At 54.7% G+C, this 70,694-nt stretch overlaps 1 protein-coding gene across 1 annotated transcript; it reads right to left on the minus strand.

Annotated features, from left to right (window-relative positions):
* Positions 1-12,647: 12,647 nt before the first annotated feature.
* MN1 (MN1 proto-oncogene, transcriptional regulator) lies at positions 12,648-57,203 on the minus strand. Its single transcript, XM_032395073.1, has 2 exons — positions 52,378-57,203; positions 12,648-12,845 (listed from the first exon to the last, which is right to left on the minus strand). Exons 1-2 carry the CDS (start codon positions 56,129-56,131, stop codon positions 12,664-12,666), a joined length of 3,936 nt encoding a protein of 1,311 aa, XP_032250964.1. The 5' UTR covers positions 56,132-57,203; the 3' UTR covers positions 12,648-12,663.
* Between the last annotated feature and the right edge of the window lie 13,491 nt (positions 57,204-70,694).

Below are 70,694 nucleotides of genomic sequence, written 5' to 3' on the forward strand. Positions count from 1 at the left end.
GGGGTGCTGCCAGTCCCAAGCAGCCCCACTTTCCACCCGAACTTCCTTCGAAGGCAGAAGGAAGGCACTGGAAGAAACACGGATGGCCAGCCAGAGAACGTTATGGTATCCTTTCTGATTCGTGTTTACGGATGCTGAAAATAACACAGAAGAAACGGAAGCTAGCGCCTAGAATGACCCATCGTTCCTCCCTCCTTCCAGGCTTCCCTCACTCATCGGTAAGCCGAAGGCAGAGTGGTGGCCGAACGCGCGGGTCTCCAGGATTGACATAAAAACCAAGCTCGTTTTGAATAACATCTCCACTGTTCCGGGTAAAACAATACATATGCGTGCACGCACTACAAATACGAATCGTGTAATTTTGGTGATTAGACGCATGAACTAAACGCTTATATTTTTTTTTATTTCTTATATTTGTGCTTAGAAGTGACGTTGCACCATAGAAAGTGGTAAAATTCGTGCTAATAATTTAAAAGCGTGATTTTTCTTTGCTTAGAACCACATTAAATAGCCAGTAAAAACCATCATGGCAAGTCGAGGCAGAGGCTACAGAAGAAACGGAAAACTTTATATTTTAGTACCTTTTTTTCTGCCTTTATTTTTTTAGATTTATTTATTTGACAGAGAGAATGCGTGAGCAGGGGGATGGACAGAGGGAGAGAGAGAGAATCCCAAGCAGGCTCCACACTAAGTGGGGAGCCAGACCCAGGGTTCAATTTCACGACCCCAAGATCATGACCTGAGCCAAAATCAAGAGTCCCACACTCAACCAACTGAGCCACCCAGGTGCCCCTTTTTTTCTGCTTTTTGAACTAGGGGCCCACGTTTTCATCTTGCACCAAGCCCTATAAATTATTAGCTGCCCTGCCCTGAACTGGCAAGAAGACCAGCCCAGCCAAGTCTGAGCACATGGCCCACAGCCCTTAGTCCCCCATCCCCAGACCGACCTGTCCTGGCCTCCCCACTATAAGGGGTCAGCAGTCACCAAGACAGGGCAGCTGGGGGGGTTGGATCTCAACCTGACCTTCACCACCTGGCCCAGAAGTCAGAATTCTAGACCCCCACATCCAGAGGATCAGCTCAGAGAATCTGGATGGGGACCTGCACCTCTGTGGTTAAACATCCCACTGGGCCCCTGCCCCGAGTGGTGCAGCCGCTCACCAAGAGGAGGAAAGCTGCTGCAAACCCCAGAGAGACAAGCCTCTTTGTTTCGGAGCTGGAGCTACTCTAAGTGCCTTCATATCCAGTAGCTCGGTCATTCAGTCCTCGCAGAAGCCCTCCAAAGCACTCCTTGAGCCCATTTGGCAGGTGAGGAAATTGAAGGCCAGGGCAACCTGGCTGACCTCAGGTCACAGGGACAGCAGGAGGGCCAATAGGATTTGAACTCAGGCCTACCCGACGACCTTCAGCATCCCACACCGCCCACCTCCAGTCCCGGTGCAGCCGGGCTCTGGGGACCACTGATGACTCAGGCACTACCTCGCCCACTGTGGGCACCAGTTGCGAGTCACTTATGGCCCAGGCTTGTTGTCTTATCTTCAAGCTGGCCATGACCATGACGTCCATTTCAGAAGCCCATCGCTGTCCCATCCCCACACCCGCCTTTAACACAACACAGGGGAGAAGTTCTCAGAAAACCGGAGTGTTCGGGGTGGAAGACACTGGCTTCCTTATCCTTCCATGAGGTCTGATGACTCCACAAACCCGGATACCTGGAGACACAGGTGTAGACGTTAGGCCGCCCAGACCAGTGTGCACTCCATAAGATGGGGGCTTTGCTCTGTTCCCCACTGGGTCCCCCGAGCCTGACGCATTGTCTGGCACATAGCAGGGACTCAACAAATATTTGGTGAGTGAACGAATGAATGACTTCATGAATTCTAGCAGTAAAGGATCACACTCTGTCATGTGCAATCCCGACATCCAAAAAGGTTCAAAAAACAGCAAGTTCTTAGATTCACATGCCTGGAGGTCTTTATTTATCTCGCATCCTAATGAGAGTATTCCAGTGCTTTCTTTTTTTTTTTTTTTTTATTGTTATGTTAATCCCCATACATTACATCATTAGTTTTAGATATAGTGTTCCATGATTCATTGTTTGTGCATAACACCCAGTGCTCCATGCAGAACATGCCCTCCTCAATACCCATCACCAGGCTAACCCATCCTCCCACCCCCCTCCCCTCTAGAACCCTCAGTTTGTTTTTCAGAGTCCATCGTCTCTCATGGTTCTTCTCCCCCTCCGATTTCCCCCCCTTCATTCTTCCCCTCCTGCTACATTCTTCTTCTTCTTTTTTTCTTTCTTAACATATATTGCATTATTTGTTTCAGAGGTATCTTATATTTGATTGCAGCCCCGCGGAGGTGTCACTGAGCGCAGAGGAGAAATCCTTCCTTGCTCACCTTTTTAAGTTCTCCCAAAGTCTAGATTTGCGAAGACAGCTGGTCTCAGGGATTCCAGGCAAGGTGGTAGCCTCGGTATCTCAGTTAACAACATTCAACTCTGTACATTATACACATGGCAGTTACAGACAATCTCCAGCCACTGCGAACTCTCACGTCCCCCCGTCACCCCATCTCACAGATGGGTAAATGGAGGACCTCAGAGGCAAGTCCTCAGGGTCATACGGGGTGTGTGGGGCAGAAGCAGCCTTGCCTACTCTTGTCAGTTGCCCCTCCCTATACCCTTCCCCTCCCCCTCTGCTTGGCCTTGGCGCCTCAATGAGCCCTTTGTCCTCCTAGGGGCTCAGAACTCCTGAGCGTTCCTCCTTGGGACAAAGGGTAGAGGAGTAGGGCTGCTTGGGGTGGCTGGCAGGGGTTGGGGGGGTGGGCTCCAGAGGCAGGGCCAGGAAGAATGTGCTCCTGCACTGAGATTCCCATGGGGTCAGGCTCCTCCCACCCTTGAGGAAGGGCTAGAATGGTGGGGACAAAGGTTCCAGCCACAGCGCACACTGTCCGGGAGGTCCCCGCAGCCCCCCCAACCCCCACTCCAGGCCTCATGTAACTGGCCAGACCTGCAGGGCCCTAGCTCCAAGCAAGAGGAGAGGCCAGAGAAGCAGGATTTCCTACCTCCCACTGGAGGTAGCCCATACCTGCCCTGCCAGGAGGAGGGGGCGCCAAAGTCAGGGGCCTCTTCCTCCCAGTCTCTCCTCCCCACCTCCTTAGTGAACAACAGCCAAAAGGAAGAGAGATTCGGCCAGGTCCCACCCTGGGCAGGCCACAGAGCATTTATCCAGTGATTACTGTATGCAGGACACAGAGTGGGGCAGGAAAAACAAAATGAACCTGCCCCCTTGAACCTGGCAGGCTGTGTGGCCTCAGCCAAGTGGCTTAACCTCTCTGTGCCTCTGTTCTGTTCCCTCCTGGGGCCCCACCTTCCCTAGAAAAACAAGGTGGCCACAGGAGGGGTGAGTTTACCGCTGTTGGCTCAAATCTGAATAGAAAGTACAAGTCGAAGAAGATGACCCCTTGCTAGCCCACAAGCTGGGAGCTCAGATCTTCCCAAATGGGCATCCGGCCCGCCACTCACCTCCTGGGTGACCTTGGCCCACAGGTGACACATCCCTGAGCCTTGCTTTCCTCATCTTTAAAGGAGGAAAGATCCTGAGGCCCTCACCTCCCGTGGCTGTCTGAGCACTGAGTGTGTGGGGTGAGCGCCTGGCCAGCATTTGGGGTACAGGAGGGGATCAGGAACCTTTGGCTGGACTGGTTCTGATAACAGGCAAGGGTGTCCCCTCAGAGCCCACAGGAGTTCACCATTTTCAACTTCCCCCTTCTGTCTTTCAGAGAAATCTTGCCTTGGGAGGTATCCGAGGCTGATACTGGTTTAAGCCCATTTTTCCGATGGGGAAACTAAAGCCCAGAGTGGGGACTCTTGGCTGGTTAGTGGGAACTCGGCACTGGCCCCCTCACACCACGTGTTCAAACCCCACCCTGTGCCCAACCCTGGGGCTTCCTGGTGGCCGCAGAGCACAGACTTTTGGATGGGGACTCACATGGGCAGGGATTCGAATCCCAGAAACTGAGGACAAGAAGCCTGAGCTTACGGTTGGTGCATGGGAAGTCCCTGGGCACATGCAAGGTGAGAGGGAGGCGGAACCAGCAGCAACAGCTCTATTGCCAATCTCCTTCCTGCCCCCAGAAAGCTAGAAATGGAGCTGGGAACCCCAAACCACTAAGAGACAAAAGTAGAGCTTCTAACTCCAGTAGGGGAGCATCACGGCTATTCCCTGGTGCCTCCAGGTCTCCCTGCATCCCCAGAGCCTGACACCGTCACCTCCAGCCTGGCAGCCTCTGCACACACAGAGATCCTTGTGTCACCTCCCTTGGCAAAATAAAGTGAGATGAATAACTGATACCCAGTGAGCTTCGGTGGGAGCCAGAGAGGCAGAAACCTGGGAAGACAGGCCAGGCCCAGGGAGCAAGGTAGCAGGTGGATCAGAATAAAAACAGAGAAACAAGAAAACACTGTGGGATCCCAGGAGAGAGTCATGAGACAGAGAGGATGCTGGGAGCTTACTTTGGTTTTTGTCTTTAAATGCGTCAGAGTAAGAGGTTCAGAGGATGGGGATTGGATTCTTGAAGCCCCTCGCTGTTGTGCTTCTCTACCAACCCTGGGCCCAGTGCAGGGTTATCACAACCTCACTATTCCTCCAACATGCCGAAGTTGCTCCTACCACAGGGCCTTTGCACACGCTGTTTCTGCTCTCCATATATCTGCTTGGCTCACTCCCCTACTTTCTCAGTCTCTACTCCAGGCCCTCTTTGATGAAGCATCCCTGGTCAGTCTCTTGTCCCCCTCTATTGCTATTAGTCTTCATACCAAGGTTCACTCGTGACTTGTTGTCTGTTTTGGGAGCACAGCCATCGGCAGCCCCAGGAGTGTACATCAGCCAGAGTCAAAGTCTGAGCAATCAGCTCTCACCCCCAGATACAAGCTTCATCCCCCACCCATTAACCTCAACAGCAGCCAAAGGTAAAGAGTCCATCAAGCAGGAAAGAGGAACCAGCAACAGCCCCTTTTATTCAACCCCTATCTTGTGACGTCCTACTGTGTGCCAGGCCCTGAGCTGGCTGCTGTGGATACAGAACACACCTCCCCCTGACAGGAGCTGCCCTCCCTCCCAGTTACCCTGGAGCCAGATCTCAGGACAAGGGACAATGGGAGATGGCAGGGAGACAGGGCATTTGGTTCTGGCTCCATTGCTGACTGCTGCATGACCTTGAGCCAGACACTGGACGTTCTGAGCGTCTATTTCTTCACATGTAAAATGGAGAGATTGAGTAACATTTCTGGGAAGTCAGACATGGTGACATATGAGGTGTGCAGAGGCAGCCTTGAGTAATTCCCAATCTCCCCAGCAATGAAGGCACTCGTTTTCCAACCCCACAAAGCTCTCTACTGCTACAAGGAGAAAGCGTCTGCTCAGCGCTACTAGGTCTTTAACACTTCTCTCAAGCTTGTCAGCCTTGGTTTTCAACAGACGGAAGGTCTTGGGCTGGGAGCTTTCATCAGGCAATGGTGACATTGCCATGATTTCAAGGGGTTTATTTTAGGATCAGGGTAGGATAAATCGGTACCTCTCCACTAGACTCCCTCTGTTTTCTTCCATTCTTCGGAGGGAACACAACAAAATTTCCATGTGACCCCAGCTTAAAATGCATCCAAGTGGCAAAACAGAGTGCAAAACTAGACCCCCATGTGCACAGGCAAATGATTGCCACCAAGGATGGCTAAGCCAATGGAAAATGTCTTGAACCGATGGTAAGGGACACCTGGACATTCTGGAAACAAGGAACCCTTACCTTCACCTCAAACCTAAACCAAAATGTACCATCGAAAGCTAAACATAAAACCATCAAGCTACGAGGAGCAAGCATGACCCTAGGGAGGACGCAGCTCTTGCCATCAAAGAAACTTGATAAAATGGACCATATGAAGCTTGTGAAATTTTAGAACCTTTCCATTTCAAAAGACTGTGACAAAAAGCCACAGTCTGGGAGAAAATATTTGCAACACACAGAGAAGGGGCTTGTATTAGGCAATGATAAAAAGACACACAACCAAATTTAAAAAAAAAAATTGGGCAAAAGATTTTAACAGACACTTCACAAGAGAAGACATACAGAGAGCAAACAAATACATGAAGATACACGCAACATCATTAGGGAAATAAACATGACAACCACAGTGAGATGTCACTATACCCACTCTAGAACGGCGAGAGTTAAGAAGACAGATAATATCGAGTGTTGGCAAGGATATTAGGAGGAACTAGAACTCCCATACATTGCCACTGGGAATGCAAAGTAGTACAATTTTAAACAAATGGTTTGGGAGTTTCTTTCTTTTTTTTTTTTTTTTTCCTTTTTTTTTTTAGAGAGGGAGGGAGAAGGAGAGAGAATCTCAAGCAGGCTCCACACCCATTGCGGAGCCCAATGCAGGGCTCCATCTCACAGCCCTGAGATCATGACCTGAGCCAACATCAAGAGTCAGACACTTAATTTGACTGAGCCACCCAGGTGCCCTGGTTTGGCAGTTTCTTAAGAAGGGAAATGTGCACCTGCTATACAACCCAGCCATTCCAAAAAATGAAAGCCTACGTCCACACAAAAGTTTGTACACAGATGTTCATGGTACTTTTATTCCTAGTAACCAAAACTGGAAATTAATGCATATCAACAGGTAAATGATTAAACAGACTGTGGTATGTCCACAGGAGGAAATGCTATTCAGCAATACAGAGGGAGGGACTCCTGACTCACGCTTCATTTATAGGACAAGATGCAAGAATGGGCAAAGCTAATCAATGGTAAGAGAAGTCCAATGGGTTGTTGCTTGAGGAATGGGCTGTTGACTGGAAAGGGCAGGAGGGAACCTTCTGGGAAGTTTGTCCTGTTGTATAATCTTGCTTTGGGTTACACAGGTGCAGACGTATGTGAAAATGCACCACACTGAACACTTAAGATCCATGGGTTTCATTGTGTCTAGATCATGCCTCAGTTTTTTAAATGTGATAAAGGGGAGTGGGGAACAATGGGTTAAATAAACAAACAAAAATCCCTTTCCAAGATGTAAAATGGTACAGCTGCTCAGGAAACAGTCTCGTGGTCCCTCAAAAAGTTAAACATTGGGTTACCATACGACCGGGTGATTCTGCTCCCAGGTATACACCCAAGAGATTTGAAAACATATGTTCACAGAGAAACGTGCCCCTGAATGTTCATAGCAATATTATGTATAATAGCCCAAAAATGTGAACAGCCCTAATGTCCATCAACCGGCGACTAGATAAAAATGTGGTATATTCATAGAGCAGAATAGTATTTAGTCATTAAAAAGGAACAAACCCCAAAACTTCAGGCTAAGTGGGAGAAGCCAGCCACAAAAGACCACATGTTGTACGATTCCATTTATATGAAATGTCCAGAATAGGCGAAGCCAAAGAGACAGCAAGTAAATTAGTGGTTGTCAGGGGCTGGAAGGAGGGGGTAATTGGAATTTAATGATCATGAGTACAGGATTTCTTTTTTGGGTGATAAGAATGTTCTAGAAATGGATAGCAAGGATGGTCGCACAACATTGTAAATACACCAAAAGCCACTGGATTCTACACTTTAAAATCATTTAAACGGTGAGTTTTATGTGAGGTAAATTGTATCTCAATAAAAAACTTTTTTCCAAGGTTCCTGGGGCACCTCGTTAGACCACGTGATATTTGCAGAATCTGGTACTCATCCACAGTCACGTCCCCCTCAGGCCAGCCCGGTCTGGGGGCCGAAGCTTGGCACCTCCCACACCCTCTATGTCTGCTACAACTCAATTGCAGTGCTCTGAGTGGGGTGCTTCCTGCCTATCCCCTTGTCAGTGAGGGAAATCCATGGTTCTTTCTGCTCTTGGAATCTTTTTCTAATTATTTTTTTAAAGGGAAAGGGGGATGGGACGTCCTTCTTTGCACTTCCGCCTAGCTCTGGAAGAGCAGAGGGTCCACCCAACTCCTCCACCATCCCCTCGTCAGAGCAGGGAGAAGGAGGTATGTGCTGGAACATTCGGGTAAGATGACGCTTCTCCGTCAATTCGGAAAGGTCAACCTGCAACCTGTACCCTACCCTAGAGCCCTAACTGGGGCCCTCCCTGGGGCCAACATGCACCCCCATGTTGCAGCACCCAAGTCACAAGTCCCCACCGACCCCCAACGACGTGCCAGTCCATGGCTCTCTGGTTCTTGGGCCCTCCCTGACACTCCCTCATTCATTTCACACTGACCTGAAGTCTCCCAAATGCCTGCACCCTGTGCTCATCATTCTGTCATTTCTCTTCCCTTCCCTGGGTACTGAAAGGGATCATATACCACTGTCACTCTGAGCAGGAGACCTTTAAAGGTTAGAGAGATTTTTAAACTTCTCCAAATTAAAGTGGATATACAGGCCTTGTCCTTAAAACTTTATATTCTGACAAATATGCATTTGCATATATAAAGAAACCTTTAAATGCTGAAGGAAAGAAACACAACAAAATTTCTGTCAAATCAGGGTCAATTTATATGCTGGGACAAATAAGATGAACTTCTACTCATCCTTCAAAACCCCAAATGGACATAACCTGCTGAAGGAAACCTGCCCTAAGCCCCCTACATGGGATTCATGAATCTCACAGAGTGACATTCATCCTCTGTACTGGCCATGGGTTATGGGGCAGAGTCCCCCTCACTTTTAACTGTCAATTTACTTGTCTATCTCTTCACCCCCAAACCCCCTTTTGTAAACTAATGTCTTGCATGACCTTCAGTCTGAGGCTGCAGGTACCAGAACGAAGCTGATGCCAAAGGGTGGCAGAGTTTTATAGGGTCTGGAATAGGGTTGGTGCTCATAGTAACCTATAAGCTAGATGTTATTTGCTCCATTAAAAAAAAAAAAAAGATTTATTTATTGGGCAGGGGGAAGGGCAGAGAAAGAATCACAAGCAGACTCCCCGCTGAGCGGGGAGCCCCATGCAGAGCTAGATCCCACGACCCTGAGATCCTGGCCTGAGCTGAAATCAAGAGTCTGACGCTTAACCAACTGAGCCACCCAGGTGCCCCTATTTGCTCCATTTTTGAAACAAGAAAATGGAGACCAGGTTTAAACCACTTGCCCAGAGCGCATGGTTGTAAGCGGAGGAAGCAGCACCCAACCCAGAACAGCCCGACCCCAAAACACTGTCAGCTGTGCCATGCTCAGAGAGTGCCATGCTCAGGTGGAGCCCTCCTACCTGCTGGGTCCACCCGCGTTGCCTCCTGTAACTTCACAAGTTCAACCCATTTCACAGATGAGGGAAAGGAGGAAGGGAGAGGCTACACACATAACTTGCTGGAGGTTACAAAGCTTACTGGGATCTGAACTCAGCGCTGGGATCCAAAAGCAGCACCACAGTATGGCCACCTGGGTGGTCTCTCCTTGCCCCCTCCCTCCCACACCAATCAGATACCAGTGGTTCTCAGTCCCAGGAGGGTCATGCCTCCCAGGGGATAGAGGGAAAGGAGAGGTGCCCCTGGCATCTAGTGGGTAGAGGCCAGGGATGCTGCTTAACATCCTACAGGACAGGGGACAGACCCCTGCACAATGAATTATCCAGCCCAAATGTCAATAGTGCCCAGGTTGAGAAACGGACGACCCAGCTTAGAACAGCATGGAAGCATGCAGGCGCACGCGCACACATGCGCACTGCCTCGTCCAGACCTGCACTCCCATCCCCCCTGGGATTCTGAACAGACCTACCGGAAAAGAGGGGGTGGGAAAAAAAATAAAGCAAGCCCCACCCACAAATGTACCACAGTCACCATTAACGTCATATTTATTGTTATTTAGCTGCTCAGGAAAACATATACAGGTATATACAATATGCATGAATACAGAAGACTGCACTTTACATATTTTTTTTAAAAAAGAAAGAAAAAAATAACACTCAATTTCATGAGCTATTGTCACAGTCTTCCAACCAAGCATTTCAGAAATGAATTTCTTTTAAGAGTCAAAAAAGATTACAGGATTGCCTAACACACAGCAGAGTTAAGATTTTATATTTTACATGTGCAATAACGTTTTCGTTTTCTTTCCCAAAAAAAGTTTGCTATGCAGTACCGATTACCAGTGTTTGGAGTCTCGTGGGTTGGGTGTGTTTTTATTTTGCTTTTATTCTTTCCATTAAACCAAATTTAATGAAATAACATCCTTTTGCTTAAGGCTATTTTTAAAGCTGTTCCATTCTGGGGTCGTGGGGAGCGAGAAAGTTTAAAACTTCAGGGGTTTCCGACGTTGCTAGGACCACGAGCTGATGGCCAGGTGCTAATGAACTCAACGCAGGGAAAGTCAAAGACAGAAGTCAAGACGCTTGGCTCCCCGGCCTTAAGCAATGAAGGAGAAATCATTCCTGTTTAAAAAATAAAGTGATAAAGCTCTCAAACAGCTGTACATTGCAGAATCGGAGGGGGCGTGGAGTTTTGCTCAGACTATGGCTGATTTCTCCTGCGGCCCCTGGCAGGAGGGACATTCTCTTTCTCTTTCCTCTGGTGGCAGAACTCGGGGACTGAGTCAGTTCACACCTTCCCACTGCTGATCAGTTCACACCACCTGCTCTTCTGCCTGCCTTCTGCGGGCCCCCGGGGGGCTGGGCCCCCGGTCCGATGGCCCCAGCAAGGACCATCCAGACGCGGACCTGAGCCAAAAGGGCCCCCGCCGGAAAGAAGAGGGAGGGGAAAGAGCGAGATTTTTCTGGACTCTTACCCCTTTGCTGAAAAGTTCTTTGAAATAAACAATGTGGGTGTTGTATGGTGAACCCAAAGTCACTTGCTTAAAAAAAAACCAAAAAAGCCAGGTCTAGAAACTCTGGGTACCTGGGGACAGAGGGGAGGGGACGCCAGGCTCAAAATAGAGCATTTAGTAAGACTTGCTCTTTAACAAAAATAGAAGGAAAATGGGGGAGTTACTGATTTGGGTGAAGGGCTATCAGTCACTTCTTGTCTGACCCATCCTGGAATCTGTGTGCCCCTCACGACCCCCCCTGAGTCATATGAGCCTATTGTAGGCATGCACAGCACCCAAAGGTGCCCACCCCACCAACACTGGTCCTCTGACACCTGCCACTCTGGGTCCTCGACGGGGCTCCAGGTGCCCTGCTCGCTGCTGCCTATTCACCTGGCTGCCCCCCATCTCTGCTCAAAGAGATTATTCCTTGGTGAGGCGCATGACACATGGCTCTAGTTTTGCAAGAGGGTGAGAATAAATCAAAAGTGTGGGGGGGGTATTCTGGGGTTAAAGAAAAAGGCCCAAGCATCAAAGTCAATGATTATGTTCCTTGTTTCCTTCCCATAGCCCCCAGGAGCCTGCCAACCCCTGCAAAGAAATACACCCAGGTGCAGAGAAGGGGAGCTTGGCAGGCTGAGCCTGGGGGCTCCTTCCCTGAGCCCCTGGAAAAGTGCGTGGCAAAAGCCTCGTCCCTCCCAGGGATGGGGGGTTGCCCAGGTTGGAGGGGGAGAAATAGATGGGCAGCGGGGACAGAATGGGAGTGGTCGGGAAGATGCCCGCAGTTCCACCTCCTTCCTCCTGCAAGGCCTGGCTGGGACCAGCTGTGGGCAAAGGTCAAGGGCTGAGAACCGGATCCTCCCCCAACTTGGGCACCCAAGACCCAGCCAGCCCGGCTGCAGCAGGGTGGGAGCCAGGAGCCCCCAAAGACTGCAAGCTGGAAGGGCACCATCCCCCATGCACACCAGGGCTGTTTAGCATAGCGTGAAAATTCAGAGCCTGGGCGCTTGCACAGAGGCCCAGAAAAGGAGAGAAAACACCACTGTCGAACATTCCGACTCCTTCCCACTGAGCAGGCTGGACACGTCATCGCCTCCATTGCAGAGAGAACAGCTTCCAGCAGAAGACAGAACGGAGCTGAAGGCTGAGCGTGTGTTTGTAGGAACGAAAATATATATCTGTCTATTTTCTTAGGAAACAGACAAAACAAAATCCCAGGCGGAATACCTAAGGGGGGTATTAATTGTTTGGCTCCTGCCTGACTGATGACAGTTGGGTGTCAATATATAATATCGTGATGACAATTTGACTTTTGCCCGGCAATATTCCAGAACTACTATTCTCCAGGATTTCCATTTTAATAAGCAGTGAACAAAGCAAAAAGGAAAAAAAAAAAAAAAAAAGGCTGGGGGTGGGAGGGGGGAGAGGAACGAGAATAAAAGAGAATAAAAAAGAAAGTAACTCTTGTCTTATTACGAAATAACAATGCTTGGACATACAGCAGCATGAAAATAAAACAAGGAAAGAGGTCATCTAAAAAAACGTATGCCAAGATTACAGAAAAACGGGAATTCTCTAGCAGGAAAAAAGGCTGAAGCAAAAGTTTGCTAACTGCAGAAGGGTTAACACTGGTAACATACTGTGGCAGACGAGTTTTCTTTTTTAAAAAAATTTTTTGAGGTTTTTTTTTTTCTTCCCCTTTAAATTAACCCTTTCCGGTCCATATGCCACTAAGCAGGTACCAACCTAGAAAAAAAATCATCCACTCAGCAATAGTGGCCCTTTCAAATTAAGGGGGGGGGGGGGGGGGGGGGTTTGGGGGCACGGGGTGGGGGGGTGGGGGAGAGAGAAGGGCCTGATGGGGGAGGGGCATTTCTTGTCAATTCAAGTTAGGGCGGCCACGAATGTCCCGAATCTGTTGGAAATGTCGGAGTGCAGGGACCGCCAGGTGGGTACGGAGGCTCGGGCCTTGGCATCGCCCACGTCATCTGTGCAGTGGACGGACAGGCACTGCAAGTGGCTCCCCGGCTGGGTTGCTGAGGCCTTATTTGCAGGGAGGTCGTGGGCTGCGGAGAAAAAAAGGAAGAAATGTTAGTGGCAGGTTCAGCTCTGCGGGAGGCCCTAAGGGGGCGGGGTGAGAGAGGTAAGGAAAGAGAGGCACCGTCCACTCCCTGTTTTCATGGCCGAAGACGATGTGAGCAGATCTAGAGATGTTTGGTTCAAATGCCCCTGCTGCTACTCTGATGTGGCTGTGAGACCTCAGCCAAGGGTAAGACTCGATGTCAGATTCTCCCCACTCAGGAAATGGGAGAATTGGGCAGGGTTGGCCCATCTCTGATGGACTAGAGTTCCCAAAAGATTGACTGGACATGAAATAAGTTGGGAAGGCTTCCTGGAGGAGGGGCATCTAAATTGGGCTTTGAGGCATATGTAGGAGTTTGCCAGAAGCAGTTAAAGGTAGAGGGGAGGATTGTCTGGGTCTAGAACACAGCCCTTTCTCTTGTCATCCTCTGGACATTTGCTAGAGGCCTACTGTGTGCTGGGGACTTCCTGAAACAGTACCACACTGCTCAGACCAGTAATGATGAAAAGTCCAGACTCCCCAACCAGACCAGTGCCCTTTGTCCATCCCCAGCTGCTTTATGAAGGGACTTACAGTGATGGGGGTGAGGAGTCTATTCCTCCCCTGCACCCTCGATGAAAATCCCTTCCATTTCCTTCTCACACAGTCACACAGGCCCAGAAACACCACAGATCACAGTGATGCCTGAGTTAGACAGACTTGCAGGGAAAGAAAGTCTGACAACCACTCACACCTTCGTATGAATTACACTCAAAGAGAGGAAGAGCTGGGAGTTCTGAGGCAGGGAAGGAACAGAACAGTCATTTCGGGGGGCTGCTAGTTTACTGCTGCCAAGTGACCAATGGTTCTGTTCTCAGACCTACTATATATCCATAAGTATTCTTATCATTCAGTGAGATGAGACTGAAGCTTGACTCAGAGAGGAGAGGCAACCTGCCCAAGGTCACACAGCCAAGAAGGGGCAGAGTTGGGCTTGAACATGGGTAAATTTCTGACTCCAAAGAAGTGAGAAAAGCTGGAATTGGGGGGTGGGGGCCCAGCTCCAGCTGAGGGAGCACACCCAGATACTGAACTCCATGACTGGCCCGCCCTCATCAGCAGGGCCCTGTGCCAGGCAGGAGCTACCCCGCCCATCCCGCCCTCTGGGATTACGGGGGAGGCCTCCCCTGGGAGCTGAGCCACAGCCTGCAGAGAAAATCCTCCCAGAGGATGGGCCAGGCCATGACTAACCGGGCTCCCACCCTGGAGCCCCAGAGACACCCAGCTTAGGACCTGCATGCCAGGAGCAGCTGGGGCCGGGGCGGGGTGGGGGGTGGGGGTGGAGATTCTCTCCCTTGCTCCTTCCCTCATTCATCCAATTAATAAGACCTTACTGAGTCCCTACTATGTGCCAGGCATGGCTCTAGCCTTCAGATCCGGCCAGAAATAAGGCAGACGCCATCTTCATCCTCCTCTGGGAGCTGACAGTGAAGCCAGGAGAGAGCATCATGGTAGTCATTTGGAGTCACAGATGCCATGGGGCTTGAATCCCAATCCCAGCCCCACCACTGTGTGGCAAGGGGTCTGCCACCCTCCCTCTCTCCGAGCCTTAGTTCCTCATTGCTGAAGTGAGGGGAACGTCCTCTCCCTCAGGCCTTGTAACGGCCTGGCAGACAGAGAAATCCCCCGACAGGGCTGCTAGCATAGTCTCTGGGGAGGTCAGGAGGTGAGGGGTCCTTGCAGCCATCTAGAGGTCCCCAAGCCTCATCCCCTCCTTGGGACTGGCCAGGTGGGCACATTCCTGCCCATGAGACTGGAGTCTATGCTCCCGTTTCACAGAAGGGAAAGCTGAGGCCCTGAGCTCCAGGTTTCAAAGCTGGTTAGCAGCGGTGGTGCTACCCAGGGCCTCAGAATTCAGCCCAGGGGTACCTGAGAAGGTACCCCAGGAAGCTAGGGGCCTCAGATTCAGCCCCCACACCTCTGCTCTTGAGCCCAGTCTTGCCTGGCTCCCAGTGACGCCCTACTCCCTAATCCCCCCAGAAGGAATCCTGTTCCAAGCATTGTGAGATCTGGATTGGGGGAGGGGAGCATCTGCCACCGAGAGAGAGAGAGAGAGAGAGAGAGAGAGAGAGCGGGAGAGGGCGGGGGGGGGAGAAGAAGGGGGGGGGGGGGGGGGGGGGGGGGGGGAGGATTTCTGAAAAGGGTTCCTTACTTCACTTTACACCCATTATCTCAAGGAGCTGACTCAGCAAATGCTTGTGCCCATTTTACAGATAGGAAACCGAGGCCCCTTGCCAAAGTCTGCACAGCTAAAGAAAGACGAGACCCAGGCCCAAGCTCCTGACAGCTGGCTCCCTTGCTCTATGACCGCAGCGCCAGGAAGGCGAAGGAAAGTCGGCATTTCCCGAGTTCTGTGCGCAGACGGAGGAGGCCTGTGGTCCCTTCTGGGAGCTGCGTTTGCTGAGGGCTGTTTCCACACTGACCCAAATGGCCACATGTCTTCAAGATGCCGTATTCCCAAGTTATAGACGACTCCGAAGCATGCCGTGTGCCAACCCTACACACAGCTGCTTTTCTTACTTGGGGAGGATTTAATGAGGGTGTGCCAGCTGAACATATCCATGTGTTATCTCATTCCATCCCCCCGCAAGCCCAGCAGCTGGGTGCCCCTTCTCCCCACCTTAGAAGGGGCACCTGGGGCTCAGAGAGGGTGAGGGGCTTGCCCAACATCACAGAGCATGGGCGCAGGATTCCCCAGCCTCTGCCTGGGACAAATAAGAGAGTCTGGTATCCACAGGGAATATTTTTAAGAGAGAATATTATTCTTCAGTTCTTGACAACCCAAGCATGACCAAACTCATCCTCCCGCCAGATTCATTCCAGCCGGAGGTGGGGGGACCCAACATGCCCTAGGACCGCAGCTTCCACACACATACAACCCCCCCCCCCCCCCCCCCCCCCCCCCCCCCCCCCCCCCCCCCCCCCCCCCCCCCCGCCACTGCTGAGTGGCTACGAATAAATCAGTCCCACAGAAGCCCGCCTCAAGTCAGGGCCTGCCGCTGCTCGAGAGAAGCCCTCAGTCCCTGCTCCTCGGCGGTAGCAGGCATGCCGGCCCCCCACCCCAGGACCCAGAGATAAAACCACCCCTTGCCGAGCTCCCAGGACTGGGGGGAGACCCTGGAGTTCCTCAGTGCACCACGGACACCGATGCAGACTGTCACATTTTCCACTTGTTAGCGACCAGCCTCCCCCATCAGACTGTGGTGCCACAGCACTCCACACACAGGAGGGGCTCAGCTGGGGCCTGTGGGCTGTGGAGTGGCCCTCATCCCTATTTGACAGATGGGAAGACTGAGGCCCTGGGGGGCGCAGGGAACTGCCCAGGGGTCACCCAGGGCCAGGCCAGCAGCTTGGACCAGCCCTCTCCTTTGAATCCGGGATTCCCCGCGCACTGGGCTGAGGTGGGATCTCGAACCCCCCATCCCTGGGCAGCTGGCCCCATCTGCAACTCGGGGATGGTGATTCCTGGCAGGCCCATCTCCGAGCAGCTTGGGGGGACCATACAAGAGAAAGAGCAGATGACACTGTGCATGTGGGGGGATCAGTCCTCGAGGAAGGGGTCATCAACTCAAAACTTATCCCCCCAAATGGGCCTCACTCTGTGCAGAGAGCACAGTGGACGAGGTGAGGGCCTTCCGGTTCCTGGGACCTGATGTCACGCCCGCCCAGCAAGGAAGGGCTGTGGGGACAGTTTTTAAAGGACAGTCCCCTCCAGGCCAGAACAGACCGCCTCAGTCCCCATGTGCAAGGGCAGGGCCTGGAGCGGGGAAGGCCGGTTCTTCCTCCCCATCCTTCACGTGCACAGACAAGTCCTAGCTGATCTCTCCGGCCCTTCCCCAGCACCCCCTCCCTTCACAGCACAGCACCCGAGCCACGAGGTCATTTCTGCCACCGACTTGGTACCACGGCATGGAGGTGCCGGCTGCCTCCTGCTTTCCCCGCGGTGACCCTGAGACCCGCGTCGGATCGATCCCCAACAGGGACGGTGGGTGCCATGAAGGGAAGGAGAGGACCTCGAGCCGGGGCCAAGCACGACTAACAAGCGGGCTGCCATTTCTCCTCCTGGGCTCAACCACGATAGCGCCTACCCTTTGCGGAGCACCGGGCTTTTGCGAACATCACTTCGGCTCCCAGAACCTCAGCCCTAGAAAACGGGGAAAATAATAGGACTGGCCGTCATGGAGGCAGCGACGAGGATTAAATGAAATGATCCATGTAAAAGGCTTAGCGTGCTGCCCAGCCCAGAGCAGACTCCCGCCCGACGGCGCCGGGTGCGGCCCCGCGTGCTCGCTGACCCGCCTGCAGGCGCGGGGACCCACGGGGCCGGCCGGCATGGCCCAGCCACCCTTCTGCCAGCCACGACCGAGCGGGGTGAAGGGAGAAGGGGACAGACACGCGTCTGTTGACCTGGGGACACCTCGTGGTTCATTTTACTTTTGGAGATGCCACCCACGGAGGGGGCCGAGTGTTCTTTCTTTTTTGAAGTCAGCAAAACAGACCTTGTCACCACCTTGCTCTGCACTCAGTATCCCCAGGATTGGGTTCCAATTTGGGTGAGTCAGGAGTCATGAGCTTGGTGGGGGCAGTCGCCACCCCCTCCCCCCCAAGGCAGGGCTTGGTGGGACTGGCAAGACCACACGGCTCTGTCTTTAAACCTTCAGAAACAGGACTTCTGTCCACCTCCTGTCCACACCTCCCACCTACCCCCCACCACTGCCCACCATAGGGAAGGCCAGAGAGAGGGGGCTGTGGGGGTCAGGGTGGCCTCCAACTAGGGCCCAGATCAAGGGCTCCTTGGCTGCTCATGCAGGGTGTGACCTGGGCAAGGTGTTAACCCGTACTGCAAAATGGGAACCAAGTTCACAGACTTTAGCACATGATGCGCCCCCCAAAAAGGTGAGCTGCTCTTAGGGTTATTACGCTCACTGGGCTTCAAGAGCCCAGGGCCTTGGAGGCAGTCAGAGCTAATACTGCCGCATGCCAGTCGGGGACCCCGGCCACAGGATAGTCTCTTCCTCTCCATGGGGGCCTGCCCCACCCCCTGCCCCCCATGGTGGGGTGGAGGGGGACCAGGGTGCGATCCCAGGCAAAGCAGGCAAATTAGAATTCCGGGCGTATTTTTAACTCCAAGCTTATGTAAGGAGCAGTGTGGGCCCCAGAACACAATAGCGAATGACTCTCGCCCGACTCACCCTCTCTAGATTCCGACAAAGGGAAATGTATTTTGGTTTTTCCTTTATTTGGACCTGGCAGGGGGAGACGCTGGAGTCTGACAGCTGCCATTGAGCCTGGAAGCAGAAGCAGGCCTGGGAGCCTCAGGGTTGGGTCGGGTCCTATCAGCGCCCGGGAGGCCCGGAGGCCCGCAGACATATCCATGGCTCTCCTAGCTCCTGGTCTCCATCTCCAAGAAAGGCTGGGCCATTGCACCCAGGCTAGCTCTGGGCATTGAACATCGCTCTTCTCTCCTGCCCCACTGTCTCCACCCCGGGGCAGGCCCCACTGTCTCCTTTCTGATACCACGCTGGCCCCCAAGCCATTTCCCCCTGTGAGTCAGGTGACTTTCCTAAAGCATGAGCAGCCCCCTCTCCTGCTTAAACCTTCCATGGCTCCCCAGTGCTCCCAAGGTCAAGTTCCCAGCTTCGCATAACCCGGCCTGCTCTCCTCATGGGCCTCCAGCCTCACCTCTCTGTGAGCCAGCTACACAGTCTCTCCATAAAGCCCTGATCCTTCCCGCCTCCACACCCCTGCTCCTGCCGTGTCTTCTGCCTAGAACACCCTCCCCTCCTCACCCCTGCTGACTCCCACCATCTACCTGGCTGTCAGCCTTGTGGCAAAGCTTTTCCGACACCCCTACTCTGAGGTGGGTAACCCCTCTCCCTGCTCACAGATGACATCCCTGCCCCCAGCCAGCATAAGGGCAATGAAGCACCAGTTACGTCCGAGCCGCTACGGGGATGTGGCGGGTGGGGGGGTCCTGAGTTCAGGGCCCCTCGACAACAAGCTGCCAAGGATGAAAAACATCATGGGGAGGGGGGGCTTCAGAGTCAGACGACCAGGGACTGAGATGACTGCATCTCAGTCCCTGGCGCTCCCCCAGCAGGTTGACCTTGGGCAAATCACTGTCCCTCTCTGAGCCTCAACTTCCTTCCCCGTGAAATGGGACAAGGATAGCACCAAGGTCCTTGCCGAGTTACACCAGGTCCTAAGGCGCCTGGCGCACGGCAGGTGCTCACGCAATGGCCACCAGCTGTCACAGCAGACAAAAGTCACAGGAAAAGAGAGCTTGCCCAGCGGTAAGCAAAGTCACAAGGATTTTTAAGGTAGCACGAAGGCCCATCTCCAAGAACCCACCACTGGGGATGTGGGGGACCCAACCCCAGTGGAACTGACGCCCACCACCCAACTGGAACCCTTCTGCAGGACCCCACAACCTCAAAGCAGAACCCCTCCTCAGCTGCCTGTCCATATTGGGTCCCTGGCCCACGTCCCCTCCTCCAGGGAGGTACACAGCGTCCAGGGGACTCGCCTACTTTGGGCTCAGGGTGCGAACAGCAAATCTAAGCCAGATGGTGGGCTGCACACAGAGGGTCTGCAGAGCCACCAACGAAGCAGGAAAACGGCACGCTCAAACCCCCCCTCCACTCCTCCCCCATGCTCGGCAGCTTCGGGGGAGCCCCAGCTCCGTGTGCTCAGAAGCCTGGATTCAAATCCCACCCCGGTCTCACCAGCTCCATGACCTTGGGCAAGCTCAACTTGCCTATTCCCCCATCTGTAGGGGGGCTAACCACCCCTCCTGTGACCAACCCCCCTCAGAGGAGCCTGGCCTGGGGACCCTGAGGGTAGACACAGCCATGAGGATCCCAGCTGTCTCTCTGGTCCCTGGCACACAGTAGGCAGCTAAAAAGGATTTGTTAAATATTTTACTTATTTTGTTTAAAGATTTTATTTTTAAGTCATCTCTACGCCCAACGTGGAGCTCAAACTTACAACCCTGAGATCAAGAGTCACATGCTCCACCGACTGAGCCAGCCAGGTGCCCCAGGATTTGTTCAATATTTGAAAGAATGATTCACATTCTCATCCCAGCTCTTCACCTGCTTGCTGTGTGACCTTGGGCAAGTCCCTCTCCCTCTCTGGGCCTCTTTGGTCCTCTCTGAAATGAATGGTGGTGGGTAGATAGACAACCTCCCTGACTCTTTTCATTCCTTCAGGGAAATCAGATTTTACATTCAATGTAGGCAGGAAGCTGGGGCAGAAGCCTACGGCAAGCAAGGGACATTAAGATACCTTAGCCTAAGTAAGCCCCAGGAGCACAACCCCAGAGGGCGGGCGGCTGGCAGCCTGAGTGACACTCCATCCAGGCATTTCACTGAGGTCAAGGGACCAGCCCCTCCTCAGCCCAGCCCTCTGCCTGCATCCCCACCCTTTCTCTGCCCTCCCTCGAGGACAACTTCTAGCAGGGGTATCATTATGACAAATGAGGAGAGGAAAAAGGAAAAGTGACCCCATCCGTACTCCTGTCAGCTCCAGGGCTAATAAGAGTGAGCACTGATCTCGGGCTCCCTACAGGCCGGGCCTCGGCCTATCTCATCGGATGACCCCAACACCTGGGGAGAGAGGGTCCGACACTCCAGCCCATTTCACAGGGGGGAGAAACTGAGGCTCAGAAAGGGGACGTCACTGACCCACAGTCATGCAGCTAACCAGTGGAGGACCCGGGGTCACTCCCAAGTCTGCCTGATGCCAAAGTGTGTGGGTTCATCAAAGTTATGTGAAAAAGTAAAATGTGCCAGCCAAAGTGGTGGGTGCTCCCTCTCCCCTAGCCCCATTCTCGCTCTCTCACAACGCCCCCCCAGTTCTTTCTCAATCTCTCTCTTCTCTCCCCCTGCCCCCACACTTCCCTGTCTTTCCCCAAAATCAACACTCACTTTTTGGGGAAGGGCCCTGATAGCCCTGCTGCTCACAGATGGGATGAGAATGACCCTGTGGTGACAGAGAAGCCAAGGACAAAAATATGAGGCCCCCCCATTCAGCGCTCTCTCTCCATGGACCCTGCCTGAGAGTTTCCCCATCAGCCCCATCTGATGGGGGCAATCCAAAGCTTGCACAGGGGCTCCTGGGAGGCAGAAAGGGCCCCCCACCAATGATCGGGAGGGACCTCATGCGGCCCCCCCTCCCCGGCCCCACGAGGGTGAAGAAGGGGCCTCGCGCGAGGCCGAGTCTGGTGCGAGCCTCAGCCAGGGCCCTGGAAGCCTTCGGAAATTAATTGGAGTTGACTCGGCTGAAGGCAGCTGTCATTTAGATTGAGAACTGGCTCAGGGCTCCACTGAGGCGAAGCAGCGAGGGCATCGTGGGGACCGGGCGGCCGAGCGCTGGGGATGGGGGCGGGGCTGGATGCCAGGGACCTTCCCGGGGCCCTGAAGGAGGAGCCGGGGTGGCGGAGGAGGGCCCGAGCCCACAGGATGCACACTGCAGGCCCCTCACCCGGCCCTGAGCCTCTGATTGGGCTCCTTCCCCTGGCGCCTCGGGCCACACGGCCAGTGACCTGTGACAGATGCAGCCCCGCGCACCCCCCGGGCCACTCCTGGCTTGTGGACTGCCGAGATGTGACAGGTTGGGGGTGGGGGGGCGCAGGCCGACCCCTCAGCCTGCCCCTTCCTTCTGACAGGGCCCACAGTGGTGCAGCAAGGCACCTGCCCTGGGAGTCTAAGTGGGGATGGGGGTGGCATCATTCTTCCGGAACCATGGGAAGGGCCCAGCGGTACTGTGAGCAGAGCACTCAGCCCCCTGCCAGGCACCAAAGATGAGCCAACAAACAGTAGCTGCTATTCAGCATTGTTAGCAGGATTATTATACCTGAGATCCCCTCCACCCCTGTCTCCATTCTAGCCCATCCCCCACCCCTCTATCCCTATTTTCTCGCCTATTCGCTCACAGTTCATGCCCCCACAGCATTGGACCCAGTGCTGGGTGGCCCTGGACAGCACACCGCCCCTCTCTGAGCCCCAGCATCCTCACCTCTCTCCTGGGGGCAACCTAGCACCAGGGCAGACACCTCACTGAGCTCCCGGCACACTGCCTGGGGGCGATCAGCCGTTCAACAATTATTTTATAAAATAAGACAGACGGACAGATAGACACATGTTTCTGTTGAAGTAGAACCTCGTTGCTTTCAGCCCACTGAAGGAAAAGACCCGATTTGGCAACAACTCAGAATTTTACAAAGTAAGTTTTCAAAGTGCTGATGCTTTGGGTGGGGGTTCTTGGGGACATGTGTCCTGCTCCCCTCCCCCCGAGGGTCTACGGGAGCTTTGTGACCTTCCTACACGGGCTCGGTGGGGCTGCAGGTGGCCTGTTCACCCAGACAAGTTCCCATAGCGTTTCTGCGTCCCCGAGGAAGGGCTCTGCATGGGGGTCCATCGTGGGATAGTCGTGTGCTTTGCAGCTAGACTCTTGGGGTCAAATCCTAACCCTGTCACCACCAGGCTGCGGGACCCTCCTTCAGCTACTCTGACCCCCTGAGTCTCCATTTCCTCACCTGAAAAATGTCTTCAGTCATTCCTGCCTGGCAGAGAGGGGCAATGGGCTAGTACCCAGGGACCTGGTACCCAGGTGCCCCTCCATATCCTGTTCTCTTCTCCAAACCTGAGCCTTCCTGGGGCCAGGCTGTAAGAGGGGGCCCTCGAGGGGCGCCTAGGTGGCTCAGTCAGTTAAACAGCCGACTCTTGACTTCAGCGCAGGTCATGATCTCATCAGGGTGGTGAGATTGAGCCCCACATCCAGCTCTGAGATGGGCGTGAAGCCTGCTTAAGATTCTCTCTCCCTCTCCCTCGGCGCCTCCCACCCCCACTCTCTCTTTCCCTTTCTCTCCCTCTCTTAAAAAAAAAAAGAAGAGGGGGCCCTTAAGACAGCAATAACAGCAGGGCGATGAGCCAAAGCATCCCGACCAAACAGGTGCTCCCAGCTGTATGTTGGACGCGGGACTCAGAGAGGGGATCCCAACACAGAGCCCCCAGCCTGCCTGCCGCCCCTCCCCCACCCCCAAGTTCTCAGCCTGGCTGAGAGATATTCAGTAAACACTTAAGTGTAAAACAGAGCCGTCACTGCCACAGCACAAGGCTGCCCTGTGTCGCAGACCCAGGGGACAGGTGGGGATCCAGGGCAGAATTTGCAGAGGAGAGGACATACAAGGGGGAGCAGGGTGCTTAAGGATGACTACAAAGCTTTGCAGCGAGAGAAGCAAGAGGTGAGCTCCAAGCCTCTACCGTGACTGGGAAGAACCAGGGGCCGGCCCAGGGGCCCTGATTTGGGGCCTGGGGGAGAGCGAGGAAAAGGAGGCTGCAAAGTTGAAATGAAGTCAGTCACGGAGGCCCCTGGAGGCCCCAGGAAGTGTTTGGCTTTGTTCCTGAGAGCAGAAGGGAGCCAAGGAAGACTGCTGAGCAAGGGAGGGGCATCGGGAATCTGTCAACATGAATAAGAAGCTTGCACCTCATCCATTCCAGCCTTGGCATGGCAAACCTGACTCAGAAACACATTCCATTGGGGACAAGGTCCTTTGTGTTCCACAACTCTAAACAAGTGGGGGGATGTGATCCCACCCCCAAGAGAATGGTACTCTGAGAGAGCTCTGATCTAACTGGGCGGGCCATTCCTCCCCAGCAGCTTCTGAGTCAGATGCCTATAACCCGGGTCCCCAAGAAACCCAGCTCAGGCTGGCCATGCATCAGCCGATGGCCCTTGCAAGGGACTCCGCCTCTCTACGCCTCCACCTCCCCTCCACACAACGGATGTGAACACCGGGCCCTGTGCATTTCCATCAACAGATCCTCGCTGAGGATATAGGTGGGGAAACCAAGGCACAAAAAGACGCATCCTGCGTTATCCAACAGTGAGCAGAAGGGTTGAGGGAAACTTCCTTATCTCTCCACATCTGAGGTTCCCCATGTGTGAAATGAGACCATACACCTACTGGGCAGGGCTGCCAGGAGAATGAATATGATAATATTAACAATAACAGACAATAATTATAGCGTTAATACCTGTCATGCATTCATTCTTTTAAACTAATTCCTCACCGTAATCCCGGAGGGCAGCTTCTATTCCCTCAGCCCCATTTCACAGGTGAAGGACCTGCCAGGGTCAGCAACCTATAGCCCATAGGTCAAATCCGACCCACCGTCTGTTTTTGTCAATAAAGTTTTATTGGTACATGGTCACGCCTGTACATTTACATTTAGTCTATGGCTGTTTTATGCTACAATGGCAGAGCTGAGTAGTTGTGACAGAGACTGTAGAAGCCACAAGCCTAAAATATTTACTATCAGGCCCTTGACAGTGAAAGTTTGCTGACCCCTGAACCTAAGGCTCAGAGAGGTGATGTCACTTGTCTAAGTTCACACAAGTAGGAAGGAGCCACCAGGCACCCAGTAGGTGCCCAATACGCGTTCCCTAGGAAAATGTTTATGTGTAAACAACACTGCTGATCTGTGAAGACTTGCACAGTGACCCTTAGGGAGTCAGAAATGTCCCTCCCCTTCACTGTGTCCCTGGTCTTCCTTCTCAGGCTACAGTGGAAACCTCCCTGCCTTCCTATTTAAAAATCAATAAAACGGGGCACCTGGGTGGCTCAGTTGGTTAAGCATCTGCCTTCGGCTCAGGTCATGATCCCAGGGTCCTGGGATCGAGCCCTGCCTTGGGTTCCCTGCTCAGCGAGGAGACTGCTTCTCCCTCTCCCTCTGCTCTTCCCCCCAGCTCATTCTCTCTCTTTCAAATAAATTAATAAAATCTCTTAAAAAAATCAATAAAACATTAAAATGTTGGTTGAGGGGGTGGGAGGATAGGGGTTGTTATTTAAAAACACCGTTCCAAAATGTGTCTACAATGCAACAAAAAGAGAAAGGTGGGCTCTCCGAGGCAGAACAAGTCAGCCCCATCAGGCCAGGGCTCACTCCTGCACGGCCTCTGAGCACCCTGTCACAGTTCGGTCTCCACTTGCGGAAGGACAGAGCAATGGGCAAAGGGGATAGAGACAGGCAGGACAAGCAGGCCTAGGTGGACCCTTGGGGGGCAGAGCATCAGCCCTGGGGCAGGCCCCGGGGCCTCCTCACTGGCTGATCTCATTTATGCCCTCAGCCGTCCTAGCAGGGCCAAGGTCACACCGCGAGAAAGTGGAGAGTTGGAACTCGAACACAGGTCCGCAGGAGTCCAGAGCCTGCATGGTCTTAACCACCCGCGGCATCTGCCCCACCTCGGGAGAGAGACAGGTGGAACAGTGGAAGCTGGTCTGGGCCTAGAAGGAGCCGGTTGGTCACTCCCATCCAAACAACAGGGAACAGAGCCCCTGGATTGCCTGGTGGCTGGCCCACCCATCCTCAGCTCCCATCTTCCACGGGTTCTGGAAGGTCCAGCCTAGGCTTCTGAGGGGAGGTGTCTCTGCCACAAACAACCCCCAATTTGCTTTCCCTCCAGGTGGTGCTCTCCCTCCCCCACTGCAGGAAACCAGGACCCAGTTGTGCCAGAAGCTGGCTGTGTGCCTCCAGGGATATCACTCACCCTCTCTGGGCTGCCGTCCCCTCTGTAATTGGCAGGAGTCCCTACTGCCAGGCCTGTGACTCAGTGACCTAAAGAGGCCATCCAGGTAGGTATTGCCCACCCCAAATTATACTGTGGATTTACGGGAACTGTTGGCTAAGCTGTACCTCGAGGATGGGAGTGGGGATTTGGCTCTGCCGTCTGTGTCCCCACTGGGGCCCATGACGCCCAGAGTGAGTCTCTGGCGTTGACTTGGGAAGGCAGGGGCCACTGCACTCCTTCCATGGCAGAGGTCACACCCTCTTGTCCCTCTGGTTTTTTGAGGAAGGCAGAACTGGACCCTAGGAAGACTGGGCTGGCCAGTACTGTAAATTGGGGAAACTGAGACCAGAGAGGAGTAAGTCAGGGGCAGAACTGTAAATAAATCAGAGAATTCTTGCCTGCTTGCCTAAGCCAGCACTCAGTCCTCTCCTCATTCAGAAGGTTTGACAATGGAGTTTGCAGTATGCTGTCACCAAGTGGTGGCAACACTACTCCTGCTTGAGCTCCCCTCTTTCTGGACCACTACTGTCACTTCGCCCTTCACCTAAGTAACTTGTCCGTCTCCTCCTTCCTCAAGTAGGTCTTTCCAAGCCCCTCTGTGGACTCCAATGTGCACTGTATTATTACACCCAGTGCTAACCCCGACCTCTCCTAATTGTCCTACTCTCTACCACAGCCCCTAGGATATGAGTTCCATGAAATCGGAGCCTCAACTCTCCTATTCACTACTGTGGCCCTGGCATCTGGCACACGGTAGGCCCTCAACCAGTTTATGCTGACTCTATCGATTCCTACAAGCAGGAACAGACCCTAAAGAATCACTAAAATAAGGAAGATCAAACCACATCACCTGGACCTCCAGACAGACCTGAATAGGAACTCTTCAAGGCTTCCTGGTACCAGTGAAACAAGACTTCATTCGGAGGCTTGCCCACTGACCCCTACCCAAAATTTACTGAAAGGGACCACACCCCCTCACAGACTATTATCCAGCAATGGAGGAATGATATCCACTTACTTCCACAACCCCAATCCAGCCAACACCCTTCCTTCCAAGTTTGGGCGCTAGAATTCTCCCAATTTATTTTAGACCCTGCTGGTGTGTGAGGAAGCCACAAAATGCAGGTGCCGTTTTCATGGAAAGAAAAACTTGGGGGAGGCGGGGACCAGCTGACAAATGCCAGAAATTTCCTCCCACCTGAGAATGACTATGCAGGAAGGCCCCTTTCCCAACCAACACCCCCATCCAGCCCACCCCTCCTGCCTACCGGCCCTGAGCCCCCGAACCCACTCAGACAACCCGGGAGGTGAGTTTTAAGTTGACACCAAGCATGGGAGTCAGTTAAATAACCCTCCAACACTCTCACACCATCTGTTTTTCCTTCTTCAGGGAAGGGGACCACATCCCAGACACTGTTCTAAAAGGTCCATGTATATCATTGCATCAGGACCTCCCAGCAACCTACACTGGGAGGGGCTGTTACTCCTTTTTAAAGGAGGCAGAAACAGGCTCAGAGCAGTGGGGTGACTCATGCAACACCACACAGCTGGGAAGCAATCGAGGCAGGATGAGGTCAAGTCTGTTTCCAAAGGCTCTTCTACTTTAGCTGCATGCCAGAAACAGAGAGAAGAAGAGGGAGAGAGGAGGAGAGAAGGAAAGAAAGAAAAAAAAAGATTCCCCTCTCTCCTAAAGGGCTGGCACCCTGCCTTCCCTCCCGGTGCACTCACTCTGCGTCTGGAAGCACCTGCCAGTTTCTCGGGGAAGCTAGCATACATGCCATCTGATGGGGGCAGCTGATCTAGGCCAGGCCTCACCCCCTTGCAGGGTCTGAGCCCTGGGGAATCAGGCCCCCCAGGAGGGGAGCGGGACAAGTAAAGGGAAAAGCCTTTACTCTCAGGTACGCGCAGCTCACCCACCTAAGCAAAACTCTTGCAGGGGTGGTTTCCGGCTGCCTGGGGGCAGGGCTCTACTGAGTGTCTGTTGCTAAGCAACAGGCTTGCACCTGATGACCTACCCAGAGTTCACGACCGGCCTGGGGTATAACAAGTCCGTGATCTTGGAGGCCCCGATAACGCAGCTCGGGAGCTCTGTGAGGCTAGAACTGGGCTGTCCAGCATGGCAGCCCCCAGTCACACGTGGCTTTTTAAATTTAAAAATCAATTCTTCATTCACAACTAACCGCATTACAAGGGTTCAACAACCATCCGCGGCCGGTAGTCATTATATACTGGACAGTGCAGACCTAGGACATCTCCATCATCATAGAAAGTTCTATCGGACAGCACCAGTCTAGAATTATAATCCAGGAAGTACCCATCTGTGTCAGCAGCTGCCAAGTCAACTGCTTTGCTTACAAAAGGCAAACGCCATCAGTTTTCAGATGGAAGGCTCCAGAGATGGAGGTAAACTGGGGGCTGGGAAGGAGCCACGGGGGTCATCTTCTCCAGGATTATCAACCACCAGGGACTCCCACCAAAACGCATTTCCTCATGAGCCCACAGCAGAGCACTGCTCAATGACCGCCCACAGCACCGGCTCCCACGAAGCCCAGACTCGGCCTCAGAGTCTTTCTCAACACAATGTTCAAGGCCGCCAGAACGAAATCAATCCGGATTCGCAGCTGACACTGAAGCTCTGCAATCACAGAGATAAAGAAACTGAGGCCCAGGGCAATAAAGCGGCTTGCCCAAGGTCAGGTGGCAGATCCAGGCCAGGCCAGGAGGAAAGCTCCCATCTTCTTCCTCCTACTCTCCCCAGAGCATCTTCCCCACTAAAGCTCTGGAGAGCAGAAGTTCACCATCCTCAAAAAGTGCCTGGAAATGCAGTGCCCGCAGACAACGAATGGCCTTGCTCTATCCTAATAGCAACACGACTAACAGGGAGGCCTCTGTCTTGATCCCCTGCTACGTGGCCGGCCCCATGGGTCCCTTTACCCCAGCCCCTCCTTTATTGTCATGACAACCTGCGATGTAGGATTATCTCCACTTTCCAGATGATGGGTACGGGGAGACGGAGAGACCCAAGGGGGCCCGCCCAAGGTCACCCATTCACTAGGGGGTGAGCACAATCTGATCCCGACAACTGGCATCTGGAGCCCTCCCAGGCGGGCCCTGGGCCAGGCGGAGAACCAGGTGTGTGCTTAGGTCCCACCTCTGCCTTCTCCCTGCTGTGTGACCTTGGACAAGGCACTTTCCCTCTCTGGGCTTAGTCCCCTGCAACAGGGGTAATAGGTCCTCCTCCGGTCAAAGAACTCAAAAAAATGCACAGACACTGTGTGAACAGTAAAAAGGGAGACTCTTAAATCTACCATAAAAGGTATTTCGAGCCCAGGAAATAGTAAGAGTAACTGGTTCCATGTACTGGGCGATTCCTCTGTGCTACACACCATAGCTGCTTCCGCACGACAAGAGCAAAGGTTAGGAAGAAATGACGCAGACCGAATGGCCAGCGCAGCCCAAAATATTTAGCAGCATCTGATCCTTTACAGAAAAGGTCTGCTGACCCCTCCACACTCAATCACTTGCAAAAATGCCCCCATTTTACAAATGAGAAAAATCGAGGCTCGGGGAAGGGAAGTGATTTGTCCCAAGTGCCACCGCCAGGCAGAAGCTACGAACGTCTAGATTCCATTTCCGGAGGTCGACTGCAGGGATCTTCCGGAAAGGCTGAGGGACAAGACGCGCGTCAGGCCAACCTGCCTACTCGCTGAGGCTCCTCCCGGCCATGGGGCATCTGCGGCATCCACGGGCAGCTCCCACCTAGCCGCCAACAGGCCCAGCGCCTGGCCCAGTGGGCACCAACTCAGCCTGTTTTTATCCCACTGCTTCAGTAGCGAAATTGCCCAAGACTAATTGCAAGTAGTATTTAATTTTATCAAGGACAATTACATGAAATTAATTCAGCTTCTACCTGGAAGCACTTTGTTACCATTTGCTTTCCCAGGTTGCTGGGGTGAAAAAGGAGGCAGGCAAGCAGGCAGGCAGGCAGGAGAAGGGAGAGGGCCCTGAGATATGCCCCGAACAGGAAACGGGCAAAGTAATAATCAGGTGATGACGACGTAAGTGAGCACCAACTGTATGTGCATGGGAAATCCTCCATGGGCATGACGGTCCTGCAACCTCAGGATAGCCCAGCAGGTGGGCATGTCAGACCACGCCCCCCACCCCCGCCAGTTCACAGAAGAGGCCACTGGGTCCCAAAGGATCATGGGCAGGCATCTGTGCACCATCCAGGAGAAAGCCGGGCCCTGGATGGACTCCTGCTTGGCCACTTCCTAGCGGCATGATCTTGGACAAGCCAGCTCACCTCTCGGGCCTCAGTGTCCTCATCTGTCAAACGGGAATAAGGAGACTAAACTGGCACAGTGGTTTTGGGGAGTCCATAAGATAACACAGACAACACGCTGAGCACTGTGTTTGGCATTCAGCAAGTGCTCAATGGGTACAACCGTGACGATCGATCGTCAGCACCAAGCGGTGCAGCTTTGCAGGCTGGGACCTCCTGCCTCCACTGGACCCAGTTTGAGCCGGGGCGGGGGAGGATCAGAAGAAGAATCTGGGGAAGGCCTGGCTTTCTCAGCCTCCCCAAGGAGGCCCCACACACAGAACCTCCGAGCCAAGAAGTACAAACGAGGCCCCAAACAGGCCGAGAAACCCAGGCTGCCCCTCCCCATGCTCCAGCTCCCCACCCGGCCCTCCAGGAGCCCCATTTGGGGGCTCAGGCTCCCCTGGGGCACCAAGAAGAAAAGGGGGCCCCTCTCCCACAGCTGCTGTGGTTGCCAGCCTCCCAGAGGTCTTGGGGGGGGGGGTCTGGAGCCGCTCTGAAAGGCCGCGGGCGCCGGGGGTTCATTCAGCTGTTTTCGGGTGGCTCCAATGAGTTCATTTTACCCCAGCAGAATATTAAACAGCTCCTGGGGAAGCAGATGCTGGGCTTCGGTTTCAGAGGGAGGGAGGAAGGGAGGCCACAGGCCGGCAAGGGGAGAATTCAAGTTCCGCTTCAGGCAGCTCCGAAGACCTTTCTAGGCTCAGCTCAGCCTGAGCCGTTGTCACGGTGACCGGTGACCAGTGACCAAATGCATGGCATCTGTGGGAGCCCAGGCTGGCACCCTGAATACCTCTACCTCGCTTCACTTAGTCCTCACGTCCACCCTATGAGGCGGGAACTCTGCCGTGCCCATTTTATAGATGAGAAAGCTGAGGCACACAGTAGCAACAGGACTCACTGAAGGCCACACAGCAAAAGGACTCCTTTTCTCTCTCCCTCCCCCCACGGCACCCTCTGGGAGGCAGATGCCGAGCAAAGGTCCTGGGGCAGACCTGGAGCTTCCAAGTGCTGTGCTTGATTTCCCTCTGTGCTCAGATTTCCCTCCACTCGGCAGAGAAACGATCCCACTTTCTGTCATTCTAATAATAATCTCTGATGTCTGAACAGCTTCCTTGGAGGCTACAGAACACATCTGGGCATAGCGCTTCCTCTAAGCCTCACCACGATTTACACATTCCAGACAGGGAAACTGAGGCCTGGCCAGCAGAGTGGATCCCAGAGCCACCAACCAGTTAAGGGCAGCCGTGAAGCAAATCCTCCTCTACTCCCACTGCAGATTCAAGGTCTAGACTCATGCCACCGCTGACAGAGGACGCTGGCATTCCCTCCCAGCTCCAGAGCACAGAGAGGTGAGGTGACTTGCCCAGGGCCACACAGCCCAGGTTCTAAGGTCAGCCCCGGGCACAGTCCCCCTGGCTCCCAGCTCTCACTGGCTCCCACTGGGAGCCCTCACACTCCTGGCTATCCACACAGGTACCATCATAACATGGGGTGCTGTTCTTTGGGACCCTGTGGCCACCTACATTTCCCCCGCCATGATTAGGAATAAATAACAACATGGTAATTATACTGAAGCTTGCCAGGTGTGAGCCATCTGATCACAAGGCCTTACGTGCTCGAACGAAGGCAGTTCCCACAGAACCCCCTGACGTGGACACTGCTGTCATCCCCTCTTCACAAATGAGGAAACTGAGGCATAAAATTTGTGACCATTACCATATGGGCCCCACGTGCTGGGGGCAGCTCTGCCAGGTGCTGACCTAAGCCACTGACAAACTACACCCCGTATCACCTTGACAACACCCCAACCACCCGCGCATTGAGCCCCAGTTTGTAGACCATGCATCCCCCCCCATCGCCCCTGGAAAACCCCACAGGTGATGGAGACCTTTGGTCTCAAGGCGTGAGCTCTGTACTATCTCTCCCGTTTCCGTGGACTGGTAGTGTCCCCATGCCGAGGGGCAGCTTGGCCCAGTGGGCAGAAAGATGGGGGTGCGGACTGGGCTTTAGCTCCTGCTAGCCACACCCACCTCCGCACCTCACTCACGTCATCTGTAAAATGGGTCCACAGAAGTAGCTGCTTCACAGGGCTGTAAGGATGCCATGGGTGGCTCAGGGAAGGCGCTGACTCATGCTGGGCTCTCAAGGAGTCCAAATGCCGTCCTCGAGACAGGCCTGTCCTCCCCTACTGGACCCCGGGGAACTCTGGAATCAAGGGTTCAGGATACAGACCCCAGCCCCATCCCTGCCTGTTACCAACTGGGAGACTCAGCACATCACCACGCCCCCACCCCCGGGCCTCGGTTTCCCCATCTGTAAAGGGGGGCATCTCCTGGGATGCTGACAGGGTTAAAGCAGTGAATGTGGCCAAGCCTGCCCACCAGCCCCATCCAAATGGATGGCAAATGGAGCCCGGTCCCCAGCACACAGCACAGGTGCTCAGTACCATAAATCCAACCTGACATTCTCCTAAGGGCTGCTGCTGGGATGGTCCCTGGCCCACCCCTCGCCCCCTCCACCAGCCCCGCCCCCACGCCTAAAACCCTAGAACATGGAGTCCCGGTGACACAGTCCCCTGACGCTAGTGAAGAAAGTCTGGAAGCACCCAAGCCCCCCAGGCCGGGGCTGGGCTCCAAAGGGTTAAGCTCAGCTCTGATTTCTCCCAAATGGCAAAGACAGAAGCTGAGACTGCCCGGCCCTGCTCCCTGCTGCCTGAAGCCTGACCCCTGACATTTCCACTCCCAGCCGCACTTGCATTTAAAAAAGGGAAGGAAGAAAATTTAACCATCCACACAGACAAACAGGTTGGGGAGAAGTGGGGGGGAAGGGAGTGGCAAGGAAAGAGGGGGGCTGCAGATTTCCTTTTGTAGAGTCCACTTCACCCCCTCTCAAAAAAAAAAAATTTTTTTTTTTAAAGAAAGACCTAGAAGGGAGGCAGAAGGGGGGAACAGGAGAATAAAAAGGTGGCAGACAAATTCTCCGGAATCACCGGGCACCACTAAATTTTCTGATTAATTAACCCTGAAAGGGGCCTCTCTCCCAGCCCTTCCTGGGGGAGGTTCTGGCTGGCAGAGCCCCGGATCGAGCAGGCAGCCTCTTTGGGGGGGATTCACTCAGAGGTCCCGGCGGGGGGGGGGGGGTGCGCAATCCCCTCTTGAGACCTCGCTGTAGTTAAAGCCGAAGATGATAAGGAATTTATCAAACGAGATTTACACAGGGAAACCCTAATTAAGAGGTTAGTCTCCAGTTTAATTGCCTTCAAACCTAGGCAGGCAGGCCCAGACAGATGGATTTTCAGTCTGACCTCATTAAAAAATAATCATAACCAAATAGAATACAGAGCAGAATCCGAGGTCCACAACGTGGCTAACAAGTGGGGGGAGCGGTGGCGGGGGGCAGTGTGAAGGGCCAGGGCCTGGCCTGACCCACAATCCCCTCACCCGCGTCCCCCCCACCCCCCGGGGGCTGGCCTCAGACCCCTGAGCCAGCCGGCCCTTCCCTCACCCTCTCTCTCCTCTCTCGAAATCTGGGCGATTCTGGACTCCTTGCTCCTTGAGGCCTTTTCTCTCCTCCGGCTTCTGCTCCCCTTGAAGCTGGCATTCTGGAATATAAATTGGAAGCATGCGTGCCCCCCCCCCCACCCCAGGCGGACGCCACATACCAGACAAAACGACTGCAGGCCTGGTCATCTGGGGTTAAGAATGGTTTTTGTTTTTGGCAGGGAATGTGGAGGAGCCCAAAGGAACTGGCCGGAACATTGTTCCAGGAATGAAAGGGAGAAGGGGGGGAGAGGGGAGGTGGGGGAGACAGAGCGAACACCTGGGGAACAACAGCTGGGGTTATTTTTCTGTCCCCCAGGGACTGGCATGCAAAGAGTCTTTAAAACGCAAGGGGGACATGGACGGACCCCACTCTGGGCAGAGAGGATTGACCTTCCTGCCCACCCTCTTCTCTGCCCCACTTCCGTTGGCTGAAACCATAAATGAATGTTCGAGGCAGACATCTCCAGCAAACGGGCTCGCTCACCGCCCCACGGATTTGGGGAGAAACACGAGCAACAAGAAAAGTCCCGCGGGGTATGCATCTGTGCTGTCCCCAGTCGGTGGCCCAGGCCGATGACAAAGTAACAGGTAACAGAAACTGGGGCCTCCTGCCAGCCAGGCATTGTGCTTAACAGCCCGCGGAGAGCCCGTCACTGTTCTAAATACTCTACGTTCTTTCTTAGCACCCTTGCCATGATTTTTAGAGAAGTTTCCTAACATTAGCAAGGGACTGATTTTCTAAACCCTACGCTGATAGGGAGTCTGAGAAGTGGGTATGCGGGACCAGGGTATTGAAAGCTCTTAAGGGGGTCCTGAAAAATGCCCGATTTTTACCTCAGATCCGTGTGCTCACGGACTTATGTTCTAAACACCATCTGGGCAGTTCCTGCCAACCGCTGTGGGCACCGTCTCTACCCTCCACAGCACTTCAGACCACCCTCCCAAACTCTGCAGGCCGATTTCTCACTGCGAACTGGGGACTGAGTGACCCCGTAAGGTGGCCCCCACTCCCCCCCTTCTTCCTGCAGGGTGGGAGGGGGAAGGCACCTGTATTTATGTCAGGGTTTAGTGACCTCTGTGATGAGCCGGATGCTGGGTAAGTTCATTATTTCCTGTAATCCTCACTAAGACCCTGTTTAACCCAAAAAACAGATGAGGAAACGGAGGCGCAGGACGGCGAAGGGCTCAGTCCATGGGGAGGCGGCGCTATTAAGAGTGCAGGCCCAGTCTTCCCGTGCCATCCTCCTCCCTGAGGTCTGGAGCGTAAACACCAGCTCCAATGGCCCCTCCGGGCACCCTCTGACGACCCAGTCGGGTCAGGCGGGGCCCTGGCATCTGGAACAAGCCTCGGCTGGGACAGAGGCTGTGTCCTGGGCCACTAGGGCTCAGGCAAGCAGGACCATGGGAAGGAGGGGCTGGTGAGGACCGGTGTTGGGGATGGAGACAGGAGGCGGGCCAGTGGGCTGGGGATGAGGAATTCTAATGCTAATGTCCGGGGGCCCCCTCCCTTCCCTCCTCACCCCAGCCCCTTTGGAGGGAAAGTCCCATCAGCCCTCCTAGGTCTCAGGACTGTTGGGGTGGCGCTCAGCCCCCAGCCCTGGGACCAGGCAGGGATGGACCCTTGCCTCTGGCAAAGCCCCTTCCTGCAGTCATTCAATCCCGGGGCATCTTCTGGCTGCCAAGCCCGTGCCAGGTGCTGCAAATGGCTGCCACTTTGTCTTCACTGTGGTCTCGACTCCTACAGCAGAGCCGCCCAGCCCTCCTGGCCAGCAGGCCCACCCCAGACCCTCTCTCCTTCCACTGGCCAGTTTCCTGTGGAACATTCACGCAACTGTCCGTTATACCCATGTCTCCTGCATAATCCCCGCCCCCCAACAGGCATAGCATCTGTTTGGTTCACAGCTACGCTTCCGGCCTGGTGCAGGGCACAGAAAAAGTAGGCGACAGCTACACGGGGAGATGCTCCCTCCCTATGGGGGTCTTAGAAGAGACCAGAATGGACCCATTTGACAGACAGGCAGACTGAGGCTCAGCAAGGTTGCATGGCCTAGTCACACCAGGTCACCTCCCTGCCCCCAGGCCCGGGGCCCTGACCACTGCACCTTCACCGGTGAGGAACACAGATGGTAAAGATCTCAATAGCCAATGGTGTGGCTGACATTTGCTAGAAGGGGGCGAGACCAGGAGTCGGTTTTCATTTCGAGCATCTGTTGGTGAGAAATCCGCTTCCAGTCTCGTCCTTAGCTCCTTAGCGGTCCTGAGCAGGGGCTCCCAAGTCAGACAGGCCCAGGCATGAATGTGTGCTCTGCCCCCACTCCCAGCCAGCTGACCCTGGGCAGGTCGATTTGCCTCTCTGAGCCTCAGCTTTCTCATCTGTAACATGGGGCTTGGCATGACCGGCACTCGATGCCTGTGGCCTGTAACAATTGCTCTGCAGCTCAGACAGTCAGGGAGGAAAGCAAAAGAAAAGCTCCCAGAAGGTGGACGCCAGGCCCGGGTCACCCAGAGGCTCAGCCCTCTGAACCTCCTCGGGCTGGCCCCAGCAGGGCCTGTTGCCTTCCTGTCCCGGTGACCTCTGTCAGGCGTGGAGAACAATGCCTGGGAAAAGAAGGAAACAGAGTCTCCCTGGGCCGGGACATAAATCGTGGCCTGCCCAGATCAGGGAGCGGACGGACATCCCCCACGCCCCCCACCTGCGGCAGGCTGAGCCCTCCCCTTGGGCTCTGAGTGCCTTGTTCCTGGGAAGGGGGGTACGACCCTGCCCTCACTCGTGGCCCCGATGCTGCCAAACTAGGGGAAGAGTTTCTGCCTCCTCAGAAGGGGCCTGGCATGAAGAAAGAAAAGGGAAACCAACATCTTCTCAGAGACTGGGCTCAGAGGCGACCGCTGCTAACTGCGCATCTGCTATGGGCCCTCAGATGCCATCCCTCCTGTGCTCAACACCCTCCCCGGCTCCCCGTCACACTTGGAATAAAACCCACGCTCCTGACTTGATCATGATGACAAGCCCTCAGTGGTCCAGCCCCTGCCTGCCTGGACCATCTCTCCCTCCTCACCAGCCCCTCCCTGCTCCTGGCAGATGCCAGCTCAATCCCGCCTCGGGGACCCTGCACTTGCTGTGCCCCCACCTGAAAGCCCATTCCTGCAGACCTTGACTCGGCTGGCTCCAGGCGGGGTGTAGACTGTTCAGCGTTGAGGAATTGTGCAAGCCGGCTGCAAGCCTGAAATCGGGCTATGGTGGGGAGAATTTACACCAGGGGAATCGGCGAACGCTACAAAACAGAAAGCATCTTTCCTCCTCCCCTAGAGAGCCGGTTGTTGGGGCTAGCAGCACACCACTGGCTGGTCCCTTCTCATCATTCAAGTCTCTTGCTCACCTGTCACCACCCCGCAGAGGCATCCCCGGTGGCCTAGTCGAGAAACTCCCGTGCAGGCCCCCTTCTCCTAAGGCTCTGTTGCCCGCCCTGCCTGCTCTGTGTCATTCTTATTGTTTTGCTGCTTGTCTGTGGGTCTGTCCACTCTCCTAGAATATAAACTCTGGGCCGGCAGGGGCTTCTGTCCCCCTGGTTCCTCACCACCGGTGTTTTTGACCTTCTGGGCTTGGGAATTCTTTGTTGGGGAGGACTGGGGCAGGGATGGGCCTGGGTATTGTGGGATATTTCCCAGCAGCCTTGGCCTCTGCCCACTAAACACCAGGAGTGACTTCCCTCTCTGCAGCTGTGTCAACCAGAAACATCTCCAGACATCGCCAAGTGTCCGGCCAGTGAGGGTGGGCGGGGGGGGTGGTTCACCTCATCCCCAGGTGAGGACTACGGCCAGGCTCCTGAGGGAGGTGTGTTATTCTCCCCCAGGGTGTAGCAGAAGACACTGAGGCTGGGGACGGCGCCGTGATTGGGCCAATGTGGGAAGAGAGAAGGACTCCCTTCCAGTTGATTCCAAAGCCCTACCCTGCTGCTCACTGCCCCCAGGGCACAGGGCTCATCGACCCCCATGGCAACCATCCCAGAGGGGACCAAGGGATCTCCCCCGTGTTACAGGTGAGGAAACAGAGGCTCAGAGAGGTGAACCACCAGCCCAAGGTCACACAGCACACCAGTAGCAGAGCTGGGATTCGAACCCAGGCCCGGGCAGCGAGCCCCTCCCACCCTCACTGTGGCAGGGACGTTTCCTCCCTCTCGAACGTGCTCACCCGCACTCTCGCTGTTCAGCCTCAGCCTGCCAGGTTCCCGAGTCCCCACCTGAGGTGCCAGACACAGGGGTTTAATATTTTATTGCCAGCTCTCAAATCGTTTATGGCTGGCGCAGGCTCCTGGCAAAGTGCTCAGAGGCGGGGGACCGGCTCATCTCATGAATTCCTTCAATGAGAAGGCTGACCATTACTCATGCATATCAGGGAACTGTGCCTTCAGCGCACAGGGAGAGTTGTCAGGAGGAAGAAAAATATCACGGCGCTGCCACCCGGCCGCCAGCAAGCCGTGGCTGGCCGTGGCTGGCCGTGGCCGGCCGCGCCGGGCTGGGGCCGGCCCACCACGGTCCACTGGCGGGGGGGGGGGGGGGGGGGCCCCCCCCCGCCCGGGGGGGGGGGGGGGGGGGGTCTGGCCACGCCACACAAGGAGAGGGTGGGCCAGTGAGGCCGGAGGTGTTTGCAGCAGGAGCCCTGCCCTAGGACACTGTAACATCTACTGAGCAAGAGCCTGGCGCCCGGCCCCGGGCTAAGCGCCTGATGCACAGCCTCCCCTCCAGCTTGCACCATGGATGGCAGAGGACAAGTCACACGGCCTCCCTTGCTGGGACAAACAACAGCAGCAACACCATCCTGCACATCCAAGGGTCACGCATGTGAAACATCCGGCATACAGCAAGTGGTCAATAAAAGCTGGGCAGGCACAGCGCTTCCTTGGTGAGAGGCAGTCTTCTGAGTACTTGCCCCTGGATGTATGAACTCCCTGAATCCTCCCAGCCCAGTGAGGTAGGAAGGATGATCGTCCCCTTTCACCGATGAGGAAAAGGAGGCACAGAGAGGTTAAGCAGCCGACCCAAGGTCACACAGCCAGGAAATGGGAGCTGCTGAAGTTCGAACCCAGCGTGTTTGGCTCCGGACCCTGTGCTCTTAACCACATCGTTATAATCCCAGGCTCTTAAGCACATCGTTATAATCACCCCGTTTAGTCCTGTTTAGCTACAATCGTCCCATTCATTCTCACAATACTTCTAAGAGGGGAAGCACTATTTTTTTTTCCCTTTTTTTTCAATGTTATGAGGAAACCAAACTAAGAGCACTGAAGTCGCTATAAGGTCACAGAGCTTAGAAGAGTTGGAGGGCCAGGCCTGAACCCGAGACCACCTGTCGGGCAGGATCCGGTGCCACTGGGGCTTCCCCAAGGTCAGGAACGGTCTCCTAAACATCAGGAATGGGTATCAGGGTGCTTTCTACAGGAAGTCTGGAAACTTCCGGTTTAAGAAGTCCCCGGCCCCGGTCCACACAAGGCTTAGCCAGGCAAAATCAGATCCTGACTCGCAGGTGAGGAGGTCAAGAGGTAGTAAAGGAAGGTCGAGGCCAAGGGTCCGCTACCGTCCAGTCCTTGTTCTGCGGCCATGCTGTGTGACCGTGGCCCCGTTGCTTGCCCTCTCTGGGCCTTGGATATCTCAGCGGGGCACGGCTGTGGAGAAGGGGCACGAAACCGGGAGAAGTTCTTTCCCAGGCTAGAATGTTACCTAAACTGTCACCTCCGCGCTAGTTCGATAGCGAAAGCTAAGCTACAAGCACGTACTTCAGGACATTGACCTAGAGCAACACCGCAGCTCTGACTTCGGTCCCGTCTGCACATCGAAGTTGCCAACACAAGTCTACACAGTATCTCCACAGATGCACACCCGGGCAGGGCCGGAAAAACTGGGTCAGCAGACACCAGCCCATGGCAGCCAGAGGAATAAGCTCTCAAAGACTTTCCACAACGATGCTGCCGCAAGCTTCTGCTGGAAGGCACGAAGCAGGCCTTCCAAGAAGTTCCCAATTTCCACTCCTCCCAAAATGGCCACAGAGGCCCCGGCAGGGAGCTGGCCCACAGAACCACTCCTCGGTGGGTGCGCAGGGGCTAAAAGCATCCTCTTTCATAGCTGCCCCATAAGGGGGAGCAGGGAGCGGGCACCTGGGCATCAGGGAGCGGGCACGTGGATATCAGAGAGAGAGGATGGTGGGAAACTGCCTGGGGAGGGGAGGGGCAATGAGGGGGTGAGGGGTGCCGAGCACAAACAGCTCTAATTTCAAGACCAGTTTCTGCACCTGTGGAAACCACCAAACAACCCCCAAGCCCACCCCAGGAAGAAGAAAGGAAAAAAAAAAAAAATGTGAGCAAACCCAGCCCCTCTCCCTAGGACAGACTCACCATTTCCATCCAACCTCTGCACGATCTAACTTCAAAAAAATCCTGGGCGCAGGGTGGGGAGGAAAGGGGCCTGCTGAAAACCGGGACACCCATTTTTTTGCAGGCTTAAAAACAGATCAATTTTACTCTAAAGTTTAAAATGAAACATACCCCTTTTTGGGAAAAGAATTTCATTAGGAGGAAAATATAATATAAAAATACCCATTTAGAAAGAATGTGCTATTAATTCTTAGCACTCTATGCAGAAGGGAAAATTGCATTTTTATCTAAATGGTTTTTCTGCATAAGCCATTTACAATATTCTTTGCCTCTCTATAATAGGCCCTGCTACCATTAGTACTGGGACGACCAGGCTGAGGGCTGAAATCACCCTCAAACACATTTAATACATAACCCCTGAAAATCTATTCCAACAGGGACCTCAGCAAACAGGCCCGGCATTCCTTTTTTAAGGAAGAAATAAATATTGCTGAGGGAGATGGGGGGGGGGAGGTTGGGAGTGGGGTACTGGTGGGGGAGAAGGGGGACAAGATGGTTTAAGTTAAAAGCAAATGCTCTGGGTCTCTTTAGCCAGCTGTGAAATTGCAACTGATTTTTGGTTGCACGACTGCAACCATTTGCCTGCCTGTGTGTGTGCAGATAGATGCGTGTGCTGGTATCACACACACACGCACACACACATACTCTCACGGGTTTCCATCAGACAAGCAAACAAGGAAAGGATGAAATTCAGGATATGAAAACAAACTATTTTTAAACGCTAAAGCAAACACACCAAGATAGTAATACTGCTATTTTCCCATTAAACTAAGTTTCTCTCAATTTGAAAAGCGAGAGTAATCTAAACAATACTTCCAAACAAACTGCATGGAGTCTGGGGGTTGTGGCCTCCTCCGTTCTTAACAACGGGGGGGGGGGGGGGGGGGGAGTGAAAAACCTTCCGTAGAGAAGCAAAAACACAGCAGGGACAGAGCCAGCCTGCTTCGCCACATTCTGCCACGTCCCACCAAACGTGTCCTCCTCCACAACACCATGCCTGGATGCTCAGGCATCTCCAACTTCAAAATGCAATACTTTTTCTTTTTTCCAAACAGTTAAAAAAAAAAAAAAAAAAAAGTCTTCTAGTTCTTTCTCTCTTGGATTCCCAAAATAGCTACTTACTTAATACCAAATGTCGGGGAGCTAAATTAATTCATTAAAGAGATGCAGGGACTGTGATGGGCACAGAGCTGTGGGGGGGAAGGGGGGGCGCGGGCAGGGAGGTGGCTGGGATTTTGCTGCCAGGAGCCAGAACGCCTCAGGCCGCTCTCTTCCGGCATTGCTGGGTCCATGAATTCTTCCTTTCAAACCAGGAGTCCAGAAATGTCATAATTATAGCCGATAGAGGTAACAGGTGTGTACCCCCTCTGTCTTCCCACCTCCCCCGCCACCATCTTCCAGATGAGCTTCTGGAAGATTTAGTGGTCTAGCCTGGGGTGTCATAATTACAGGAAACGACTCTAGTTTTAAGGGTTAGATAAAGACCCTCTCCAAATTTAAGGCCAGACACCAATGTCCATTAGACTTTAACGGGCCCACATAAAAAAAGAAATTGTATCCTCATCTCTCCAAATGCCCCTTTCCTCAGTGACTCAGGTTCATTTCAAGCTGGCTTGGCGCCGAAAATACTCTGTCCTGCCCTCGCTCCGCAAAGGCAAGGCCTCCATGGAAACTAATGTGCGTGGAATGAAGCAAATGGGGGGCTGGGGGGGTGTTCAGGAAATCATTCTCTCGAAAACCGTGATGGCCAACACCCGTCTTTAAAAAAAAAAAAAGCCGATCATAATGGAAGTGGAATTTTAACCCATCATCTGGAAGCAGAGAGACAGGAAGGCTGTGGGGAGCCCAGGGAGGAAGAGGGGGGTACCCGGAGACGCCGGGGCCGAAGAGCCCGCACCATCAAAATGACATAAGCTCCCCTTTTTGAGACTCCGCGTTCGGAGAGGTCAAAGCTGCGGGCTGTTTGGCTCTGTTTTCCCTTGTCCCAGCTTTCAAGACATACGCTACTTTTTCTTCCTTCTTTGGAAGTCAAGCCATGCGTTTCTCTAGAAGTTCCGCGCGCGCACATCCCAGCACTACCATTTGTCTGGCAGCGGCATGGAGGGTGCTCCAAAAAGGTTTACAATTCTTAAGTCTTCTCCATGTCAGTGCTCAGCTCCCAGTCAATTAAGAAGTATGCTCGAAAACTTTCCAGGGACCAAGGTACCAGGAGGAAACCCACGTTCTTTGGCTGTCTCCAAGGCTCTGGGAGGCTGGGTTTGCTGGACAATTGGGCTTTTTCTCCCTCCTTCCCGACAAGTGATGGCTGAAGGGGCCACTCGCCTCTCTCTTCCTGTCCTGGGGAGGTGGTGGGAACTGCAAGTGGGGGTCTTTATTCCACCTCGGGGGAGCTGGGCCCCTTAGCGTTCATGTTCAGCCTCACAGGCCCGCACGCACGCGCCCGCATGCACACGCACGCGCCCCCAACAATTGTAATCCCAGCAAAATGCTTCTCACACTGAGCACAAAATAAATGCTTATTAACTAAACTGACCCCAAATAGTGAAATGTACAAGTAAATTAATCATGCCTCTCCCGGAGGCCTAACAGGATTACAAATTCGGCAAAAATTGACCACACTGAGATCAATAAGCTTCTACTTAAAACTGAAAGGAGCCAAAACTTTGTATGAGCTTCTTTTGGGGGGGGGGATGAAACCCATTTATTTTTTCATTTCTTATGAAGACTTCTCAGGCCTGTGTGTGTGTGTGTGTGTGTGTGTGCGCGCACGCGCGCACGCTCTTATGTGCGCGTGCATGCACGAGCAGAAACGGGCAAAAGGCATCCAAAGCTTTATGCCCAGACAATTTAGAAATAGTCACGGCGTAAGGATCGTGAAATTGCTCTTGTTTAAAAAGCCAAATTTTGGGCCACAGCCTCCCTTCCCTCAAATACTAAACAACCACCAAAAGTTACATTGCAGGGGATGAAAATGGTCAATTTGTTTTGAGCCCATTAGGCCTCCCTACAAAAGCACTCCAGGCTGCTGCTGATGGCTAGACCGGGGGTCTCCCGAAGAGGAAGAGAAAGGAGACCCGAATGTCTGCAGCTCCTTTCCACACTTGGCTTATCTCGAGTCAGGGAAATCTTCCTGTTGCTGAATTCATCACTTACTTTCGTTCCGTTTTTGCCTACCATTCAGAAAAAGGAAAAAAATATACATTGTGTAGGAGGGCGCTGCTTGCGTTTCAAAGCAGTGGGACCTGCCTGCAAGGTCTGTGAAAGGCAAGATTATCCCCAAAGTGGCTGGGTGTTGGGAGGGAAGCCTCAGTGGTCACCTTATGGGGTCACCAGGGGAAAGGTCACTCCTTTCTCCCACCCCCATCACCCCTTTTTAATGGAAAGGTCTGGGCTCATCTGCGAAACTTGGTACATCTGCAACAGGCCACATGGGGCCAACTCCTCTGCAGGAGAAGGTGGCCACAGGCACATTACAAGGCCTTGACCCACCCAGGGCCCATCTGGGTCTTCATCCTCCACGTGCCCCCCCACCCCCCCTACCCCGTGCGTCTGCCTCGGCCACTATCTAAACAAAATTGGGCTCTGATTGTTAACAGACGCACCATTCGGTCCTCAGTCCCATGCTGGGTCTTCCACGTCTACATTCTCCCCCAAAAATCTGCGGTCATGGGGAAGCTCAAACCATAACTTTGCGTGCTTTTGCGATGGCCGACGACAGCCCCCAAGCAATTCGCTCACCCCCAGCCTCGCCCAGGAAGTGTGATATAAATGACTTCCACATTTAGAAATTATCTGCCACTCCTGAAACCCCAAGTATTGGTAAATAACATTCTGATTCATATGGACATACTTGTGCCCTGCTCCACCCACCCCTCTACTACCCCTTCCCTCGGCCCCCAGAAAATAAACCGCACCCCAATCTCAGTCTTCCCAACGAGGGGTGTTTTTCTCTCTGCCTTCCAGCTCACAGGAAAAGAGCAGAATATACACGTCAGGCCTCGGGCCCTAACATTCGCAAGGACTTTTCAAACGGCCCACGCGGCCGGGGTAGAGCCCACTTACTGCTCAGTGAGTTCCCAACCAACCCCTCACTTTCTCTGGAAGGCTGAGCTTTGGAGATTTCAAAGCAGGCTATGTTTTCTTCGGACTCCCCACCCCCTCTCTGATCATAAGATGGTCCCTCAGAACTATTTTATTCCTGGTGGTCATTGCCAATCATTCGACAATACATGTGTTCCAAGATCCAAGAGCATTTGAAAACACTGCTTCATGGTAACTGAAAAAGGGTCCTATCTTTTTGACATCCCACCCTGCCCTGGATGACTGGATGAACAGGGAGCAGGGTATTTGTGTGTGTGTGTGTGTGTGTGTGCGTGCGTGCACACGCATCCATGCGCGTGCAAGTGTGTATGGAGGGGTTCACACATTAACTGTCACCTCCCGTTCCAAGAGCTCCCAAATACAACCAGAACGCTGCACTGGGGCCCTCAACTCTGGGGCAGACGGGTTCCCCCAGGCACGCCACGTAAAGCCAGCTGATCAGAAGGGCCCAAGACCGGGGTTTGCTCCAGTGACATCAGACCCGAGCTTTCAGATCAAATTAAATCTTGGTGCCCAAACACTTTTTAAATCATTATCAGCAACGAGAAAGAAAGCCTAATTTGATATCCTCAGAATCGAACGCATCTAGGAGCCACTTTGTTCTCCCAAGACAGGCTGCTGGAAGAGGGAAATGGGGAACGTGGGGGCGGCCAAGTGCCTCAGCACCAAAGTTAGTCCGCGCTTCCTCCAAAGGCATGACAATCGCTGTCTACTGCTGAGTAACCGTGGAGATTAGTTTTTGAGACATGCCGAATAAAAGCAAGACCTGGTTCCCTCTGGGAGGGGGGTTGGGGGGTTCTTCAAAGCCCTCGACTTTCCAAAGACGTCCACAGCCATGGGCCCCAAATACGGCTTTGCCCAAGGGTCTCCCCGTTTCCCTAAACCACTGTCCAGCACATTTCCGTTGCCCAAACCAAACACTGGCACAGATAAGTCAGCCTGCAGCCCAGAAAACCAGGGACCACTGGAGGGATCAGAATCCCAGGGACAAACGGTTCACGAGGAGCCCAAGATCTTCTACAGAGAGGTGGAAGGTGGGAAGGAAGACAGAAGCTTTGGGTCATACGGTGGATCCTAGCAGCAATTAGGGAAGTGGGACAGGCAGAGTTTGCTGGACCCCTGAGCTTTAAAGATCGGAACACTCAGGGCACCTGGGTGGCTCAGTCGTTAAGCGTCTGCCTTCGGCTCAGGTCATGATCCCAGGGTCCTGGGATCGAGCCCCACATCGGGCTCCCCGCTCAGCAGGAAGCCTGCTTCTCCCTCTCCCACTCCCCCTGCTTGTGTTCCCTCTCTCGCTGCCTCTCTCTCTGTCAAATAAATAAATAAAATCTTTAAAAATAATAATAATAAAGATCAGAACACTAAAAACCTGCTTTCCTACAAGGTGAGTTTGTGTTAGGATGTTTGCTGAGGGTTTTCCCCTTTATTGGACAAATCTATTCCGTGTCAGATGTTCCTTCTGGGACATGCAGAGAGAGCCAACTGGTTATTGTGAATGCACTCAGACCTCCAAACTGTTCAATTCAATTCCTTTATGTTTAAAAGGGCATTTTGATCCACACGATGATGTGCAAATCGTAGAAGGATACGCACATGATCGCTATAAAGTTCTCTCTCTGATCCAGCTTTGCAAGAAAAGAGTTTTTTCAGCCAGGAGGGAGAACGAGAATTGGGGATGATGCCGTAGCTATGACGGACCCCCACACACACTCAGTAGGTACCGGCGGGCGGGGGGGGGGGGGGGCAGTCCAACATGGTCTCATCGGGCCAGAGCTCAAAGCTATCAAGAACCCCAAAACAGCCCCTCGGATTTCAAGGTGCGAGGAAACCTGTGGCAAGTTTCTCCCCTGCCTCATCTCCGGGGTCCTTCCTGGGCAAACATCATGTTGGAGCAGACCCTTCCTTTGCATCCTAAACCTTGGAGGCCGCTGATTAAAATGCAGGCCAGCAAACAAAGCGGGCCTCGGCGTCCTATCAGAATTACACCCCGTGAGAATGCTGTCCCTCAAACAGCCCTCCCCACTCAAGTCAATGTCACTGCACTCTGCCTTTCCATCCTGGTCACAGAGTAAGTTTGGAATTGTTGTGCCCTGATACACACGCTGTGACACGGAGGCCACCTTCTCCCTCATACTCGTGCCTCTTGTCAAGTCATTGCAAGGCATCAGAAAATGCTCAGGGCCCCCTCCTCGCTGGGCTACCGATCGGGCAAAAGGTGCCAGGGTCCCAGAACCATCATCTCTTCCTTCGGGTCCCCTTCACGGTTTCTCAGGGCCCCGCGTGGCGCTGAGTTGGGGACTGTCAGCTGAGCTGTTGTGCATCAGGACACAGAGGGTCCCCGAAGGCAAGGCTGTGACTAATTCGAAAGCCCGGCGTCGGCTCCTCCATGTTGGTACCAAAAGATTACAATGAAGGAGAGGAATTTCCATAAATGAGAAGCAGGGTCCGCTTCCCACAACTGGGAGGGGGAGGGGAGGGAGAGGAGGAGGGGGAGGGGGGCGGTGGGCACTGATTCAAAGATTCCTCTCCTGGCTGGAGAGTGGTGTCAGCTGAACTCAGCCAGCGAGACACCTCCACGCACGCTCACGCACAAAACCCAGCAAGGGGCGATGTGCGTCTGCTACCAAAATACTCCAGATCAAAGTCACCCACAGCCCAGGAGGCCTGGGAGGCCGAGATTTCGTAATTAGGATCTTCAAAATCCTCCGTCTATTTTTAGGACTTGCGCTCATTCAGTCCTTTACAGAATCAGAACCTGTCAGCTAACACCATTAAGACTGAAGGTTTAGCTCCTTTCCCCACTTGCCTTGGGAAAGCAGATTAAGGGTAAAGTGGAGGAGTGGCTGGATGATTTGATGGAAATACACTTGGCCATGCATATGTATATGTGCTTGTGCTGGGGTGGGGCATGGGGAAGGTGGGGGGGGCTCCTTCACACACACTGAATCGCAAGGGGCCCTGCTTTCCCCTGGTGGGCTACAAGCAGACCCAGGACCAACACCCACCTTGGCCACACTCTTTCAAGTCGGGCCCCCAGACCACATCCTTTGGCTTCCGTGGGTTCGAGAAGGTGAGGGAGCTTGAAAAATTTCCACCAAATGTCTCTCTTCTCAATCACGCACTCATGTATATACCAACATCTCCGCCACCAGCAATCAAAACCCACACTCAAATCTGTCCACCCAAGTTGGGCCTAAAAATAGACATGGTCCTAAAACAAACACATCGCTCAGCAAGTCAAAATCCCGACTTGAGTCAAAATGATGAAGCTGGTTATTCCAGACCCTCCAGGCCAAATATTTGGGTGGAATAAAAAGGGGGGACAGAGAGGGAAGGGCATAAGGTACACCCACTGGGTTATGGGGAGGGGGGCGGACAGACCCAGGTCCCCTCTGACATCAGAAGGTTTGGGGTTTTATACTGCAATTTGCTGGGAGGCCTGGTTGCCCCTGCACCCTTCCTGGACATTCAATCCCATGACATAAAAGCTATAGCTTTTTATTCTCTAAAATTAACCAGAGGTAAATAACAGTATTCCTCACCAGGAGTATTTATCTCCTAAGTGCCTGTGGCAAAGCAGATCACTCCCTGTGCAAAGAACGTGACCCTACGTGATTGTCCCTCAAGTGGAGAGAAAGGTGATTTTGCTCTATCCTCCAGCGCGGAGTGAATTCAGGAGATCCTGTGAAATCCCAAGGATCCACTCAAGTTTGTCCCGCCAGAGTGGGAAGAATTTCCTTCCTCCAATTTCACCTGGTCCTCCCGGACTGTTTATTAAAGATGTATATTTTATATCAGTAGAGAGTATCAGGTAACTTCTTGGCAAGGGCAGGATCTATTTTTCAGGACCTATTAAGATTCTTTGTGGAAATTTAAATACCTCTGTCAGGCAAACAAAATCATATCAGGAACCATAGAATTTCATTGCTAGAAAGAGATATTAGATTAACCAGCCCTCACTCCCTTCCTAGAAACCTCAATAAAACAGAAGTACATTTCAAAAGCCCCTTACTTCCGGTCTGAAGGGCCTCACAAGAAATGTAAATGAATTTATATTAAAGAAAGCCATCCTCGAGGAAAGCCCTTCAATCTATGAAAATTGTATATATTTATATATTTACATATATACATACACATATGAAAGAATATAGGTCTATATGATATATCAGAAGGCAGTGGCTTATTTAAAATCAAAACAGCCAGAAAAATCCAGCGGTGGAAGCCATTAACAAGTTCAACACCGATAAGCTTCAAACCCTTAAAAATCCGTGTCCTTTATTAATATTTAGCAGAAATGTATAATTGCAGATGTGCGCTAGGTTGGGGTTTTATGCCGGGAGGCGGGCAAAGGAGACAGGTTTATTACAGCCATGAAATATTAAACAAGCACCAACGAACAGTAATAGTACGTCCCGGACCAGTCAGGGAGCAAGCAGGCTGGGACGTCAGCTGCACAAAGGGGGCTCCTATCTGTTTACATTACCCCTGATTAACACCTGCGAAGTTTTGGGTTACAATCTTCCGGAGGCGCAAAAGTCACACGAAGGCATGCAGCCCTCGCTGGGTGATTCTGCAGGGAAATGGAAAGGCAAGGCTCCTTGCCCTCCCAAAACAAGTCTGAGTGAGCCGAAAAAATTCTCTCCATGCCGTGGGGAGTGAGGGAAACTACTCAGGAAAGCAGCCCTGGGGCCTCCCTCCTCCCCCAAGGCTGCCCCCACGTCAAAGGAAACTCAGTGTCCAAATCCTGCCTGCCCACTATTTCTCAGCACTGCTTACTGAGTTCCGACCGGCACACTCGGAGAGGCATGAAATTCCAAAAATTTCTCCCGCATCACTGTAAAAATATCATACTTCCAAAAAGGGCAGGATTGCATGCACGCCGTACACGGAGCCCTCTCCTATTTCAATGTGTGTGAAGGAACGTTTCTAGACCGCTCCGGATTTCAGGACAGGGAGCAAGCCACGGAATGGAAGTTTGGCAAGGGTCAACTTATTACAGAACACAGTTAATTCAAATTTTGAAAATCGTCAGGGGCAGGAGGGGGGTGAACGTACTTTTTCAGACTTAATACCCTCTTATCTACAATGCCCCATTTTTTCTCCTTCTCTGTCAGTTTTGGAATTTCTCCACGGCCACACACCTATTACCAGGATAGGTGGACGGTTTTGCCAACTCCTCTCAAATTCATGTCATCCTCACTGATCTAATAGATGTCTGAACAGGGCCAAACTCAAGCTGGTTTTTCTTCCCCCCCCCCCCGCCCCCACAACCTCACCCTTCCGCGCCCCTGCCCCCAACTTTGTGCAAACAGAACCTCAAGATGAGATGAGGAGTTTCATTATATAAAAGTTGTTGGGTGGGTTAAGAAGTCAGGAGAAGCCTAATTTGGAGAAGACCGGGTTACCTGGTTTAAAAAAAAAAAAAAAAATCAATCATCACACGTGATTCTGGCCTGGCCTTTGCCAGAACTACAACTTGCCATTTGAGTTCCCTCCCCTCGAAAGGACATCTAAACCCCATAAGACAATCTGGGCACGTCCCACTGACTACATGGCTTGTGCGGGTCTGAAGACTGATCAGTTCTCACCAATCCGAGCACAGATCATTTTGTTAAATACCGACTCGTACTTTGTCATCGGAGCGAAGAATTTCAGAAACGGTGTTAATATTTAATCACATTAGTACTGGCGTGTTTTACGGCGTGACAAAATAAAATATCATTACAAAAACGGGCTTTGCCTGAAAGGGGGTGGGAGAGAAGGTGCTGGCTGGGGGCTGGGACCTCCAGAAGGTATGTTCGAAGCCACTGGACACCCCGATTCGTGGCCGACAGGCCCACGGGCATGCGTTTAAGGACAAGCAGATCGTTGTACTTTAAAATTTTTTTTTGCCTCTATTTTGAAGTGGCACACTTCGCTGATTTTCAGCCAGGGGACTGGGGGGCTGTTGAAGGCTCTGCGTACCTATTTATACAACATGTGCAGATGGAACTGCAGGGTGTTATCATAATGAAAAGTTTAATCATCCTTATTTACTACCAGTAAGGGAGCAGGAATCGGATGCAGATACCTTATAAAGCCTTAACTAGCAGCCCCAAGGCTGCAGAAGCTGTGAGTGACCTCAATTCGGGGCTTTATCTAGGAAACTGTCCTTCCCACATCACAGAGTGGAAAACAAAGGAGGTCAAGTGGGTGTCCCTGTGATGCTGCTAAGGAGGCCAGCCCCGCAGCCTGTCCCCGTCCCCGAAGGAAGCCCCTGTCCCCCCCCCTCCTCCCCTCTGTGCAAGGGAGGGCTGCCTTTAGCTTACAGGGGGAATCAACCCTCAAGTGACTAGCATCTGTTTCCAAAAAAATATTTTCGCTCTTCTGACTGTGATAATGAAACAAACAAAACAAAACGTATCTTTAATGACATCTCTTCATTCATAGCCTGCATCTTTTTTTTTTTTTCTGGAAAGGAAGATTGGGGGACCTGTGACACCTTTAAAAAAATCTTTAAACCACTCAATTCCTCTCTACCTAATCTACGAAGGCCCTTCAGAAGACTCGCAGGCTGAGGGCTACTGGTTTTTCTTTATTAATTCTCGAAATCAGGGGTTTTTAAAAAACTTTTCTCACCCTATTTTGGCCAATATGTTCTTAATTACTGGGATGGGGGAGGGGAGGAGGGGGAGGGGCAGCCAGGCCAAGCCAGGTAGAAGTGACAGGGGCTGGGATTTGTGCTAACCAGCTATCGATCGGGGTAGGATCGAGACGTTGTGTACAAGAAAATAAAAGAGACTAGGGATGGGAGGGGGGGCCCGGGAGCCGGGCAAGCAGGATGCTGTGTCCAAGTCCATTTTAAAAAGGAAGGGGGGGTGGTAAAAACCAGGGAGGAGAAGCAGAGGGTCCCAAACTAACCAATTTATGGCCTTGCCTGGGAGAAGCCTGGAGAATGCTGATGCTGGCCGCAGCGTCTGCCGTGCATGCTAAACAGCAGGCTTCACATGAGAGCAGCGTCCCGGGCTGGGCAGTAGGCGAACAAAGAGAAAAGCAGGGAGGCCGCATTCATGAATTAGAAAAACCTAAGCGGGAACGCTACCCAGGACGGCAGCGGTGAAAGCCCCGAGTTCTGAGCCACCCAACTCCGGGGCCTCCCTTCCCCTCCCCCCTCCTCCTTCCTCCTCCTCCAGCCCATTCTCCTAAAAGCTACCCGCACCTTAAAGCCAGAGGCAGGAGGCCCAGGCCCACGAAGACAGAGGAGAAGAACTCTAAGAGAGAGCAAGAATCAGGGGACGTCTATTTTTTCTAGACAGGGTTCAATCAGCAGCCGCTGGTTCCCTGGTAATATTCAGCCCCCGTGAAACCTAGGGAAGGCCATCTAGGGTTTAAAAGAAAAAGGTAGGAATTGGTGGGGGGGGGAGGGGGAGAGGCATGATGTTACCTAATTTTAAGAAGCAATTTTCTGTGAAAAAAAGAAAGGCCCCCGTTAAAATGAAACGGTTATCTACTGCAGTCCAGTCCTCTTTCGGTCCAAAACAAAACTGTTACTACTTTAACTGCAATGGAGGTCCCTTTGCTAACCCCCCACCCCACCCACCTTAAAGGCCTCCAGGCCTGGTGGGGAGGGAGTGCTTAGAATGCAAACAAGAGCTGGGACCAGACATCTGTCACCAAAGCCGGGCGAGATATTGACAAACGCGGTCCTTTGTGTCTTAAGAACATATATCCATATCCCCATACACAAATGATGCCCTGGCAGAGTGGTCCGGTCTCTGCCAAGCAGACCCCACCCCAGCCCCAGCACCCCCCACCCAAATGTCAAGGAGATGCCACCGGGAAAAGCCTGCCTGCCTCCTACAACCAGACAGGTCTCCAGGTTTCCAATGAAACCCTAATAGTTAAGAAGAGACAAAACAGCTATTCATTAGAAACAACTGTCAAATTAGGCGTTGCCTCCGAGTGCTGCTGCTCACACCAGCTCCTGGTAACTTTTTTTTTCTCTCTAAAGATGCTGGCACATGGAAGGGAACTCAGGCTGACTAGGAAAAGGTGGGAAGGTTATTAACACAACTTCCCAGGTGTCCTGCCAGGAAAGGGGGGAGGGGGGTGCAGGCACACAACTCCTACAAAGTGGAACCAGCCTGAGTGTTAAGGGTGAGGAGGGGTCTTGGTGTGAAAGGAAAGGGGCCTGCCCTGTCCTCTGAGCACGCGGCAACCCAGCTAAAACTTGGTGAAGGGACTCTGAAATAATCCCCACAGGGCTACCATCTAAGTTCCTACCTCGGTGAGGAACTACAATCCACCTGGCAGCACCTGGGGGGTGGGGGGTGGAAGTGGGAGATGGGCCCACAGAGCCCTTGCTGTAACCAAAGGGAGGGTATCCAGCTCTGAGCTGGGCATTAAGAGGGCCCGCGCCCTCCTAACCCCAAGGGATCGTCCCCTCCGATGGAGCACTCAAGGCTAGGCTAAGGCCTGCAGTGGGGGTGGGGACGGGTCTGGGGGAGATGAGAAGGGAACAAGCGCGTATACCTTCTTTGCTGTTGGGGTTCTGGGGTTTGGCCTTCTCCCAAGGTGCCAGCGTCTTGTCGTCGTCCGCGCCGTCCACCAAGGCCTTGTCGGCGGGCATGTACCAGGTGGCGCTGTGCTCCGCCATCAGCGAGTCCAGGTCGATGGTGCTCATGGCGCTCTTGACGGCCTCGGAGCAGCAGCTGCCCAGCTCGCTGTCGCCATTCTGCGTGCCCGAGGACCCAACGGCACACTCACCCTTCTTGCCACCCTTGAGCCCCAGGGGCTGGTCCTCAGAGATGCTGAACTGCTGCCTCTGCAGCTGGATCTGCGCCTGGAGGATCTCCAGGGGGTGGATCTCATCGGGGGGTGGTGCCCCGCTGCTGCTCGTTGGGGTCCGGACCTGCTCCAGGCCCGGGGTGCCAGGGTGGCCCGTGCCCCCGCCGCCGTAGCTGTCAGGGGTGGAGGTAGAGGTAGACATGATGCCCAGGCCGAGCGGGGGCGGGGGCGCCTTAGGTCCGTGTTCCCCAGCGCCCACCCCACGCGGAGGGAGTTTGGGCGAGCCTGTCACCAGGGGGCTCCTACTCGCTTTGGCCAGGGCTGGGGGGTTGTCGGAGCTGGATGACACCTCGTCCTCGTTGGCGTAGCTGGTGCTCACCTCGTCCGAGGCAAACTCGCCCACGTGCGGGGAACTACCGTCCGACTTGGCCCCGCCATCCAGGGAAGCCATGAGGTCCGGCTGGTCCCCCAGGAGCAACTCGGCCCCTTTCCCCCACGACGGCGACGTGAGCGCTTTGTCGTGGGGCGTAGGAGCCCCGCGAGCCTCGCTCGTGGAGCTTGCCCCGACGGCTGCGCCCGGCGCCTGCTGCTGCCCGGGGCTCACCCCAGGCGCGCCCCCGCTGTCTGGCGCTGCCGAGTATTTGTCGAAGAAGGTCCCGGGGCTCACGTGACCACTGTCCCTTTTTCTTCGACCGCGTCCCCGACCCCCGCCCCCGGGGACCGGCTTGCCGTCGTTCCCGGACGTTGACTCCAGGGTGTAGTTTGGGGAGAGGCTGGTGCCATCCCCCTGGGCGGGTGCGTTGGGCGGCCCTGAGGCTTTGGAGCCGCTGTTACTAGTCCCCGACGGGCCTGCAGGCCCTGGGGCCCCAGGGGCAGTCCCTCCGGGGAAGTAATCCGAGCCCGGGTTGCCGGCCACAGCCGCGCCGTCGGTCTCGTTCTGGCTCAGTTTCCTCTTGCCCTCGGGCGGGTTCTTCTTGTTGAAGGTCACGTTGAGGTTGGGGGCCCCGAGGCTGGCGATCATGTTCTGGCAGGCGGTGGAGAGTGCAGCCAGGCAGCTCTGGCCGAACAGGTTGTCCTTGGAGCTGGGCTTGTTGAAGGAGCCCAGCGACAGCGCGCCCAGCTTACTGGCCGAGGCGCGCTGGCTGGGCTGGAAATCAGGCTGCGGCGGATAGGCGCCCCCGCCGCCGCCGCCGCCGCCGCCTCCCGTGCTGCCGCCGCCCCCGCCCGCGCTCGGGGGCGAGTTCACGCCTGGGCCGCTGTGCGGCGTGGCCTGCCGGTTCGCCGCGCTGAACGGGAAGCCGGGCTGGCCCCCGAGCGCCGGTGCTGTGAAATCCGGCGGCGGGGGCCGGCGCTCGGAGGGAGCGCTGGGCAGCCCCACCCCAGCCCCGGGCGACTGCAGTTGGCCCAGACCCGCCAGGCTGCCCCCGAACTGCAGGCCGGGGGAGGGCAGCGCGGGCACGTGGCCCTCTCCGGGCATCCTCAGCGGCTCCTGCAGAGGGCCACGGAACAGCACGCCCGAGCCCCCGGGGGGAGGGGGCGGCGCCAGGCCCGGGTCGTGCGGGCCGCAGTCAGCCGGCAGGCCTGAGCCGCCCATCCTGCGGGGCAGCAGGTCCCCCGGCGGCGGGTGCGGACCTGGGAACCACGCGCTCTCCTGCGCCAAGTGAGGCGCCGGCTGCTCGAAGGTGCCCAGGCGCCCCGCGCCCGCGCTTTCGCGCTCAAAGTTCGGCTGGGCCAAGCCGCCCACCGGGCCGCTGTGTACCAGGCCGCCCTGGCCCACGTCCCCGGGGTGGCCTAGCTGGGCAAGGCTGGGCTGGCGCAGCCGCTGCTGCTGATTCCGCGACGCCATCTGCTTAATCATGAGGGCCGCGTTCTGGCGCTGCTGCTGCTGGGGCTGCTGGTGCTGCTGCTGCGGCTGCAGGGACTGGTGGTCCGGGGCCGGATGCTGCAGGGCTGGCCCGGAGGGGAAGCTGTCGGGCACGGGCGGCGTGAACTCGCCGGGCAGGCCCGAATAGGCGGAGGGCGAGAGGTGGTTGTCCAGCGCGCCGTTGTGCATGCTGCCGTTCCACGAAGCGCAGCGGTCCACTCCCGCGCTGCCCGGGAAGTCAAAGCGCGGCCTCTTGGCCACGTTCATGTAGGGGGGCGCGTCGAAGTGCTGCAGCCGCTGGTTGGGCGCCTGCTGCGGAGGGGGGTGCTGCATGTTGAACACGGGCTCCGGATACGGGTGCATGCTCCGGTTCTCCAGCCGGTGGATGGGGTACTCGAACTGGGCGTGCTGGCTGGGCAGCAGGGGACCCCCGTCCTGCAGGCCGCCGCTGGGCGTGCCCGCCTCGCCCTGCTGCGGCCGCGGGAGCGCAGGCGGGCACGAATTTTGTCGGACCAGAAGCCCGGGCGGCGGCGGCGGCTGCGGCTGGGGCTGGGGCTGGGGCTGCTGCGGCGGCTGCGGGGGCTGCTGCGGAGGGGGCGGCGGGGCCTGCTGGGGAGGCTGCATTAGCGGGTGCCTGGAGCCTACTGCCGGCTCCAGCCCCACGGGCATCTTGCGGGCCCCGCCGAACCTCTCGAAGAACACGCCGTGCTGCTGCGGCTGCGGCTGCGGCTGCGGTTGCTGCGGCGGCGGCGGCGGCGGCTGCTGGGCGTGCATTTTGGACAAGCCCACCATGCCTGCAGCTCTGGGCATGGCCGACGCACCGGGGAACGAGCCCCCGGGAACCTGGCGCCCCGCCGCATAATGAGGCAGCTGCCCCTCGGAATCGGAGGGCGAAAACATGTCGAAATGTCCCGAGGGCGCCTCGCCAGGGTAATTGTATTCCAGCGAGTCGACGGCTCCTTGGTTGGCCACCCTTCGGGGCTCCAGACTGTGGGAATCGGAGCCGCTGGAGGCGGGCAGGCCGTGAAAGGAGGCGGCTCGGTTAGGGCTCTGGTCCAGCGGCAAGCACGGGGCAGGCACCGCATGACCCGAGGCGCCCGAACTGTGGAAGTCCGAGAGGTTCCCGGGTCGCTGCGGGCCGAAGCTCTCCGGCCCCTGGCTGTCCGCCATGTGGTCATAACCCTCCGCGAAGGGCGGCTGGCTGCCCAGGCCGCCGGCGGCGCCGCCGTAGCCAAGTAGGCGACCCCCGTGCAGGCATGAGGCCCCCGGGTCCGGGCCGCCGAAGTTGCCCCCAAAGTGGGGGTGATGTTGGTGGGGGTGGTGGCCTCCCGGGTGGCCGTGGTGCGGCTGCTGGCCTCCAAAGAATCCGTGCACCGGCTGCGCCTGCAGCCCCCCCGCGTGCAACTCCGAGTGGCCACGCGCGTGGAAGCCGTAAGGCTCCATGTTCATGCTCAAGATCGGGGGCTCGCCCAGCGCGCTCATGGCAGGGTCCACCGGGCCAGGGGGTCCCCCCGCGTGGAAAGCCGGGGCCTTAAAGTGGGCATTCATGCTTAGTCCGGCCTCGTTAAAGTTCCTCTCGCCCTGGCCAGCGTTCCTGCTGTTGATCTGGGGCTCGAATTGGTCCAGCCCAAACATACTTGGCAGGGGGCGGGGGGATCAATAGGGCATGACAGCCTGCTCTCCGCGGCGCGCCTCCGGCCAGCTAAACGTTCCGGCCCCGGGTTGGGCGCTCCGGGACGCTCAGCACCGCGGGGGCGCAGAGCGCACCGCCACCTCGCCTGGCGTGTGGAGGCTGGGGGCTATCAGCTCCTCTCCCGAAGCTCTGGCTCTGCCGGACCCGGGCCTCTCACATCTTGCGGGGCCGCGGGGCCTCCGGGAGCCGTGTTGGGGGGCCCATGGTCCGGCGGTTGGCACAGCCGCGGGTAGGTTTGCGCGGAGGGGTCGGAGCTGCGGGCGAGTGGAGACAAAAAGTTAAGTGGGGGGAAGGAGGCGGGAAGGAGGAAGGGAGAGCAGAGCGATCACCTTCTTAAGTCCGATCGGGTCGGGTGGGAAGCCCCAGGACGTCTCCCGATGCCTCCCGGAGTCCGTGGCGGAGCTGCTAAGGGGCCGAGCAAGGAGACCCTTCAAAGCTGTGGCTGGCGCCCGGGCATGGACAGAGCGGTCCCTCCCCCCTCCCCCCCGAAGTCCCCGCGCTCCGCAGCCCGAGCCTCCGCCGAGCACGATCCGCTCGCACAGTCTCCGTCGGCCCCGAGCAAGCGGCTACTGCTTCTTCAGCGGGTCGGAAGGCGGGAGGCTCCGCTCGGCATCACGGGTGCGGGCCCTGAGCCGAGGGTGCAGCGGGGCTGGGGAGGCGGCAGGCGCCGGGGGTTGGAGCCGAGGTTTGAGGGAAGGCGCGGTTCCCCTGCTCCGGGGCGGGTGCGCTGCTCCGGGGCGGGTGCGCTGCACCCCGGCGCGCCGCTTCGCGGCCACGTCCGCCGCCTGCCGCTTCTGTCCTCCTCTGTTCGGTCTCTGAGTTCGCCTGGGTCTCCGCGCCCGGTTCCAGGCGCGGCCGCGCAGCGAGACGAGAGGTTGGGTCGCTCCGAGGCTCGGGTTCCCTGCCTCCGCGCCGAGGTGCTTCGCGAGTCCCCCTCGGACCCGAGGAGGGGGGCGTACGCGGGTTGGTGGGCCTCGCTAGACGAGCGGGCTGAGGCGTTCCGGCTACGCTCTAGGAGCCCGGAATGGGGGGGGGGCGGGGGGGGGCCCGGGGGGGGCCCGCGCACCCCTCTGCTGGCGGGCGGGGGGGCTCTGCGTGGGGCGTTCCGAGGGTCTCGGCTCCCCTCTCGGTGTCTGCCTCTCGCCCAGCGCCGGGAGAAGCAGCAACAAGTTTTGCATTTCAGCAATCAATTTCAGCCATTACATTTGCACCAATCAGCGCAGCTCGAGCTCCGGGCCCGGGGCGGGGCTCGCTCTTAAGGTGGTCCCGGTTGCTGGCTGCTGACGCCCCCGCCATGAACCCGCACTCCGCCAGCTCCGGGGTGCCCCGCGCGGGTTTTGCCTCGGGGTCGGCGCCAGTGCGCTGGGGGGCGCGCCCTGGCCTCCCGGCGCGTCGGGCTGGAAGGGGCGCAGGCGGAGAATGGCGGGAGCTTGGCTTTGTTCACCCCCCTTCCCACTCGCACAGTTCCCAACTCCCCACCCCTAACTGAAGCGAGACCTGCGGGTTGGGCAGGGGGCGGGGAGGTGGGCGGTAAGCGGTGCGGGGCGCTCAGACAATGGGGTCGCCAAGCATAGCTCTTGGACTCGCCAAGGAAAGTCGCAAAGAGTCAACTGCGCTTCAGCCCCGGGGCGAACCCTCGGTTCTCCACCGCTGTCTGTCTACCAGTGGCACCCAAGTTAACCGGCCCTCGGATTTTTCTGGAGGTGGAAGCAGACCGGGAACCCCGAAGTTAGGGTTCCGCTCGAAAAGACCCCGGCGCTTGCTCACTCCGCCTCACTGGGGCGCGCACAGTTGTTCCCTATCCGCACACTCTGGGGTGCCCCGTTCTCAGTCGCCGGCTTCCGCCCAGAGGAGCCATGACCACTCGGCTACTTGTGGGGGAGTAGGGGGTGCACATCAGATGAACGCAGAGCCAGAGCCGCGAGGCGGCTGGGAGCTTCGAGAAGACCCGCGCGCAGAGGGTGCACCCGCCCCCTGGAGCGCCCTACTCCGGACACCGGGGCCAAGGCCCAGGCCCTCTGCGGGCGCGAGTTTGGCCTCCTTAAGAGATCAATTAAACTGAAGAGGCCAAGGAACGGAATTGGGTTGTGATACTAAAATCAATAGGAGTAATTTAATATCTGACCTGCTCTTTATGAAATATTTATCCCAATAATCTTAGTTAAAATGTTTAGATCTTCCTGATCCCCACTGAGGCTGAAATCTATCTTACAATTAGAAGTTGGGAGTTAGAGGGGATGGAGAGTAGGGAAGATGTTTATTCTGTGTGCCTGCGTGTGTGTATTTTCCTCCCTAAAGTGCATGCAAGGGAGGAAGGGGGAGAAGGCCTGTAATTTCCCTTGCCATAAAATAGCACGAGGCGATTTTGCTAGCAGACCAGCATTCTTCGGAGAAGGGGAGGGGGGAAAAAAAAGAACTTTCTTTGAAGTGCCCCTGATATCGCTATTAAATCTAAATAAAATTAAGCATGGTGTATAAAAATGCCTTTTCCCCCCACAAAAGAAAGTGTTTATCACCCAAGTCTGTCTAGCGTTTGCTAAATTGCGCATGAAATCTGAAATGAAATAAACGTTATAATAAAACCAACCCCTGAGCCCTTTTTATTTAAAAACCTCAGATTAAGCACTCCACCGTCGCGGGCAGGAGTTAAAAGTTACCGCGTTGTGCGCACACCAATTCATTGCTCCCCGGAGCCGCTGCTGGGAAAGCAGACTCTGGGTGTTCCTGAGCCAAAATGCCAGGAAAATGGGCTCCACTTCGGGGGAGGGGAGGCGGGAAGCAGGGTCTCTTGGAGGGACTCCGGAAGAAAATAACACCCCTCCCAAAAAGAATACAAATGAAAACAAGGAATAAAAACTTGCAACTTTGAAACTCGAGAGAGCCAAGCCAGCTCAGATCCAAGGTCCTTCCTGGGACCTTCCTGTTGTGGGTGTCTACAGATATTTTTTCCTTTTGAAATTAAAAATGAAAATTACCCCCACCAAAAATGGGGTCCATAAATAAGCATCGGGAAGAAGTATTTGTACAGGGCGGTGGAGTTTTAAAAGGATTTTTCTGCAGGATCAGGTTGTTGGTCTGTGATTAAATATTGATTTTGTGTAATTAGTTTTCATGTGAACTATCCTCTTGCTGATAGCTTAGAGGTTTCAGAACTAGAAAGAAATGGAATCGGACATGGAAATTATTACTTAGCAAAGTGACAGGGAAGTGAGAGCCGGAAAAGACTGGGGCTTGGCTGATTTAGGCACAAAGAAATAAAGGTACTGGGTAGGCCTCCAGTGACCCCCACCCCCACCCAGGGCCCCAGGCCAGAGATGGGGAGACCCTGAGCCTCCTGGTCAGGAAGGGGACCAGTAGGGGGAATGGTCGCCAGGAGGAGGACCCCACATGGGCAAAGGCCTATGCAAAGCTCATGACAGCTGGTGGCACGCCTTGTCCAGAACCATCAGTGCTAGGAAAGATGGGTGTCTCCAGAGCCCCATGTGAGGATTGTGCCTCGTGTGTGTCTGGAGGGAATAGGGGAAGTTGGGACCTGTCTGGAGGCCTGGGTGGGCCAGGGCAGTGGGAAGAATGGCCCACAGACCTGCAGTCTGGGGAGACCCTGGTTGGGGTGTGCTCTCGGCTAAGGCATGACTTCACACGGGGGTGGGGGGGTCCCCTGAACACCTGGGCAGGTTTCCTGTGGAATAATTCTGTGTGCTCTGGGGGGTGGGGGAGTGGGGGGGGGGGGTGGGAGTATTTTTCTGGGGCTGTTTCCAAGAGTCAGTCTACAAGGTGTGTGAGTGTCTGAAAGCAGGGTGTGTTTGGGTCTGGCTGGGTTTCTGTTCAGGATGTGTCTGGATCACCTTTCCTTCACATAAGAATGTTGTGCGGGTGTGGGGCGGGGGGCCTGTGTTTGTGTCTTCGCCTGTGTGGAGTGCGTGTGCCTTCGAGTACCTCTGGGTGTCTCGCTGAGGGTCCCTGGGGGAGGTGCTGTCGACCCCCACCCCCATGTCTCTCTGTGTGTCCGCCTGTGTCTGTCCCTAGTGCGTGGGCCTGCCTCACCCCTCGTGTGCCCGAGTCTCTGCTCGGGTGTGTGTGTTTGCTCTGCGAGTGGGAGACGGGGTGCCCGCCTGTGGCCATCTGTGCCCGTGGACGCTCCGGCGTGTGCGTGCCTCCGTGGAGTGGGCGCCTCTGCGGGTGCCTGGAGGCGCACTCGGCCTACGGCGGCCCGCGGCTTCTTTGGAACAGACACATTGCCCCCTAGCGCTCAGACGACTCAAAGTCCCCGGCCGCCGGCACCGAGCCGGGAGCTGCGGGAGCCGCAGGGTCCACCCCCAGGCCCTTCCTTCTCCTTCCTGTTTCCCTTCCTTTGGCCGGGGCCCTCGAGGGATGGCCCACATCCTCCAGTGCTGGATGTGCTGGCATTCGGAGGGGGACTCCCGGATGGAGAAAGGGGACAGCTGGACTGGGGCCCCCGAGCTACGGAGGGATGCTCCCAGCTGGTGACAAGCAGCGGGCCGCCCGGAATGGCCCCCCGGGGAGCTACCAGAACTCTCCCTCCTGGGGCTGAGAGCCTGGCATATTCAAACCAGCCGGGGAGCTCCAGTTTAAAAGGGGGCCCCCCAAACAGTGAACACCCCACTCAGCAAAAACACAGAACAACCGACACTCAACACCCTTCACCTAGTAGACACACGGCCCTCACACCTTGCCCCTCAGGTCCCCAACACCAAGACAGGCACCCTCGCCCACCCACACCTCCATAATGGACATGTCTGAACACCCGCTACTGGGTATGGAAGGCTCGGTGTTAATCGCTTTCTATTCAGGGCCCCATTGCATCCTCATAGGAGCCCCATGAGGTTGGGGCTCTGAACCCATTTTACAGATGAGGACGTGGAGCCTCACACTGGCCAAGTGACTTTCCCAGAGTCCAACTGTGGCAGAGCTGGGATTCCAAACCAACCCAGCTGCCCCTGAGACCTGGCTTTTCACCACTGCCTGCTCTCCCTGAATGGGATCGTTCAGGTAAAGCCCTTGGCACAGTACAGGGAACGCGGTAAGTGCCAAGAAATGGTAGCTGCCTTTATCGCTACTGCCCCTATTATCACTATTAATATGATGGTGGCTACGATGAGTATTATTAGTCTCTGTGTGTTTCCCTCTCCTACGCAGACATGAGAGAGCAAGGCGCACATGCGCACATACACATACCTATATCCTCGGCCTTTTCTCCCTTAACCCCCATGCCCTTTAGAGCTTGGGAACTCACAGGAACCACAGCAGGCCTGAGTCTCTATGCAGGTGGGCTCCTAGGGGCCCCCGACAGGACCTGCTTCCCCTGATGCCAAGGGTAGAGCGTCCACGCAATGACTCCCTCTCCTGAGTCAGTGGTGGGAAGGGTATGAGTTTTGGCATTATGTAGCCAGATTCAAATCTTGTCTTCACCGCTTTTGAGCTGTGCAACCTTGGACAAAATACTTCCCTCCCCCTGGCCTCAGTTTCCCCCATTGCAAAGAGGAATCACAGCCAGTGCGTATGGAGCATAAGGATTGGAGACAATGCTCAGAAAGAGGCCCAGAGCATGACAGATGGCCTCTCTTATGATTATTATTATCATTATTATTTCTTCTGTGTTTGGATCCAGGGAGGTGGAGAGCAAAATAATGATCCCAGAGAAATTGGATTGATTTGACAAATCAGAGCCTTGCCTCACCAGCCAGCCTTTGAGAGAAAGGATGATTCTGTTAGGTGGTCACCGCAACCTCCCCGACCTCACACTGTGTTGGTATAAATGGGTGCAGGCCCAGCACCTGTCCAGGGAGGACCCAGGGCTGAAGCCTCTGGGAGGGCCCAGGTATGGCCGGGGCAGAGGAGAGGGACTCTACGCCTGATGCCTGATATTTTGAGAGGTCTGTCCTCCATCTGTCCACTGAGCGCCTACCGTGTGCCACTGGGCTCAGGCTGGGAACTCGGGAAAGAGGGGAAGCTGCAGTCCCAGCTCTCAAGCCAGATCAAAGAAACCGCCTCGTATTATATACTACATTACATACTATAAGGGGTAAAAAAATTGCGCTGGGAGAGAGGGGTTCTCAGAGGTGGGTTTTGAAGGTAGAATAAGAGCTTAACAACCAGAAGAGAGTCAAGGGACTTCCCAAGCAGAGAAATCAGGTTAGAGCGCATGGAGAAGGTTTGGGCAGCATTTTGTTCAGAGCTGGATGAGGCAGAGGTAGGTCTAAAGCTCAAAAGGTCAGGAAGACCTGGATTGGGAGGACCACAAGGCACGTAGGAAAGTTTGGACATGGTTCTGGGGAGCCAGGAAAGGGTTTTAGGCAAAGCCAAGTGACATCGTCGGAGGAGACCTGAGGATCTCTGCTTTCTTTGCCTTTCAAGGTGGACCCAAAAGCCATTTTCACTGGTTTCCCTGGAAACAGGGCCTCGGATGGGGGAAAGCCCCGGGTTTGTCCCCAGGCGGGCAGCATGGAACAAGGCGGTACCCGCTGGCTTGCCCACCTCGGGGTTGTTTGCAAAGACAAGGACTACAGATGCTGCTCCCTGCTGAGTAGAACTCGGCCCACCTGGCCCTCAGCCAAAGAAGTCCAAGGGACATGTACAAGATGTCCCAGGTTCAAAGCCCAGTTTGCCACCCCCTGACCACATGACCGTGGGCCACACCTGGACTGGAGCTCCAGTTTCCAGCTCTATAATAACACCAGTCTCCAAGGGTGTCAGGGAGACGGAAAGCATGGGAAAGCACCCAGCCCATACAATATCATATATGTCATACATAACATATCATTATATCCTATATTATATTAAACAGCTACCCTATGAGGTAAGTTCTATCATTTTTCCTATTTTATACAGAAGGAAACTGAGGCAAAGAGAGGTGAAAAGATTTGCCGCAGGTCATCCAGCGAGTGAGAGGCAGAGCCGGACTCACACCAGGCCTCGCTTGACCCTATGATCAGCCCCCCACCAGTCCACAATCTACGCAGCTTGGGCCTGGGTCTGAGCCCCTCCAGGGGAGGAAGGGGGAACTGGCCTCTCCAGAAAAACTCCTCCTTCCCCTGCCCCTGAAGACTCCCAGCAGGGTCCCCCTGTTTCTCTGCTCCTTTCTGCACACCCCCTGTTCCCAGAGGCCTCTGGGGCCTGACCACAGCATTTCAATATGAGAGAGTCAGTGCATTTCCCCTTGAGCCATACTTGGAATAAATAGGACCTGGCCACTTTGCAGCTCACCTGGCTGGGGAGGGCTCCCTGTACAGGAAAGGAGCTCTTGCCACCATAAAGCAGTCCAGCTTCCCACGGACCCGGACACCCAGGGGCCGAGGCTGTAACCTGCTTCCAGCACCAAGCTGTCCTTGAAACCCGGCCTTCCCTGGGGCACACTACTCTTTCAAGAGCCTAGCTCATACCCAGTACCCATATGCTTAGGTGTGACCCAGGGGACCAGAAGCGGGACCAATGCTTAAACGTAAGAATAGTAACGTTGATAAGAGGTGCCTCTTTTCTGAGTGCAGAAACCCCCCTAGACTTCATTCAATCTTGAAAAAGATCCTAGGAGATAGGTAGGTGCCTCTATCATCCTTAGGAACTTGCTGGAGCCCACGTGGCTTGTCCATGGCCTGGCCTGGTCTCAAACTCCAGGCTGTAGGATCCTCAGGCATTCGGCCAACCCGTCCATCCACATACGAGGTTTTCTCTTCCCCAGACAGCATCCAGCTCTGAACTTCTATTTTCCATTCTCTAAGCGGAGTGTGCTGAACCCAGGCCCCAGTCCCAAAATAACTCAAACCAGCTCCACGGGCTGGAACCGAAGGCCCAGCGGCTCCGTTGCCTAGTCCCGCCTCCCTCTGAAAAAGTTCTCATTCAGCAAAATAACAGGCAGCACACGTGAGGTATCACGCAGCACACAATGAGTCAGAAAATGCGGAAGTTTGGCGGGGTCCGTAATTATTCAACAAACCTATTTAGCATGATGTCCCAGCCCCCCACCTTCATTCTGTCCCTGCAGCCATCGGCGATGCGAGCTCATTACCACTAAGAATCTAGCTGGCAAACCAGCTTCATAAACGGAACCGAACACGCATGTATGATGGGAAAACTTTGGACCGGCCGGTCGTTAGCCAAAGCCTTTCAAATGGCTTTGTCTATTGTTCCCTCGTCCCCACCCTCCGCTGCTGGGAGAAGCTGCTGCATGGTGGTGTCTCCAGTGGGGTTGGGAGGGAGGCCAAGGCAAGGGGAAGGTCACCCAGCCTTGGACCAGCAGCACCTGGGGCCGAGGACTTGTCTGCCAGGGAGGATTCCCATGAGGACCTGGAGTCTGAAGCCTGGCTCTGTCAGGGTCAGTGGCAGGGACAGACCCCCTTAGCTTTCCACTTCGGAGGGAAGGTGTGGGCTGGCGGGGCTCAGAGCGTCCCCCAGATGTGAGACCTATGACCTTGGACATTCTTTTCTCTGTGCCTCAGTCTCCTCATCTGTAAAAGCAGATCCCAGCATACCTACGTCAAAGGATGTTTGGGGGGGCGGCGCCTGCGTGGTTCAGTCAGTTAACGTCAGCCGTTGGCTCGGGTCATGATCTCAGGGTCCTGGGATCGAGCCCCGGAGCCCCGCATCGGGCTCCCTGCTCATTGGGGTGTCTTCTTCTCCCTCTGCCCCTCCCCACTGCTCATGCTCTCTCTCAAGTAAATAAATAAAATCTTTTTTTAAAAGGGGGTGTTTGTGCGAATACCATGAAATGATGTCGGTTGAGTGTCACAGTCTCAAACCCCCCCCATGAGGTAAGTGGAAGCCAGTGTAGGAAATGGGGGGAGCTGGCCACCCACAATGGGAGGAACACGTTCTCCTCTTCTGAGCGCTCACTGCACCGGCCTCCATGCTGAGTCGGCTCCATAGATTATTTCTAACTCCTAAGGCAACAGTACCTGGGGTTATGCATGTACCCATTTTAAAGAAGGGAACTTAGAGGAAGGTACGCCGCTTTGGGAAGGAGTGCGGGGAGATTTCCTTCGAAATAAGACCCTTTGCCTATGGCCCAAAAGAGCCAGATGGGAAATACGCAGAACTGCCCGGGGAAGGCTGGGACTGGGGCACCCCACCCCCGCTGCTCAGCTTGTGGAGCGGATCCCGGGGCTGTTGGGCTTTGAGGGCCCTTCCCACTCCAGTGAGGCAACGGAGCCCAGGCCGAGTCACTAACGTGCTGATTGGAGTCAGATCCTTGGAAAAGTTCACAAATTATCACTGTTTGGCCCGTGACAGTACGAACAGCTCTTCCTTGGCGAATTGTTCCGTGAGTAAGCAGAGGGCCAGGACAGTCCCGAGGTAAGCGGGCTCGGCCTCAAATGCGGCCACTCACAGTCACTTTACCTCTCCGAGCCTCGGTGTCCCCATCTGTCAAATGGGGAGAATAATGGTCCCTTGGGTTGTCCGTTGGGGGGGGCAGTGGGACCCAGCACAGGGTACTTAGCACATAGTTAACACCCCATAAACAGCCTGCGGCTACTCCTGAAGGGCGGGCCGGCTCCCACAGGGTGGCCTTGAGGAGGATTGATGAGGTGCCTGTTGCACACTTTTGCTCCCTCTCAGCCCCTGGCGGGGCCGTTCGACGCCCCCAGCTTGGATCCGAGGCCTGGCAAGGCCAAACACCCAGCCGGCTCCGAGGAGGGGCAGCAGGCCGGCGTCCCCAGCCGGGGTTCTCTGGGCCAGGCCCCAGCTGTGCAGGGGGCGGGGGGGGGGGGGGGCCTTCCCCTGGCTCCCGCCCACCCCAGCTGAGGCCCAGCCGCCTCTGACATTTGCCACCAGGCCACCTGGTGAGCTCTGGGCAGGCTCCCTGCCCCAGCTGCCCCCACCTCTGGCTCGGATGAGCTCATCTGGGTTTGGTAACTTCCAAAGCAGCCAGGAATGTTTGCTCAAATGTTCCAGGCCCAGGGAGCAGAGAGAGCAAAACGGTGCCCTGCGCCCCGCTTGTGCATGCTGAAAGCAATCTGCTATAACTCAGACAGGCTGGCTTCAGCAGGCCAAGGAGATGGATGCAGCGTTTTGGAATCTATATCACCCAAAAGGAAAATGCCTCTTAAATCACAGAGAATGGGGAGGAAGGGGGAGCAGGGACCTGATGTCACTCCAAAGGCAGGGCCACGAAGGAGGGGCTGCCTCCAGGCACTGGACCTCCTCCTGCCACCAATGTCAGACCTACTCCTTTGGAGGATCTCAGGTGGAGGAAGGGAGGTCTGGAGGGGCTCACCCAACTTGGACCCGCACCGGGAGATGCATGTATGGGCACGCGCGTGCACAAACACACACACGCATATCCCTAGGTCCTGTCAGAATCTCTCCTGGCCCCTTCCCTTCCCTGGTTCTGGCCACTACCCTCTCCACCCGGACCGGACTCAGGATCTAAATCTGATCAAATCAGATCACATACATCCCTCCCCCTGCCCCACTCCCACCCTACCCACATCCTTAAAATGTACAGTGGATCCCAGTATTTGGGAAGAGAGATCAAATTCCTTGCCACAGTCTGCCGGCCCTAGAGACCCGGCTATGCCCACCCCTGTCTCTCCCCAGCCACACCTCACAGGCCCTCCCTCCATCCTTCACAGGACTTCACAGGCCCAGTGCCCACAGCTGGGGGCTCTTCCCTGCCCATGTCCCCCTCCCCCACGGGGAGGCACAGTCATCCCTCAGCTCAGCTACCACATCCTTAGGGAAGTCCTCCCCAGCCAGTCCTACCTGAAAAGCTGACTTCGGGACGTCCTCCTCACCCTGGGACTGGGTAGTGTGGCATTCGTTACTGTGGACATCCAGCCAGCATTATTAGCTCGTGAGATCCTTTAATGAATCTCTGTCCACCCCACTCAGTAGTGAGTGCCAGGCAGGCAGGGACTCTCCCTGCTTCTGGATTCTTCTGGTTTGCTGGCATCATGTAGGTACTCAATCTACATTTACCAAATGATTAAATGAATGAAGACATTGTGCCATCCAGAGGAAGGGGTAATATTGGGGGTCCAGAACATTTCTAAAACCTAGTAGATTAAGCCCAACGGTTTTGCCAACCAGCAAGGGCCCTTGTAGTTCAGTCTTCCCAGTTCAATCTTCCCTCCCACTCCAGGGCCCTCCTCTGGGCTCATTGTTACTTGCCTCTCTGGGCCCAGTAAACTCCTATTCAACCTTCAAGGCCCCACTTAGTGCTTTTCAAACTGGAGGTTGTGACCAATTAATAGATTAAAAATCCATTTAAGGAGTGTGGCATCTCCATACGATGGAATATTAGTCAGCCAGAAAAAGGAATGAAATTCTGATACATGCTACAACATGGGGAGACCCTGAAAACATCATGCTAAGTGAACTAAGCCAGATGGAAAAGAACAAACATTGTAGGATTCCACCTACATGAGGTGACTAGAAGACGTAGTCATAGACAGAAAGCGGGATGGAGATCACCAGGGGCTGGGGTAAGGGGCAGTGGGGAGTTATCATTTAATGGGTACAGAGTTTCCATTTGGGGTGATGAAAAAGTTCTAGAAATGACCCATGGCGATGGTTGCCCAACATGTGAATATACTTAATGTTGTTGAACCATACACTTGAAAACTGTTAACATCACAAATGTACGTTATGCATATTTATAATAAACAATAATAAAAGCCTTCAACTATCTGGGTAAGTATCTAAATAAGAATTATCTAGTGAAACTTTCGTTTCGTGTGTGCTTTTGTTAAGGTGTTTGTGTAAAGTATATTTCTGACTTTGGGTCAAGGTTAAGTAATTTTGAAAAACACTGCCCTCTGGAGTCACGGATGCTCAGAAGCCTGCCCTGACCTCGGGGAGAGTGAGGTGTTCCCCGACCTCTGTTCTCAGGCCCCTTCCTGCAGATGCTCAGTGCTCAGCAAGGGTCCCCTGTGGTCTAACCTCACGTTTATCTGTCGGTCACCAGAATCAGACCACAAGCTCATGAGGGCCCAGGGCTGTGTCACACTTATCTCCACGCCCTCAAGATGCCAAGCTAGGTGCCGGCCCATGACCAAGATGCAGCTGAGTTCGACAGTCCCAGATCTGGATTCGCCCAGATTTCAAGTCCCAGCTCTGCCCCCAGTATGCTGTGTGAGCTTGGGCAAGTCACTGCCTCTCTGGGCTTCCATTTCTCATTAATTATAATAACAAAAAAACCACTCTAATTTATATGGAAGGCTAAGAGATTTATAAACATCGACTCGTTCAACAAACGTTTGAGCAACCACCATATGCAGCCCTGGAGATTAAAAGGTGAGCAGGACAAGTGGGTCCTGGATCTTTATCTTTGTGGATCTTTATCTCATCAAATCTTCCCAGCACCCATTATATAGACAAGAAGACTGAGGCCAGAAAGTTCTGACTCTAAGCCTGGCCTCTTTCCTGCCTCCCATTGCCCTATGGGGGTCCCATGGCTGCAGAGCCCAGGACTTAAGAGGACTCAAGTTCTTTCTCATCCCACAAAGACTTCAGTAGCCCTACTGTGCACCTGGCTCTGGCCCTGGCTGGAGAGAGAAACACAGGAACAGTCTGTTGAATGCCTGGATGAGGGAAGCTCTAGATCTGCAGGAGCAAAGAGGAGACCCTGGAGGGGGGAGGGAATAAGGCTGGGCCTCCTGGAGGAAGTGACATCTGAGCAGAGTATGGCAGGAGAAGCAGGGAAGGGCATTCCAGGCCGTGGAACAGCAAGCCAACAGGGAAGGGCCCCAGAGAGCTCCCAGTTTCCTGTTTGGAGGGCTGGCTGGGAAGGCTGGTCCTCTCTACTTGGCATAAAGGAAGGTCGCACGTGCGTGCGTGCGTGCGTGAGTGCGTGTGTTCGTGTGTGTCCTGGAGGCAGGAAAAGGCAGAGGAGAGACAAGTGGAGGGATGGGGCAGCAGCATGGGGTCGGGGGGACCCACTGTTGCTACAGAGGAGGCAGGAAGGCCTAAGTCCTCCCTGGCTTCAGGTAACCCAGAATCTGCATTCAAGACACCCACTGTCTGAATGAAAGCGCAGGAAAGGCCCCTTCCATGCCCATGGCTTCTTCCCCTTGAGAGCACCAGGCACAGCCCTAACTACACATTGAGACCACTGCCCCCGAGCCAGACATGGCGTGGCTTCCCAGGCACCGTGCAAACGGGGCTGCAGTGGGCCCTGCACTTAAGGAAACCTGAGGCAATAGAGGGGAGGAGACGAGATTAGGACTCCTAGAGAAGACAGTACACTCCAACAGACTTTAAGTGAGCACCTACTGTGTGCTGCGTACCAGGATTGTGATGATGAGTTAAAACAGATGCGGTCCCCGCCTTCAAGGGCCCCACAGTCCAGAGGGAGATGGCGTATGAATGCAACAGTGACAGGAACTGCACAGGATTCCAAAGAGATCAGGGCCCCAAAGGCTCTGAAGGGGAAGAAGACAATAGGGGCCACACAGCAATGGACTCTGAGTGAACTGGGGCACAGGGAGAACACATGGGAGCTAACTGAGTGAGAGAGAGAGGGAGAGAGAGAAAAGTTGCCCCAGGCAGACAGAATGGCACAGACAAAGGCCCTGAGGCAGGAAGCACCACGGGAAGTTCAAGAAATGAGACAGACCAGAGAAACCAGAGGGGGTGACGGGGGCTAGGCCGGCAAGACTCACTGACCAGAGGAAGCCTTTGAAGAGTAAGGGGCAGTGAAATTCATTCATTCATTCATTCAATTAATCAGTACGCATTTAGCATCTACTGTGGGCCTGTCTTTGCACGGCTCTGTTCTAGGCTCTGGAGAAACAATACTGAGTAACACTGACGAGGTCCCACCCCTCACAGAGCTGACCCTCTTGAGATCTGACTTGTCATATTTCATAAGCCATCTTCTCCCTCCCTCCTTCCCTCCCTCCCTCCCTCCTTTCCATCCCTTCCCACCTCCTAAATTAAGCCGTTCCTCCCCAAGATTCTCAATGCTCATCCTTGTGTCATGTTCCCAGCCGGAGAAAACTCATCTTTAAGTAGCTGAAGTGAGATGGGTAGTGACCCCACGTATTAACGTCCTAGGGCTCCCATAACAAAGCCCCACAAACTGGGCAGCTTCAAACAACAGGAATGTACTCTCTCACAGTCCTGGAGGGTAGAAGTCCAAAATCAAGGTCTTGGAAGCCTGCACCCCCTCCGAAGGCTCTAGGGTGGGGGTGGGTGTCCTTCCTTGCCTTCTCCAGCTTCTGTAGCCTCCAGCCATGCTTGGGCTTCCCAGGCTCGTGGACACATCCCTCCAGTCTCTGCCTCCATCCCCCTGTGGCCTCCTCCTGTGTGTCTCTATATTCAAATCTCCTTTTCCTTATAAGGACCCGGGTCATACTGAATGGAGGGCCCACCCTAACCCAGTGCAGCCACATTGTAACTTGATGACATCTGCAAATAAGAAAGACCCTCTCTCCCAATAAGGTCACATCTGCAAGTTCTGGGTGGACCTGAATTTTGGGGGTAGGCTACTCAACTCAGTACACTCTGGTTCTTTTAAATCAACTAGAACGTTTCTCAGGGACTTTTCCA

Source organism: Phoca vitulina, unplaced genomic scaffold (assembly GCF_004348235.1).
Source record: "Phoca vitulina isolate PV1807 unplaced genomic scaffold, GSC_HSeal_1.0 scaffold82, whole genome shotgun sequence".
NCBI classification, from domain to species: domain Eukaryota; kingdom Metazoa; phylum Chordata; class Mammalia; order Carnivora; family Phocidae; genus Phoca; species Phoca vitulina.

Coding starts and splice junctions, on each gene's coding strand:
- MN1 (XM_032395073.1), bottom strand. CDS start 56,131: ATGTTTGGGCTGGACCAATTCGAGCCCCAGATCAACAGCAGGAACGCT. Junction 12,846..52,377: donor GAACCCCAACAGCAAAGAAG/GTATACGCGCTT, acceptor TTTTCTCCGCAG/CCCACGACCTCCCTGCAAAT.